This window comes from Brassica napus, chromosome C8 (assembly GCF_020379485.1).
Source record: "Brassica napus cultivar Da-Ae chromosome C8, Da-Ae, whole genome shotgun sequence".
Taxonomy (NCBI): domain Eukaryota; kingdom Viridiplantae; phylum Streptophyta; class Magnoliopsida; order Brassicales; family Brassicaceae; genus Brassica; species Brassica napus.
In genome coordinates this window covers 689,070-750,017 of record NC_063451.1, presented here as the reverse complement: position 1 = coordinate 750,017, position 60,948 = coordinate 689,070, and the positions used below count along the sequence as shown (strand labels likewise).

The 60,948-nt window shown below is 39.6% G+C and overlaps 3 protein-coding genes and 1 non-coding gene across 4 annotated transcripts in view; 3 read left to right on the top strand and 1 right to left on the bottom strand.

Annotated features, from left to right (window-relative positions):
• The first annotated feature begins 14,421 nt into the window (after nucleotides 1-14,421).
• On the top strand, nucleotides 14,422-14,528 carry LOC125592094. Its single transcript, XR_007327944.1, has one exon. It is a non-coding gene; the product is annotated as a small nucleolar RNA R71 (small nucleolar RNA).
• Nucleotides 14,529-31,342: 16,814 nt separating this feature from the next.
• Nucleotides 31,343-31,987, bottom strand: LOC111202571 (putative F-box protein At4g21240). The gene has a single exon (XM_048765890.1). The coding sequence runs from the start codon at nucleotides 31,985-31,987 to the stop codon at nucleotides 31,343-31,345; it is 645 nt and encodes a 214-aa protein (XP_048621847.1).
• A 15,416-nt stretch (nucleotides 31,988-47,403) lies between these two features.
• Nucleotides 47,404-48,819, top strand: BNAC08G00280D. The gene is made up of 3 exons (XM_013886193.3): nucleotides 47,404-47,797; nucleotides 47,914-48,277; nucleotides 48,559-48,819. The coding sequence occupies exons 1-3, from the start codon at nucleotides 47,771-47,773 to the stop codon at nucleotides 48,582-48,584; spliced, it is 417 nt and encodes a 138-aa protein (XP_013741647.1). The 5' UTR covers nucleotides 47,404-47,770; the 3' UTR covers nucleotides 48,585-48,819.
• A 12,049-nt stretch (nucleotides 48,820-60,868) lies between these two features.
• The window catches only part of LOC106441083 (phenylacetaldehyde reductase-like), a 3,184-nt gene continuing 3,104 nt past the window's right edge, over nucleotides 60,869-60,948 (top strand). The window contains exon 1 of the mRNA XM_013882863.3: nucleotides 60,869-60,948. This exon is cut by the window's right edge and continues 146 nt beyond it. The gene's annotated coding sequence lies outside the window, so the exon portion shown is untranslated.

Sequence of the window (60,948 nt, the reverse complement as noted above, 5' to 3'; positions counted from 1 at the left end):
ATTATAGAAGATTAAATAAAATATAAATAAAAACATCAATATGGTATAAATAATACATATGACAAAGAAATATGCGATATGGAGATTAATAATATATATTTTTAATAACCTAAATATGTAACAGAAGATATTTTGGATAATAACTAAGGTTATACAAATTCTTTATTCATTTCACATTTGCTCACCATCCTAAATATATTAAAAATAGAAAAAAAAATTGTAAGTTTTATTCATTTCTAATTCAATTTACTATTTATATTTTTATTACATAGAAGTAATATATTATAATATAGATATTAAATATAACATTATTTGAATCGGGAAAAACCTCTATTAGATAAAAGCACATTGTACCGAATGTTGAGATATAACTATGCATTTATTAATCACATCTTTTTGGTTCTTAAAATTATGTTTTTGACTCACAGATTAGGGCTGAGATTCATCATCTTCTCTCTCCTTTGGTTGCGGTGAGAGAGCAGATGTTTACGAGAACCTGCTATTCCATGGGAAATCAAAGCTGGCTAGTGGTTGATCTTCCCACACGTCTGATGGACATCTCTTCTAACTCGCGTTGGCAGCTACCTTTCATACGAAGCTGTCTCGTGAGTCCGTATACAACCCAGAGCGCATCAAATGTTATTTGGATTGAGATGACTCAATTCCTCCTCGATGAAGTCCATCCCTTGTACCACCACTTGTGTGGTCAAGTGTTCTCATCAGATCGTGGGTTCCGTACACTCACAGAAGAAGGCTGCCGTAGAGCACGTATTCATATTTACTTGTCACCTCTGTTCGCGGCGACATCTGAGAAATGTAGCGCTCTCTACTACTTTTTTCCTTGTCTAGCTAACTTCTTATTAACTTTCTTAACGCTTTCCTGTCTTCAGCTGCTGCACTAGAGAAACTGGTGACGCTGGCAAAGGAGATGTCAGCCCGTTTCTACTCTGGCCTTTCCGCGGCAACCCCACACTTCAAAATTCAAGCTTGTGCTCTCCGAGAAGTCTCCTTTGCCATGGATGGTCCATACTGGACTGCCACGAAGACTGTTATGTTCAAAGTGTAGAAGCCGTAAAACCGGATCGATACTAACGATAATATAAATACGATGTTAAGGAAAATATAGACGATTCGAAACCGAAATCTAAATGAAACCATGGAGTCGAGACGAATCTCTTTCCTTAACTCTTAATATTCGCTCCGTTAGTGCGACGGATCTGTACGAACATGAGTCCCTAGATAAAACCATGATGGGTTATCACGCGGCACTCGTGAAGAACCTCTACGAACTAATAATCTACGAAACACTCTCTAGACTTACGCTTAGGAGTTTTGTTGGTATTTAGCTTTCGAAAAAATTAAGAAATGAATGAAGAGGAGGCGAGTATTTAAAGAAGAGAACCGGATTTGATTTTCGAAACTGTTGCACAGGTTTAGTGAAAATATCTCTGAAATCTTGGGAGTGGTGAGTTGAGAAACTTTCTCCGCAAGATCTCTCTTCTGTTGACTCGTTATGATCCATTTCGAACAGACAAACTTCGTGTCGTTTTTAGATAAACTACGTGTCGTTTATACACGAACATCATACTGTTTTTTAGAAATGAAATGGCAAAAATGTAGAGCTTAACCTGTCCAAAAAGAATATTCTAATTGGGCCAGATGCCCTCCACCAAGCCCAAGCCCAAGCCCAGGCCCACGCACGCGCCGCCGCCGCCGTCTTCCCATATATAAACATCTCACTTTTGCTCCTCTTCCCCGATGTGGGACAAACTCATACTTCTCTATTACTATTTCTGGGCTTTTCATTTAAATGAAACCCAAAAACATTTCTTTTCACTTATGAACAAAGTCATTGGGCTTTATTGATCCAACAATCCCCCACATGAATAGAAATGACTCTTCTAAACATATGCTGACTAAATGCAGACTCAATAGACTCTAAAAACTATACTTATTCTAATCCTGACTAGACTAAACAGACTTATCGAGAGTGTTTGCGAAAAATTCACTGTGTTTGAGGGTCTGATTGGTAATGGCTGTAGCTTTAAAATTTTTGCTGTAGAAAAAAATCTGTAGACTTTTTGCTGTGGCTTTACATTTTATTGCTGTAAAATTTTATAGAAAGCACTAAAAAATTGCTTTGGATATTTAGCTATGCAGAGCACTTGTACAGCTGTAGGTTATTTCACGAGCTGTGGTTTCAAAAAAAAGTTAAAATTTGATTGCTCTGAATTTGGTGCTGTGGAAATAAATAGAGCTGTAGACAGCACCTACAGCAACTACCAATCACCCCCTGAGTTGGTGACATTTTTAAGCCTTGAACCACTCATAGTTAATATCTCTCGGGTTTACTTTACCAAAAGGTGAACATGATGTCTTGAACCAACCGGTGTTTTATGTAAACCGAGACAACAGACATAACGCAGCTTCATTTTCTCGTAGAACTTAGTTCTCTATTGTGTTCATTGTGGCCCTGAACTATTCCTGGTTTTCATGAGTGAACTTAGAGAATATAGCCTTGCATTCATTCTCTTAGAAACGGCCCCATTTCACACTCATTAGGTGATTGACCATGAAAAGTATTGAGTAATACTCCGCTTAGAAGCTATGGAATCATTAAAAGCTTCTGCTTATCCTTCACACATTCATTAGCACTTTTATCATCTTAGGAGCTGGGAAGAGACTACTTTGTGTCAAGTGCTTTGGTTAGATTCTGTTTGATTTTATTTTCCCTTTGAACCTACGTCTTGGGATCTCCAGTCATGATAGGTAGGGTTGCAATCAAGCATCCTCATTCGTTATAGGCTTCCAACCCATTCCTTTTGATGATTTAGCAACAACATCTCGTGGCAAACCTTTAGTAAATGGATCAGCTAGGTTGTCAGCCGATTTGATGTAGTCTATTGTGATTACGCCATTTGAGATAAGTTGTCTAATGGTTTTATGTCATCTTCTGATGTGACGAGATTTACCATTGTAGAAATTATTCTGAGCCCGAGCTATTGCTGATTGACTATCACAATGTATGCGTATAGCTGGCACAAGTTTCTCCCACATAGGAATATCTTCCAAAAAAATTCTAAGCCACTCAGCTTCTTCTGCTGCTTTGTCTAAGGATATGAACTCAGATTCCATGGTAGATCTGGCTAACACTGTTTGTTTGGTAGATTTCCATGATATTGCTGCTCCTCCTAGTGTAAAGACATATCCACTTGTGGATATTGAGTTTTTAGAATCTGGTATCCAGTTAGCATCACTGTATCCTTCTAAAACTGCTGGTTCTTTACCATAGTGAAGCTCAAAATCTTTGGCGTAGCGCAAGTAAATGAGTACCCTCGTTATAGCTTTCCAGTGTGTATGACCTGGATTACTTGTATATCGACTAAGTACGTTAAGTGCATGTGCCAGATTCGGTCTAGTACAATTGGTCAAGTACATGAGACTTCCGATCACACGTGAATACTCGTTTTGTGAAACCGCTTCACCTGAATTCTTTGTCAAGTGCATTTGGGGATCTAACGGGGTTTTTGCCGTACTATTAGAGTAATTTTTAAATCTCTCTAATATTGTTTGAGCATAATGAGATTGGGTTAAGATAATTCCGTTTGAATTTCTTGTGACTTTAACCCCGAGAATTATATTTACTAATCCCAAGTCTTTCATCTCAAATGTCCCTTTGAGGATGTTCTTTGTTTGATTGATAATGTCTTTATTGCTTCCAATAATGAGCATATCATCTACATATAAACATAGCAAAACATACGCATTTTTGGTAGTTTTGTAGTATATGCATTTGTCACATTCATTTATTTTGAAACCATTTGACATCATTGTATTGTCAAATTTTTCGTGTCATTGTTTAGGAGCTTGTTTACGCCCATAAAGTGACTTTACAAGTCGACATACTTTGTCTTCCTGTCCGGGAATGACAAAACCTTCAGGTTGTTTCATGTAAATTTCCTCTTCTAAATCCCCATTTAGAAAAGCAGTTCCTACATCCATTTGATGGATTTCTAAGTATCTTAAGGCTGAAATTGCTATCATCAGTCTTATTGATGTTATTCTCGTCACTGGAGAGTATGTATCAATATAGTCAAGGCCTTCCTTTTGTCGGAATCCTTGAACTACAAGCCTAGACTTGTATTTTCCACCAGGTTTTCGTGTCATTATCCATTTATTCCCTAATACTTTGCAGCCAGGTGGTAAATCCGTTATGTAATAAGTATAATTTTGCATGATCGAATCAAATTAACTTCTGACAGCTTCGTTCCAGAATGGAGCTTCTGGTGAAGCCATGGCTTCTGCCAAATTTTTTTTGGAACATTTCTACTAAAAATGCCATTAGGAAATCTTCTCCAAAAGATTTTTCTTTTCGAGCTCTTTTGCTCCTTCGAGGTTCATCTTTTTCTCCATTTTCTGAAATATCATTTATAGAAATCTCGACGTTTGTTTCTGTAACACCCCCGAACCGTTTTAGACATCGGTCAGTCAGCCGGGCAACAATCAAACAAGAACATGCCCGAACGACCTTCTTCTGCCAAGTCCAGAAGTGTCACAACGGGTTTAGAATAGACTTTCCAAGTCACAAAACATAATTCTATAACCCAGAATATCCATAAAACTCGTTTTCTCTAATCTTCGGCCTGAGGCTTTGCAACCCGTACCGAGTAATAGAGTTGTGTTAGGTTGGACTAACCTAATATCAGATTCAACACGTCACGAATATAAAACATACTTTATTTTATATATATAAAACATGAAGTTCACAAGACCAAAATATTATACATAGGGTCCATGGACGCAGTCGAAAGTAAAACATACATTCATATATCTTGAAAATGAGTCTTTAGCAAAAGATGATCAATCTACACCAGCTCCTACAGTTCCGCGAGTGCTACGGTCCTCTCTACTGGTCACCTGCAAAAAGGATGTGAGGAGTGAGTGAACTAGTTTCACTCAGTGAGCCGGGGTTCCCTATCTAGCATATACAACTACCCGTCATTCTAAACTAACCCCAAACACAAGCAAGACGGGTAGTTCAACAATCAATATTCAAATATTAAATTTTAAATGATTAAGCAGTAAACAATTAAACCATAATAAATCCAAACACTCTTTATGAGTGTCATCACATCAATCAACCATATATATACTCCTAGGGCCCAACAGAATCATTCTTCCTCCACATAAGGGACACCGGCAATCCCTTCACTATTACACCACACAGGCGTAGGCGCTCGGGAATCGCCCGGTCACGGTCCTCAATCGGAATCGCCGTGCCCCGGTCCTCTATCGGACTCGCCGGGGGCTGTCACATCCACGTGTGACACTCGGCCTTGGTGATCAAGCCAAGTTAAACCGAGCCCACCACTTTCCGGACCACGACCGGCTTAGTGGTACCATTTGAGGAAGCAATGACCTGCAAACTACTACTAGAACCACCACGAGGTTCTCATACAACAGTACCAACACGAGGTACACACTATAACAACATATAATAATCACACAATCACAATAATCCGGGTGCTTAGACTAGTCTTGCTATCCACTTAGCCCAGACATCGTCTCAAGCCTCGGATCCACAAACTGACACCTAGACCGGTCCGACAATCCTAGCTCGGAAACCGTCTCCGATGTCAGGGACCTGCATTAAAAACACGTTAACAAACAATTAACCGTGACTCACAGTGATTAAGCGATGTGGCTTGACTTTCTGATTCCGGAAGCTGACCAAACCCTTTTTATCCCCTCCAATCTTCATCTTGATTCCGTACCGTTAATCCCGCAATTCTGTACCGTTAATCCTGCAATCTTGTAACATGTCTTGCTTCTCCGAGCAATTCTCTAATTTATTTATTTTCTTTTCTTTCCTTTCTTTTTCTTTTATTTCTTTTCCCTTTATTTCTTTTCTGCTCTTTCTCTCTCTTCTCCTCTCTTTTGGTCGTTGATGTTGTGAGAAAATGGCAAAGGTCCACCTTCCTTTTATAGTAAAACCAGATGAATAGATTTGTGACAGCTGCCCCACCTTCTCTCTTTGATGACCACGTCACCTTGACCTTGTCATTCTCTTCTTTTTCCACGTAGTGTCTCCCCTCCAAGATGGACACGTAATGATGACAATGCAAGGCAAAATATGATTCACTCTTCTCCTCTTCTCTCTTGGACACGTGATTGTCAAATATAAAATATTTCTTTGTCTCTTCTTTCCTTTTAAGCATGATTAACTAACCCAAATTTGGTGACCAAAACTCCACATTCATTGGTCACTACTCTTTGAAAAATGGTTTAATTATCCAATTAAGCTATTGACTTACATTTAATGACATTGCACCATATCATTAAACTGTAGTCAAATTTCGATGACTCCACTTCCCGCCGATACTATTCCGAGCCTTCTCTTTTTTTTTTTTTTTAGACGGAGTATTACATCCTCCTCCCCTTATAAGAATTCGTCCCCGAATTCTCTAGGGTTTCGATGGATCCCCCTCTTCCATCACTACATCTTCATGGAAGAACTCTGGATGCGATGCTTTGAATCTCGACTCATCCTCCCAGGTCACGACCACACGGTTTCGCTTACCCAAGAAGACTTGGACTTGAGGAATCTCTCGGTTCTTTAGTTTCCGTATTCGACGTTCACCTACTCGGATCGGCCCCTCTAGATAAGTGAGGTTTGTTTGCAGGTTTTCGATTTGATCCATCTCAATAGCTTTGGGATCATGAACATGTTTCCGTAGCATTGATACATGAAACACCGGATGCATCCTCATTTCTTCAGGTAGGTGGAGACGATAAGCTACCTCTCCGATTCGTTCTATAATCTGATAAGGTCCGATGAATCTTACCGCTAGTTTCCCGACTTTCCCGGATCGATCTTTTCCTTTCTGAGCTGACACCTTTAGATAAACCCAATCACCAATACTGAACACCACTTCTCGCCTTGATTGATCAGCGTACTTCTTTTGCCTATCCTGCGCTTTCTTCATATTGGTTTGAATGATCTCCAACTTTTTCGTCGTCTCTTCTACAATTTCGGGTCCGAACTCTCTTCTTTCTCCAACTTCGGTCCAGCACAAAGGTGTTTTGCATGGCCTCCCATAAAGCGCCTCATATGGTGCCATACCTATGCTAGAATGAAAGCTGTTGTTGTAGGAGAATTCGATTAATGGTAAATGCTTTTCCCAGCTTCCCGCCCAATCCAATATACACATCCGCATCATATCCTCTATGGTGCGAATGGTTCTTTCGGTTTGGCCGTCCGTCTCGGGATGATACGCAGTGCTTATGAATAACTTAGTTCCCACTGCTTCTTGTAACGCCTTCCAAAAATTTGAGGTGAATCTAGGATCTCGATCTGAGACTATATCTGTTGGCACACCATGCAACCTCACAATTTGGTCCACATACATCTCTGCCAATACTTCTACCTTATCAGTTTCCTTCATAGGTAACAAGTGCGCCACCTTCGTCAGTCTGTCAACAATCACCCATATTGTGTTATTTGATCTACCTCGAGCCGGGGGTAACCCAGTGATGAAATCCATGGATATGGAATCCCATTTCCACTGAGGTACTGGTAAGCTTTGTAACAACCCTCCTGAAATCTGATGCTCGACTTTGACTTGTTGACAAGTTTGACATTGAGCCACCCATCGCGCCACTGATTTCTTCATTCCTGGCCAATGATAATACCTTCGGATATCTCGATACATTTTCGTACTCCCGGGGTGGATACTGAGTAACGAATGATGCGCCGACTTCAAAATCTCATCTCGTAGCCTTTCTCCATGTGGTACTGAGATCCTTCCATTAGTAAAAGTGTACCATCTGATGCCACATGATAGCCACTTGGGTTTGCACCTTCATGATTCTTGACTTCCTCGATGATTCTCTTTAGCTTTTCATCACATTCTTGCTCTTTTCTGATCCGTGCGAGTAAACCTGCTTGGTTTACGGCACGCATGCCTAAAGGCTCACTTGGTTCTCCTTCAATTGCCCGTAATGTCATCAACTTGAGTTCATTCGATAACGCTTCCACTTCCTTTCCAACATTGGATGCCATCTTTCTACGACTTAGTGCATCTGCGACTACATTAGCTTTGCCTGGATGATATTGAATCTTCAGGTCGTAATCCGCCACAAACTCAATCCATCGCCTTTGTCGGAGGTTCAAATCAGGCTGTGTGAACAAGTACTTGAGACTTTTATGATCTGTGAATACTTCCACGACTTCTCCATATAAGTAAGATCTCCAAATCCTTAACGCAAACACCACTGCCGCCATTTCTAAATCGTGTGTTGGGTAGTTCTCTTCATGTTTCCTGAGTTGCCTTGATGCATAAGCAATTACTTTGCCTTCCTGCATCAACACACAACCCAACCCAACCCTAGAAGCATCTGCGTACACAGTGTAAGGTTTACCTTGTTCAGGTAATGCCAATACTGGTGTTGTGGTCAAAGCTTTCTTCAGTCTCTGAAATGCTTCATCTGTTTCTTTTCCCCAGATGAACGAAACTCCTTTTCCGGTCAACTTCGTCAAGGGCTTAGCGATCGAAGAAAAGTTCTTGACGAACTTTCGATAATACCCGGCTAACCCGAGGAAACTTCTTACCTCGGTTACCATTGATGGCCTTTGCCATTCCTCGATGGCTTTCACCTTTTCCGAATCTACGGAAACTCCTTCTCCAGACACACGGTGCCCCAAGAACCCGATCTCTCTTTTCCAGAAAGAACACTTGCTGAACTTGGCATACAGCTTCTGGTTTCTTAACCGTTCCAACACTAGCTTCAAGTGTGCTTTGTGCTCGACCTCTGTCTTGGAATATATTAAAATGTCATCGATGAAGATTATCACGAACTTGTCGAGATAATCGTGGAAGACTTCATTCATCAATCTCATGAAGGCCGCCGGTGCATTAGTAAGGCCAAAAGGCATTACGACGAACTCATATTGTCCATAACGAGTTCTAAACGCAGTTTTCATGACATCACCTTCTGAAATCGGAATCTGATGATAGCCCGACGCCAAGTCGATCTTCGAAAACAAACTTGCTCCCCTTAGCTGATCCAACAACTCGTCTATCCCCGGAAGAGGATACTTATCTTTGATGGTGATATTGTTGATTCCTCGATAATCAATGCAAAGCCGCATGATACCATCCTTCTTCTTAACAAATAAGACCGGAGCTCCCCATGGTGAAGAGCTATGTCTTATGAAACCTTTCTCCATTAAATCTTCAAGTTGTTTCTTCAACTCTGCTAACTCTGCAGGTGCCATGCGGTAGGGAGTCTTTGCTATCGGCTTAGCTCCAGGTTCCAAGTTAATTGTGAAAGGGTTACTCCGAGGTGGAGGTAACTCTTTCAACGCTGCAAACACATCCTCGAACTCTTGTACTACCGCAATATCTGTAATTTCAACTCCATTGCTAGCGGATCCTTCACTAGCAGTTACTGTTACCAGATACGCTTCTCCATCCTTGAGCAAATCTTCCACTCTCAAGGCAGCTACTAAAGACACATACTTACTTGGACTGATCCCGTAGAATACTATTTGCCGTTGCCCGTTCTCCTTGAACGAAATACGACCTTTTACACAATCTAATTGTGCCCGATAGCCTGATAACCAATCCATGCCCAAGATAACTTCATATCCTTTTAAGGGCACCACGAACAAATCTGCCAAGAACATCTTCTCGCAAATGACTAATGGAACTCTTCTGAGGCATTCTTTTGCTTGGAGGGTTTGGTCTCCGGGAGTCATTACAGCCACATCCATCCTGTCAATCACAAATGATCCCACAAACTCGGCAGCTACCTCAGGGGTCACAAAACTATGTGTTGCCCCGGAGTCGAACAATACATGTGTGGGACGCCCCGCAACATGTAAAGTTCCTGCCACAACATCAATATATATCAACAACATAATAATTATCCAACATAAATTAACCAATCCATCACAAGCAATCACACAACACAAAATCAATCTAGTAAGGTTAAAGAACCCAAATACCTGTGATGGGACCCTTAGATGGGCCTGGAGGTTTAGTATCCTCTAGTTCTAAAGCGTAAACTCTACCTCCTATAGCTTGCCTTTTTGGCGGTGGTGCGATTGCAGGTGGAGCTGGAGGAGGATGGACAGTGATTGGCGTAGCTGGGATAGGACGGTTGACGCTTGATGTTAGGAGTTTTCAAGGCTCCTAAGACAAATGTTGTAGTATAGTGATTGTCGAACCAGTTCTGAGGGATATCAAAGCACTGAGAATGCAAGTACTCACTTAATCTAAGTGCAACCAATGATTTAGATGGGTTTTAAGCTATGACTAAAACTAGAAAGCAATAACAGAATGATACTTTCTTGACTAAGGGAAAATAGAACTCATGGGCATAGGGATTAGACCTTGGGTGATCAAGTATCGAACTAAGGATGGCAAATGATCAATCAAACTATCAACCTTAAGCCTAGACACAATTCTAAGCAAGCTCTATGTCTAGATGAATACTCATTTGCTAACATATCTCAAACATCAAATGTCTTTGGTTGAATAATATGAAAGCAATCATTACTAACAAGTCTATTAGCTATCTTAGCATCTTTAACAACAAATGTCTTTGGCAAAGTATACTAAAAGCTTAGGAGAGTTGTCTCAGGCATTTCATCAAACACCTTTCGGGTGGGAAATGCCTATTGATCAACTTTTGAGTGGCCAACTCAGAAGATGCATTAAGAATACTCTACTAGCAAGGAACAAGAATGATCTACACTAAAACATCCTAGAACTAACCTAATCACTCTTAATCTCCCTAACCCATGAATTCAAAAGGTGATTACTCACTAATCTCCATGATTCCTCTTAAACCCATATTGGATTTCAGATTAATCATTCAGAGAAAATACAGATAATAGAATAGAAATCAACAGTAGAACATGTGATCAATGAATCAAAGAGATCCCCTTTTTCCAGGTTTTTGGTGGTTTTCTTCAGAACAAAAGATAGCCCTGCCTCCTGGTGGCTTACAGAGTATTAAAACATAGGTTTAGAAAATAAAAACGTGCATCATGAAATGACCAAAAGGCCCTTGAGAAATCATAAGTTCGAGCAGAAATAAAACGCGGAGCGACCTCCGCTCGTCGCTCCGAGTAGTCGCTCCACACTTCGGGAGCGACCTCGCTGTGTCGCTGCGAGAGGTCGCTCCGGACTCGTTCTCGCGTTCCCGAGTGATGAAAATGCGAGCGACCTCCGCTCGTCGCTCCGAGTAGTCGCTCCATGCTTCGGGAGCGACCTCGCTGTGTCGCTGCGAGAGGTCGCTCTGGCTCCATTGTGTTGTCGTCATGCGATAGAAATGCGAGCGACCTCGGGGTGTCACTCTGGCCAAGTCGCTCTGGGCTTCGGGAGCGACCTGGAGTGGTCGCTCTGATAGGTCGCTCCGGGTCAGTTTTCGGCTTCCACCGGGATGAAATGGCGAGCGACTTCTCCGCATCGCTCTGGTAAGGTCGCTCTGAAAAGGCAGGTCAGAGCGACTTGCTGGTGTCGCTCCGGGAAGTCGCTCCCAACGCTCTGCTCGTCCAATGATCATCTTTACACCTCCTTTGAGCTCCAAATGCATCCAAATAGCCCCAAGAACTCCATGTGGCACTCCAATACCTAATAGAGACTCATGTATGCAAAATGCAACCTAAACATGTCTAAATCCTAATCTCTATAATGAAAATAATTATGAATGAATGGATAAAACAATGCAAATATGCAAGGTATCAACTCCCCCAAACTTGTTCTTTTACTTGTCCACAAGTGAACTTTCTAGAACTCATAGGGAGAGAGGTTTGAAAATGGGAGCTCTTAGCCAAAAGAAACACAACTAGCACTCAATTCAACATCTAATCCAGCATGAGCACACTCTCTTATTACACTCTAGCTTCTCTAGGCCTATCTCAACTCTTTTTGCCCTTAAACTCATCATCATGCATCCACACATTCAAATCAACCAAATCTCACATTCATTAAGCACAAAACATCAGGTGAATTCTTGCAAATGGTAAGTTGGTCCAAGTCATTTGGTTGGGTGAGGGAAGACTTTTATTCAAGTGATTCAAGAGGTTCGAAACATAAAATCTTTAAGGTGGTTTACTCTCGAAACAAGTAGCCTTGACATTGCACATAATATATCTAAGAAAGGGATCAACTCATGCATACAATGCTCAATCTCCATTGTTCTACCCTTTTCCCAAACATACAATTACACAATCATTCTCAAATGCCAAACCCAACTCACATCTCTCACCAAAAGATCCTAAGAACATTAACTCCTTCTCTTTGAAATCTACAAGGGATTTTTCACAACCTCAAAACATTACTTAGCTCCTAACAACTTTGCTAGCCCCCTTTTTCTTTCTTTTTCGTTTCTTTTCATATTTTATTTCTCTTTTTTTTTTTTTTTTTTAGATGGGGGCCAAGACTTTTCATAACTTGAGCTAGAGGTTTTTCTACTTATCCCAATAAGACAATTCACTTAAACACAAAGAGTCATTTCTTTTCCTTTTTCATTGCTCCCAAATCATAATCACAACTCTCACCTCCCACCTATAGCTAGACAATAGAGTGCCCAATCTAGCAAGAATGAAGATCAAGCATTGTCGTTCCCGATACTCTCAACATTATGCACATGTAAGACTTTCCGAAGAAGGCCTCACTCATCAAACAATGAAAGCTTAAAAGGAGGGAAAGGTTTTGGGAGTGGTCTACCACTAGAGTTTGTCAGAATAAGATTGGCATAAAGGATGTGACAACTCAGGTGTGTATAGCCATGACTCAGTACACAAGGGACCATGAGCAAGAAGCATTAAGTTCGTTTAGTTCAAATAAGGTTGTAGTTGGCTTCAAAGACTGAGTTTCAGCAATCAACAAGTTTCAGGAAGAGTCTTCAAGGCTCGAAGCATACAAGTGTTTTTGAGAGGTGCATAAGCTATTCAGGTGCAAGTAGTGTTCTTTACAAGGCATTTCAACTCATTGCTCCCAATGCAAGTAAATGCAACCTATATGCTCTAGACTCTCCTAGAAGTGCCAATGATGCAAACTAAATGAATTTTTTTTTTATGCAAATATATATGTATAATGCAATGCATGAGACTCAAAATCATCAAAGCAAACGTGATCAAATACTTGGTACCGCCCCCAAACTTAAATGACACAGTCTCTGTGTTGTCAAGGAGAGAGAGATACCCAAAAAGAGAAAACTAATATGCAAAAACGAAATGGTATATACAAGGGAAAGTAGTGTGTTACCTTCTATGGAGAATGAGTAGAGGGAGATGCTCCCTCCTCGTCGTCCTCAGGTGGTAACTCTTCAAGGTGCTCATCAGCAAGAGTGCCCATCTCTTCAATGTAGAAGGCTTGCCCGAACACAGTTGGTTTCTTCATTTTCTCCTTGATGTCAAAGTGGAGAACATGCCCTTTACCCAAATGGAGATCAATCGTGCCCGCTTTCACCTTAACAATTGCTCCTGCTGTAGCTAAGAATGGCCTTCCAAGAATCAATGGGTCTTGAGCCTCCTCACCCATCTCAAGCACCACAAAATCTGTAGGTATCTCATATTTTCCAATCTTCACAGGTAGGTCCTCTAAGATGCCCACAGGGTACTTCACTGAACGATCAGCTAACACCAGAGAGAGTTTACACTTCTTGTACTGAGTGAATCCAAGCTTCTTTGCAACAGACAAAGGCATCACGCTGACACTAGCTCCCAAATCGCAGAGACATTTCTCAAATATCATAGGTCCAAGAGCACAAGAAGAGCTTCCATCAATCTTGGAATGAAGGTTTTTCAACTCATATCCAACATGCTTCTCACTTCTAGTCTGAGACTCCAAGATTTGTTTCAGCAGGGTGTCAGTGCTGCTCCCTTGAGGAGCAAAGGAACCAGATGAGGGGTTTTGATGAGGTTGATAGCTGCCTTGCTGGTTGTTTCGAGGCGGATAACCACTCTGTTGGTTGTTGGGGTAGGATTTCTGTTGGTAGTTGTTGTACTGAAAGTTGGGCTCTTTTTTGTACCAGCTACCATTGTTGTTGATGAAACACAGGTCTTCCTGACCTTCCAAGCCCTCAACCTCATGGACAACAGGTGGTGTATCTTGGCTTGGGTTACCAACAAAGTGCAGCTGCTCTTGTGTGGCTTTATCAGCAAGGAGGATGTCGATCTTATCCTGTAGAGCTTTCAACTCCTTCCTCGTCTGCTTATCATCTGTTCGACTGCTTCTGTCGTGGTCTCCACTGTAGACTGCATCACTCTTTACCATGTTGTCAACCAGCTCCTCTGCATCTTCCTCAGTTCTCCCCAAGAAGAACCCATTGCTAGTTGTATCCAGTCTGGCCCTGTACTTAGGAAGAGCACCACGGTAGAATGTGCTCAGCAAGCTCTCCTTAGAGAAACCATGGTGTGGGCATTGAGCTTGGTAGCCTTTGAATCTCTCCCAGGCTTCACTGAATCCTTCCAAGTTCTTCTGTTGGAAACTGGAGATCTCATTTCTCAGCTTAGCAGTTCTTGAGGATGAGAAGAATTTCTCCAAGAATGCTCTCTTGCACTCATCCCAAGTGGTGATAGAGTGTCTGGGTAGAGACTTCTCCCACTGATGTGCCTTATCCCCCAAAGAGAAAGGGAATAGCTTGAGCTTTAAGGCATCTTCGGACACACCATTGGTTTTTGACAACCCACAGTAGGTGTCGAACCTATCCAAGTGATCAAATGGGTCCTCCAGAGCCAAGCCATGATACTTGTTGTTCTCGATCACGTTGAGGAGTCCTGACTTGACCTCAAAGTTGTTGGCTGCCACAGCTGGTGCTCGGATTCCGAATCTGTGACCATGTATGTTGGGGCGGTCGTAAGTGCCAATGGGTCGAGCTGCCCGCGGTTGGTGTTCTGCCCCTTGCGGTGGATCTGCCATATCAATATCCAAGTGGGCCTGGTGTTCTTCTTCTCTTCTAGCTCTAGCACACTCCCTCTCAAAAGCTCTGATGTCTGCTACTATTGGAACTAGGTTTGATGGACCCCTGCTCCTCAAGTTCATACACCTGAAAGTGAAAGGTAGGTGAAGAAGAAGAATCAGTAACAAAACAAAATTAAAATGACTTAGTCTCAAGCAAGTGACTAAATCTCAATGTTTAAATCTACTCAGAATTTGGCAAGGGCGCCAATTTGATGTTAGGAGTTTTCAAGGCTCCTAAGACAAATGTTGTAGTATAATGATTGTCGAACCAGTTCTGAGGGATATCAAAGCACTGAGAATGCAAGTACTCACTTAATCTAAGTGCAACCAATGATTTAGATGGGTTTTAAGCTATGACTAAAACTAGAAAGCAATAACAGAATGATACTTTCTTGACTAAGGGAAAATAGAACTCATGGGCATAGGGATTAGACCTTGGGTGATCAAGTATCGAACTAAGGATGGCAAATGATCAATCAAACTATCAACCTTAAGCCTAGACACAATTCTAAGCAAGCTCTATGTCTAGATGAATACTCATTTGCTAACATATCTCAAACATCAAATGTCTTTGGTTGAATAATATGAAAGCAATCATTACTAACAAGTCTATTAGCTATCTTAGCATCTTTAACAACAAATGTCTTTGGCAAAGTATACTAAAAGCTTAGGAGAGTTGTCTCAGGCATTTCATCAAACACCTTTCGGGTGGGAAATGCCTATTGATCAACTTTTGAGTGGCCAACTCAGAAGATGCATTAAGAATACTCTACTAGCAAGGAACAAGAATGATCTACACTAAAACATCCTAGAACTAACCTAATCACCCTTAATCTCCCTAACCCATGAATTCAAAAGGTGATTACTCACTAATCTCCATGATTCCTCTTAAACCCATATTGGATTTCAGATTAATCATTCAGAGAAAATACAGATAATAGAATAGAAATCAACAGTAAAACATGTGATCAATGAATCAAAGAGATCCCCTTTTTCAAGGTTTTTGGTGGTTTTCTTCAGAACAAAAGATAGCCCTGCCTCCTGGTGGCTTACAGAGTATTAAAACATAGGTTTAGAAAATAAAAACGTGCATCATGAAATGACCAAAAGGCCCTTGAGAAATCATAAGTTCGAGCAGAAATAAAACGCGGAGCGACCTCCGCTCGTCGCTCCGAGTAGTCGCTCCACACTTCGGGAGCGACCTCGCTGTGTCGCTGCGAGAGGTCGCTCCGGACTCGTTCTCGCGTTCCCGAGTGATGAAAATGCGAGCGACCTCCGCTCGTCGCTCCGAGTAGTCGCTCCATGCTTCGGGAGCGACCTCGCTGTGTCGCTGCGAGAGGTCGCTCTGGCTCCATTGTGTTGTCGTCATGCGATAGAAATGCGAGCGACCTCGGGGTGTCACTCTGGCCAAGTCGCTCTGGGCTTCGGGAGCGACCTGGAGTGGTCGCTCTGATAGGTCGCTCCGGGTCAGTTTTCGGCTTCCACCGGGATGAAATGGCGAGCGACTTCTCCGCATCGCTCTGGTAAGGTCGCTCTGAAAAGGCAGGTCAGAGCGACTTGCTGGTGTCGCTCCGGGAAGTCGCTCCCAACGCTCTGCTCGTCCAGTGATCATCTTTACACCTCCTTTGAGCTCCAAATGCATCCAAATAGCCCCAAGAACTCCATGTGGCACTCCAATACCTAATAGAGACTCATGTATGCAAAATGCAACCTAAACATGTCTAAATCCTAATCTCTATAATGAAAATAATTATGAATGAATGGATAAAACAATGCAAATATGCAAGGTATCAACGCTGCACTGGGTAGAGATGTGCCCTTTCTTTCCACACGTGAAACATGTAGGATTGTAGGAGTTTGACTGAAAGGATCCAGGTTTCTTCCCATAGCATTCACTTGACTTATGGCCTATCTTGCCACAGTTAAAGCATTTCCCTGTGAACAGAGATCGTCGACTTGGCCCTCCCGACTCCTTTTCCTTATCTTTACCCTTAAAAGATCTTTGGTTTCCACCATACTTTCCTTCTTGATGCTGCTTGGATTTCTTAGTTGCCGCCTTCTCAGCTTCCAATCCAATCTCCACATTCACAGCCTTTTCCACTAGCTCGGTCAGACTCTCGTAGTTCCCGACTGCCAGTCTATTTTCTAACTCTGGTTTTAGACCAAACATAAAGTTAGAGATCATGGTTTCCTCATCATCTTGTCCTCGTAGCACGTGTCATCGCAGTCGCATAAATTCAGATTCATATTCTCTAACCGTCTTATCTCCTTAAACCAAGTTTGCAAACTGGCGTTGAAGCCTTCGCTTGGATTCAGGAGTAAAGTACTTGCGTTCAAATTCTTTTTTGAATGCCGCCCAAGTGGTGACCAGATATCCTACTTGGCGATCCCTACTCTCCCACCATTCTGCTGCGTCTTTGTCTAAGTAATACACTGCCATCTTCTTCTTAGACTCTTCGGAACACGTCAGCGTCTCAAAGTTTTTCTCCATAATTCGAAGCCACTGGTCGGCTTGAAATGGATCTGTACCTCCTTCAAAATGTGGTGTCTTCATATTCTTCATGGCAGCTATCAATGGTAACATCGGTGTAATAACTGAAGGTTGTGGTGGCACGAGTGGCTGAGGTTGCACTTGAGGTTGTTGTAGTGACCTCGCTATCACGTCATGAAGCATCTTCAAAGTGTGCTCCATTCCTTCTCCTTGTTGTGGTTGATCATGAACTTCTGGTTCAATCGGGTTGTTCCGCCTAATTGGTCTTGGTCCTTGGACACTTGACTCGCTATCATCTGTTTCTGGTCTTCCCCTTACAGTACGGTTTGGTGGAAAGTTTTCTTCTGGTGGTATCTCTTGATCATGCCCAAACAGATTGTTGTTTCTTCCTACGTTTTCTTCACTTAATCCTTGGTTAGTGTGCGGTGTTTGCACTCTCCCCTCGGATTCATATCCCAGTACCCTTCTTCTTGGGACTCTGTCTATACCCAGCATCCAATCATGTCCCCCATCACTCCTTCCCCTCCTTGCCATCTGCAATCCACAAACAAGGAATTCCTATTTAGAATACTAATTAGAGCGGGACTCTGCTGGTTTCCTAATACATCTTTTGCGACACATTTGACTCGATAAAACACGAAAAACGCGTGATTGACCGTATGATCTAAACCATGCTCTGATACCACCTCTGTAACACCCCCGAACCGTTTTAGACATCGGTCAGTCAGCCGGGCAACAATCAAACAAGAACATGCCCGAACGACCTTCTTCTGCCAAGTCCAGAAGTGTCACAACGGGTTTAGAATAGACTTTCCAAGTCACAAAACATAATTCTGTAACCCAGAATATCCATAAAACTTGTTTTCTCTAATCTTCGGCCTGAGGCTTTGCAACCCGTACCGAGTAATAGAGTTGTGTTAGGTTGGACTAACCTAATATCAGATTCAACACGTCACGAATATAAAACATACTTTATTTTATATATATAAAACATGAAGTTCACAAGACCAAAATATTATACATAGGGTCCATGGACGCAGTCGAAAGTAAAACATACATTCATATATCTTGAAAACGAGTCTTTAGCAAAAGATGATCAATCTACACCAGCTTCTACAGTTCCGCGAGTGCTACGGTCCTCTCTACTGGTCACCTGCAAAAAGGATGTGAGGAGTGAGTGAACTAGTTTCACTCAGTGAGCCAGGGTTCCCTATCTAGCATATACAACTACCCGTCATTCTAAACTAACCCCAAACACAAGCAAGACGGGTAGTTCAACAATCAATATTCAAATATTAAATTTTAAATGATTAAGCAGTAAACAATTAAACCATAATAAATCCAAACACTCTTTATGAGTGTCATCACATCAATCAACCATATATATACTCCTAGGGCCCAACAGAATCATTCTTCCTCCACATAAGGGACACCGGCAATCCCTTCACTATTACACCACACAGGCGTAGGCGCTCGGGAATCGCCCGGTCACGGTCCTCAATCGGAATCGCCGTGCCCCGGTCCTCTATCGGACTCGCCGGGGGCTGTCACATCCACGTGTGACACTCGGCCTTGGTGATCAAGCCAAGTTAAACCGAGCCCACCACTTTCCGGACCACGACCGGCTTAGTGGTACCATTTGAGGAAGCAATGACCTGCAAACTACTACTAGAACCACCACGAGGTTCTCATACAACAGTACCAACACGAGGTACACACTATAACAACATATAATAATCACACAATCACAATAATCCGGGTGCTTAGACTAGTCTTGCTATCCACTTAGCCCAGACATCGTCTCAAGCCTCGGATCCACAAACTGACACCTAGACCGGTCCGACAATCCTAGCTCGAAAACCGTCTCCTATGTCAGGGACCTGCATTAAAAACACGTTAACAAACAATTAACCGTGACTCACAGTGATTAAGCGATGTGGCTTGACTTTCTGATTCCGGAAGCTGACCAAACCCTTTTTATCCCCTCCAATCTTCGTCTTGATTCCGTACCGTTAATCCCGCAATTCTGTACCGTTAATCCTGCAATCTTGTAACATGTCTTGCTTCTCCGAGCAATTCTCTAATTTATTTATTTTCTTTTCTTTCCTTTCTTTTTCTTTTATTTCTTTTCCCTTTATTTCTTTTCTTCTCTTTCTCTCTCTTCTCCTCTCTTTTGGTCGTTGATGTTGTGAGAAAATGGCAAAGATCCACCTTCCTTTTATAGTAAAACCAGATGAATAGATTTGTGACAGCTGCCCCACCTTCTCTCTTTGATGACCACGTCACCTTGACCTTGTCATTCTCTTCTTTTTCCACGTAGTGTCTCCCCTCCAAGATGGACACGTGATGATGACAATGCAAGGCAAAATATGATTCACTCTTCTCCTCTTCTCTCTTGGACACGTGATTGTCAAATATAAAATATTTCTTTGTCTTTTCTTTCCTTTTAAGCATGATTAACTAACCCAAATTTGGTGACCAAAACTCCACATTCATTGGTCACTACTCTTTGAAAAATGGTTTAATTATCCAATTAAGCTATTGACTTACATTTAATGACATTGCACCATATCATTAAACTGTAGTCAAATTTCGATGACTCCACTTCCCGCCGATACTATTCCGAGCCTTCTCTTTTTTTTTTTTTTAGACGGAGTATTACAGTTTCAGTTTCTGAGTTCTTGTCATTGTCTCTTTCTTCTCGAGTTCGTTTTAAACCTTGTTTTTCCTTATATGGAAAAATATTTTCGAAAAAGATGCATTTCTTGATTTCATGGCTTTTTTTTCATGAATGTCTGATATTTCGGATTTATGTACCAGAAATCGATAAGCATTACTATTATGTGCATATCCGATGAAGATGCAATCCACTGTTTTAGGTCCAATAGTGACCTTTTTTGGTGGCGGTACCGCAACTTTTGCCAAGCACCCCCACACTTTGAGGTATTTATACGAAGGTAAATTACCTTTCCATAATTCATATGGTGTTTTGTCAGTTACTTTGTGTGGAATTTTGTTGAGGATATAATTAGTGGTAAGCAACGCTTCCCCCCACATGTTCTGGGGTAACCCACATTCCTGCAACATTGCATTCGTCATCTCTTTTAGAGTCATTTTTCCGTTCAGCAACTCCATTAGATTCTGGTGAGTAAGGAGCTGTAGTTTGATGGATTATTCCATGTTCCTTAGAGAATGCATTGAATGGACCATCATACTCGCCTCCTCTGTCGCTTCTAACTACTTTAATAGTTGTTCTAAGCTGATTTTCGACCTCGAGTTTAAATTCTTTAAATTTTTCTAAGGTTTTGTCTTTGCTATGTAATAAATATGCATAACAATATTTTGTGCAGTCATCTATGAAGGTCACAAAGTACTTTTTCCCACCTCTAGTTTGTATGTATTTTAAATCACATAAATCGGTGTGAATTAAATCTAGAGGTTTATTAGTTCTTTCAACACGAGGTGATGACGTTTTTGTGAGCTTAACCTGTACGCATACTTCACATTTTTGTTTACTTATTTTGCATTTAGGAATTAGATTTAAATTCATTAATCTTTGTATAGATTTGTAGTTTACATGGCCTAATCTTTCATGCCATATATTAAAAGACTCAACCAAATAAGCAACTGGCTCTTTCTTATTCATTGAAACTTTTGGAGCTACAACTTTCGGAAGGACTGTCATTGCATTCAACTTGACAAGTCCACCCTTAACATACCCTCTTCCCAAATACATCCCATTCTTCTTATCACGAGCTTGTCCGCCTCAAAACTTGTGGCGAATCCATTCTTGCTGAGCAAGGTTCCCGAGACCAGGTTCTTCCTCATGTCAGGCACATGCTTCACATTTGTCAAAGTGACCTCACGTCCATATGTCATCTTCAAAATCACATTGTCGCGTCCTTCAATCTTGGAGACTGCAGTGTTTCCCATCTTGAGCTTCTCCTGAGTCTTGCTTTTCTCATAGGTGCTGAACACCGCCCTATCGGTGCAAATGTGGGTGGTTGCACCAGTGTCATACCACCATTCCTTGGGGTTGTTGCTTTCAACCATGTTGGCTTCAGTCACCACAGCAATGAGATCCTCCTCAGTGAGATTTGCCTGAGCCTTCTCATCCTTGATCTTTTTGCGACACTCAACAGTCTTGTGCCCCACTTTGTGGCAGTAGTGACATTTCCCCTGAACTTCTCCACATTCGCATTCGCATTGATTTCAATACCTTTGTTCTTGAAGTTTTTTCCAAAAGCCTTCAGGGCTGCAACAGTTTTGGAAAGCTTGGCAGGAGAATGGGCGTGTGCCTTTCCTTTGCCTTTGTGCTCAGCCATGTTGACACTGTGCTCCTTAGCAGTGACATTGTCAGTAATTCGGTTTCTGGATTCCATCTGAAGCCTCATGATGAGCTCCTCGAGCCCCATCTTCTTCTTTTTGTGCTTCAAGTAGTTCTTGAAATCCGCATAGCTTGGAGGAAGCTTTTCAATGAAGCTGAGAGTTGTGAATGTCTCGCAGATGGACATTCCTTCAGCAGCGATTTCATGGAAAAATGAGCTGAAGCGCTTCCACCTGATCCATGATGGGTTTTGAATCCACCATTTTGAAGTCGTGGAACTTTGAGACCACATACTTCTGGCAGCCAGCGTCCTCACCTCTGTACTTCTTGTCCAGTGATCTCCATAGCTCTTTCGCCCTGGGGATCTCACAGTAGACACTGTACAATGGGTCAATGAGACGACCCAAAATGTAACCTTTGCAGATGAAGTCGGAATGCACCCATATGTCAACAGTTGCAAGACTGTGAACATCATCAATCCCGTAAGGCATAAGGGGCTTGTCCTCCTGGATGAACTTGTCCAGCTTCATCGTTGTCAGGAAGAATATCATCTTCTTCTGCCACGTTTTGAAGCCTTTGCCATCAAACTTGTCTGGCATCAGTCCTTGAGTGAACACACTAGGGACAGCCGGAGGAGTTTGAACTGCCACCGGACCACTTGTAGTTGCTGAAAATGAACCCGTCTGATAAAGACCAGCACCGAATAGACTCCAGCGAGTGGTTTCATCAGCAGTGCTTGTTGTTGCTACAGCGGTTGACGCTGTGATGTTTCCAACGGTTGTCACAGTTGCATCAGTGGCTGCAACGTTGAGTGGAGTCTGATTGAAATTTTTGGTGTCAATGGGGGTGTTGTTATCGTTCGTCATTTCTCTGTAGAGAAAACATGAAAAACGGATTAGTACTCCATTCAACAATTAACATATTATTTTAAATAAAATAATAGTCTAAAATCGATGTTCATTTTTGGTGTTTGAACCAAATCATATCGATATAAGTCTTGAGAAAACGTTTTGCAAACTCGCTTATAAGTGTTCGCAGAAACCATTTTTATAGACTTAGAATGTTTCACAAACTCGCTTAAGAAAGCGGTTACTGAAATGATTCATGTATATAACGTTTTAAGACTGTATCAAAAACGTTTTGCGAAAAATGCTAGAAAGCAATCCGCAAAGCGTAATGAAATAAACAATAAACGTTTCGCGGAAGTGCTAAAAGGCAAATCGCAAACACGATTATGAAATAAGAACAAACGTTTCGCGGAAGTGCTCGAAAGCAAATCGCAAACCCCGTTATGAAATAAGAATAAACATTTCGCGGAAGAGCTAGAAAGCAAATCGCAAACACCGTTCGAAAACTCGTTTTTATAAATCGTTTTTCAACCCGATTTGAGCTTTAGACATAAAGCGATTAAGAGTTAAGATTGTAGAAGCCGTAAAACCGGATCGATACTAACGATAATATAAATACGATGTTAAGGAAAATATAGACGATTCGAAACCGAAATCTAAATGAAACCATGGAGTCGAGACGAATCTCTTTCCTTAACTCTTAATATTCGCTTCGTTAGTGCGACGGATCTGTACGAACATGAGTCCCTGGATAAAACCATGATGGGTTATCACGCGGCACTCGTGAAGAACCTCTACGAACTAATAATCTACGAAACACTCTCTAGACTTACGCTTAGGAGTTTTGTTGGTATTTAGCTTTCGAAAAAATTAAGAAATGAATGAAGAGGAGGCGAGTATTTAAAGAAGGGAACCGGATTTGATTTTCGAAACTGTTGCACACGTTTAGCGAAAATATCTCTGAAATCTCGGGAGTGGTGAGTTGAGAAACTTTCTCCGCAAGATCTCTTTTCTGTTGACTCGTTCTGATCCATTTCGAACAAACAAACTTCGTGTCGTTTTTAGACAAACTACGTGTCGTTTATACACGAACATCATGCTGTTTTTTAGAAATGAAATGGCAAAAATTTAGAGCTTAATTTGGTCCAAAAAAAATATTCTTATTGGGCCAGAGGCCCTCCACCAAGAGCAAGACCAAGACCGAGCCGAGCCGGCCGGCGGCGGCGCGCACGCGTGGGGAGTCTCTTCCTTCTCTGGCTCGTTTAAACAAGTGAGTGTGTTATCCCTTATATAAACATCTCACTTTTGCTTCTCTTCCCCCATGTGGGACAAACTCATACTTCTCTGTTACTATTTCTGGGCTTTTCATTTAAACGAAACCCAAAATCATTTCTTTTGACTTATGAACAAAGCCATTGGGCTTTATTGATCCAACACAAAGTTCCAGCTGATTGTCTATTCAACGTGGTCCGCTCTCTAGACTCCCTTGGTCAAACACTTCTGGAGATCCCCTCTATTGAGGAGACGAATTGCGTCTCTCTCCACTTAGGCACGGATGGTAATAGGGTGGTGCGTGAGATTTGCTTCGACAATTCTGGCAGTAGCATGCTGGTGACTTCTGAGGATGTCATCACTTCCGTTCGTGCCCTCAGCATCGACTCGCATGAAGACACCTCCTTTCTCACCGTCACTTATGTGATGCATCCGGTTTCTTCCTCCTCCCAGGCCCAACAAAATTTGGATGAAGGAATTCTCCGATAAGATATGCAACATCATTCAAGACATAGAGCTGAAAACTTTGGTCTGAAGGAATGACATCGAACAAGCTATCTATTAGAAGTGTCTTAGTTTGTTGGAAAGTTTTATTACTTTATTTGAATAATGATGTAACGTTTGAATATATACTCTATGGTTTTGTGTACTATTCAGAAACCACAAGATTACTAATCAGCCTAATCCATTCTGACAGCATTAGATGTTGAAATTTTTTTTGACTCTTGAATTAAAAACAAATTAAACCTTATTTATGTTGTTCAGCATATCATAACATAATATGATACGTCTCTTAATAAGTAATCTCTTAAAGAGCGTTAAGTATACAATATATTAGGCTATTACGATGACCTACTCTCATATGATCATATTGTAAAATCTCGCACTTCTTTTCCTTAGTCCTTACGCAAGTATTTCTACGTTTTCTTCTTGTTTTTCTAGCTCTTCTAACATTATACTCTCGTCATAGTCTCCTTAAAGAAAAAACTTGAAACTTTGCAATTATGGATAGAGAGTTTCATGTTCTTTTAGATATTTAGAAGAATATACTCATAACTCATTTACATGTTAACATGGAGGAGTATATTATATATTTGGTTGTAACATGCCATTCTTAATATGGATCGCAATGAAAGACGTTATCTACAATGTCGCATATTGATATGGCAATAATGCCATCCATGTTTGAGTAATAACTATATAGTAAAGAAGCATACAACTCCATCAGGAACAATGGAAACAATTTATACCAGAAGCTTCCTCACAACAGACAGATCACTTCTCATGTTAATTTGGGTTCTCACATAAAGCTGATCAGTGATCACTCCAAAAGCAAGAAGATATAACCACTAATAATAAAATAAGGTCTGTGTTTAGGATCAATGGATTTCCTTAACGGACTTGCTGATGGAACTGTCGGTATGGCTGGAATGGTTTTTGTGTAGTATTCAGAAACCAAAAGATTGTAGGACCTTAGTTTACAAAGGGGCACAACCATTCAGATTGTGAGATAGATTATAATAACATTGAATAAATACAGAAATACGATGGATTAATCGAAATGGATAATGAGTTTTTGCAGAGTCGAGACTTAGGAATCTCTTTCCTTAACTCAAAAAAAGCCCCGTAGTGTGACGGTTGTATGGGCGATTAGAGTCCCAGGATAAAACTGCATCTTTCGTCTATTCACATCACTTTAATAAGAAGTTTAGCAAACCCTTTTTTTTTTATAACATCACTTTATTACTTAATTAGAGTGTAAATAGTCTACATGAAGCAAATTGGATATTGTTCTTGGGACATATGTATTAAAACTAAAAGAGACATCCTCCCTTATATTTTTTGCTAACTTATCAGCCACTGTATTTGCATCTCTTCCAATCCATTGACATTTAATCCTTTGAAATTTGCCCATCCATGCTCTGATCTCTCTTGTCCAGTTGTAAAACACGAAATGAAGCTGTTTGCTGTTGATAATATTTACTGCTTTCTGACAATCACTTTCAAGTATAAGCTGATTGATGCCTAGACTCCAACAATGTTGCAGCGCCATTAGTATTGCTTGTAGCTCACTCTCCAGGGCACTCTGTGTTCTTCTACCTGTTGCTTGTACAGAGCCTTTGTAAATTCCATCACTATCTCTGATGACCCAACCTGCCGAGCTAGCTATTTCTGTGTTGATGAATGACCCATCAGTGTTACATTTGCTCCATCCGTATTGCGGTCATTTCCATCTATGCAGTCCTGTTGGAATATTTTGAGAAGTATGTGTTCCTCTCCAGTTCAGATCACCTTGCCCATTCTGTCTCCATTCCATAGCATCATTCTTTACGAATCGAAGTAGAGAACCCCAATGTGTGTCTTTGTTTTGAAATATGAGAGTATTTCTACTCTTCCAAAGCCTCCATAAGATCCATAGTGGAAGATCTTGAAAATGATGTAATCGTGGTGAGAGGCAGGTTTGCAAACATTCAGATACCTTATCTTCCAAAGATATAGAAGAGCTATTAATTATCATATTTGAAATGCCCGAAGCGTGCCAAATTCGCTTAGCATATGGACATTCAAAAAATAGATGATCCTCTGTTTCTTCAGCACTACAACAACGTCTACATTGTGCGTCTCTGAGGATATGTCTTCGTTTCAAATTGTTTCCAGTTGCTAGACTACAGGTTAATAGCCTCCAAATGAAATGCTTCAGTTTAGGGGGAGCTTTGGTTTTCCAAATCCGTTTCTTAAGCTCCACATTACCAAGCGTTGGCAATATTTGGTTATTCTCAGGTAAATGAGATCCTAACCAGAGATCCTAACCAATAACCTGATCTGACTGTATACAGACTATCTTCATTCTATTTTCTTTGTTCTATGTGTACTCTCATTAAAAAATGAAAAATAAATAAAGAGAAGAGTGGAAAAGATTGTTGTTGTTCACTTTTTTCACTGTATATATTAGTGGAATGAGAGGAAGCATTATATAGCTTAGGAAAGATGCCAAAAACGTTTTTGGTCTTAGTGGAGATAAATACTGAATTAATTTTTGGCATTAACCACAAAATTAATCAGAAATTAAAGAGATTTTTTAGCTTGGTGACCAAGTCTCATTCTTAACAAGAATTAATGACTTTTGACCAAGTTTATTCTCTAAAAGATTTTGTTTATTTTCATAATCAAAATTTTGTTTATGTACTGATCAATTACATAAAATAAAACTTTGACATAAAAACATCGGTTGTTGGATCATCATCCATACACCCGAACCGTTATCTAAACCGAACTTAAGTCCGAATTTACATTAACTCAACTTGGTGTGTGCGCTTGGTTTAGTATAGATTCACATTTCTCTATACTTGCCTAAGGTTAGCAACCTTGTTAGACTTATCCACATTATCCATTTTGTGCTATTAAAGCAACAATCTTAGGACAAAACATTTCTCATTTCAAACAAACTCTAATTTTAACACATGTATTAAAATTGAGTTCCAACAATCCCCCACATGAATAGAAATAATTATAAACAAATAAAGACTCGATAAAAAGACTTTTGAGAGTACAAACGAAAACTCCAATGCAAATGAGTTGGTAGCATGTTTCAGTTTTGTACCAGTCATTGACAATAGATATCGGGTTTACTCGAACAGAACTTTAGTGGAAACCGAGACAACATCTATCGCACAGTTTCATTTTCTCACAAAATTAGGTTCTCTATTGTATTCATTGTGGCCATGAACTATTCTTGGTCTTCATTAGTGAACTTAGAGAATATAGCCTTACATTCATTCTCCTAGAAACGGTCTCATTTCACACTCATTAAGTGATTGACCATGAAAAGTATTGAGTAATACTCCGCTATAGAAGCTATGGAATCATTAAAATCTAATGCTTATCCTTAACAACATACAAGTAGCACTGTATAATCATCCTAGGAACTGGGTAGAAACCGAAGTCTCACAGTGCTTTTGGTGGGTTAAGTTTGACTTAGTTTTCCCCTTGAACCTATTTCTTGGGATCTCTAGTCATTTAGGTAGAGTTACTGCCAAACGTCCTCTTAATTCATAGGCTTTACACCCATTCCTTTTGATGATTTTTCAATTTGACCTCGTGACACACATTTATTAATCGAATCATTATAGGTTGTCCAACTGGATATAATCCATTGAGATTAATCCGTTTGAGATAAATTTTCTAATGGTTGTTGTCATCTTCGTAAAAGATACTAATAACCACTATACATAAAATTTAGTGTCTGATCACTAATTTTTTATCATGAAATATTTTACCAAGTTTTGAAACATTTAGTTCCTTTAGTTTATTGAAAGCTATGAACATATGTTTCAAAATTAATCTGTTTCACAGATTTAATTTAGAAAATAAAGATAAATCCGCTTGTGGACTTTTAGTTTCTAGGGATAACCAATTAATATAATTGTATCCCTCAAAATTATTGGTTCTTTTAGGATATCACAAGAAGCTCACTCTTTAGATATAGTTTTCCATTGTTTACAACATGGATTACTCATGTGATGACTTAGTATATGCACATAGGCCACCAGATTGAGCTTGAGACCAATGATTCCTACCATATCATATTTGAATCTCACAAATAGCATCCTTGCAAATGAACTTGAGACAAATGATTCCTACCAGATATGTAGTAATCTATATTACTAGAATCATATTTTGTAACCTCATGCCATAATTGTCAAACTTCCCACTAAAATATTTTTAGTTTGTTTAAGCAAATTTTTATGGTGGGATTTAAATATCAAACTATATCCATGTAGATACATTTGAAGTATATGTATTTGAAAATATGATATTAGCAAATATTCATGTCATTTTTTTTAAAGGTGATATTGCGCTTTTTGCTATGCACCTCCACATTTTAAGGTATTTATACAAATATATGCTACCTTTCCAAAGTTCATGTGGCCTCTCACCAATGAATATATTTGGTAAGACATGTTCCTCCCACATTTCATGAGATAACTCAAAATCATGCATATTTCCAGGCATCATTCATTAAGAGTTAATTTTTTTCCTTGTTTTTAAAGAAAAATCTACATCACTCTTAGGTACATCTTTAGTTTCAATATGGTCATAAGAATAAAAATTGCTCATGCCACCTAAAAATTGAGTTATATCCATCATTAATCTTATGCTTGTAGCTATAGATATTAATGTGAAGTTTGATAAATATCAGAACTTGATACAACGTATGTGGCAGACCACTATCAAACTTAATTTGGTGTGTCAACTCACTAGATTTTTAACCATTATTACCTCTATCACAACCAGTGTGAGTAAAGTGTGGACATTCAAATAAAAATCAGAATTCCAATATAACACACATGATTATATATGGTAGACCATTCCGAGGATGGGATGTCAACTCATCATATTTGTTGTCATGTTAATTATCTTTATTAGTCAATCTATAAAATGAATCAGAAATATACATATATTTGATTCAGATTACTAATATGATAAGCATACTCAACATATATGTTCAAAAGACACATAATTATATTTGTATGTTATCCAACTTTAGATGTCCAATATCACATCTTAAACAATTTGAACAATGTGAATAATTTGCAATAACAAATTAGATTAAATCTCTAGAATTGATAAAATTCTAAGATAACTAATTTTCATAAATGCAAAGCCTAGAAATTAACACAATTTTATTCTCTAGAATAAATTGCTCAAATAATTTAGAAGTTTTTCCTAAATATACCGCAAATAAATTGGGAATAATAGGCAAATGAGAACTGGTCAAAGTTATTGTTAAATAAGTAACACGTTCAGAACAAAACCAATTCAGAACTAATAACCTTTTATACCAAGTTAAAGCATTAGCAATTTAACACGTAACACCTTTTATTTATTAACTTATATTAGTTAACTAGAAGCATGCCATTTTTCAGAAATTTTTTAACTTATTCTTCACAAATTGAAGTCAATGGCGAGAACAATGCTAAGACTTAGCAAACCACTAAACTCGTGGAGACAGTTTTTTTTTTTTCTTTTAAAGAAAAATAAAATTTCGAATGAGCCATGAAGCTTGCTTGATTGATTTTAATAAAAACCAGAATCAAACGTATCAAGAAAACATCAAAACAAAATTTTGGTTGATTCACGCATGATTTATATCCAATAAAATCAGACTAAATAAATTGAGCTTTTCACAAAGAAACCAATATCATAACAAGGCTTACGATTGATTACCTCTGAAATAAATCAAATAAATTGATTACTTCGATTATTTTCTGGTATTTTGTTGAACTGATTCAACCAAATCTATATGATGTATGATTACATCATATAGAACTCATACATCATATAGAACCTGCTCTTACAACCAAAAACAACTTCACAATTATCAGATCGGTTAGTGCATAAAAGCAAAAAAAAAAATTCTTTTTTTTGAGTTAAGATTGTAGGACCTTAATTTACAAAGGGGCACAATCTGAATAATTGTGAGATAGATTACAAGAACATTGAATAAATACAGAAATACCATGGATTAATCGAAATGGACAATGAATTTTTGCAGAGTCGAGACTTAGGAATCTCTTTCCTTAACTCAAAAAAAGCCCCATAGTGTGACGGTTGTATGGCGATTAGAGTCGTAGGATAAAACTGCATCTTTCTTCTATTCACATCACTTGAATAAGAAGTTTAGCAAACTTTTATTCTATGTGTACTCTCATTAAAAAATGAAAAATAAATAAAGAGAAGAGTGGAAGAGATTGTTTTTGTTCACTTTTTTCACCGTATATACTAGTGGAATGAGAGGAAGCATTATATAGCTTAGGAAAAATGCCAAAAACGTTTTTGGTCTTAGTGGAGATAAATACTGAAATAATTTTTGGCATCAACCACAAAATTAATCAGAAATTAAAGAGATTTTTTAGCTTGGTGACTCAAGTCCGAGTTTACATTAACTCAACTTGGTGTGCGCGCTTGGTTTAGTATAGATTCACATTTCTCTATACTTGCCTAAGGTTAGCAACCTTGTTAGACTTCTCCACATTATCCATTTTGTGCTATTAAAGCAACAATCTTAGGACAAAACATTTCTCATTCAAACAAACTCTAATTTTAACACATGTATTAAAATTGAGTTCCAACAAAGATTACTAATCAGCCTAATCGATTCTGATATGAGGATTGTCTTGACAGCATTAGATGTTGAAATTTTTTTGTCTCTTGAATTAAAAACAAATTAAACCTTATTAATTCTATGAGATTCTTATCAGTGAATAGCTTGGCAAATTGAGAATAAAATCCCCCTCGTATTCATTCTTATTGGTTGCAGTTTCCATACAGCATTAAAAATATTATTATTATTATAAAAATGACGATATCAAATCATAAATAAAATCTGAAAATCCAAATAAAAAGTTGAAATTTAAAGGATAAGCTACAGAAAAGAAAGATCCGCCAAAGTCATGAGGTTATCGATGTGATTGGGAAAACAGTCACAATTAGACGCACAGTCAGTCAATTCTTCGTAAGCGACCCATCTTGTAGTGTTCTTCTTCATGTCACGATAGAAAGCATAAAATGGTCGTCTCCTTGGTTGTTCCATATAAACAACCTCCTCATTGTCAGTCACACCGCCATGTCGTAGAAAACTGTTGTCATATGGACCATCCATCCGAGGAAGTTCAGAAAGATGTGAAAATGAATAGCGGCCTTCGGACCATTCCTGTTTCTCGGCATCTGTGAGGACCCAACGTCTGCCATTAGAACATAGCCAGGCTAATCTTCCCTCGTAGCTTGTTAGAACAGGCCCCCAACGATATTCTACTTGACCAAACACACCCTTTGGCATCTGTATTTTTTTGAATTTTTCAGACCTCACATCGAAACTCTCCAAAGTACCAATGTAACCCTTAATGTAATAATAGAGAATGCCGTTGAGACATATCCCCCCGATGATACGTTCTTCGCTGTCCCTATAACGCAGTGGAGGAGGGAGAAATTCGGTTACTCTCCATGACTCTTGATCTCCCAATGTAAAAACCCGAAGCTGTTCTCTCCGTGGATCGTGATTACCTGTCATGCACAACACTTTATATTGGTCGTCGATGGGATGTACCCAAGAAAGGTTACTAAAGGCCTCGAGAGTTTAGGGTCGGGTAAAACGACATGCTGTCTCAAGGTGGGATTCCAAATGACGACTTGGTCAAAGTCTTCAAAACAGATCAAGCCGCGGATGGAGCTCAAGACTCTACCGTGGATGATCTCCGGATCTTGTTTCGGAATCATCATCTCATACTTTTCCACTTTAGTGTAAGGCCTGTCGAGATCCTGGCGATGCGGGAGCGAGCAGAATACCCGCTTATCCTCTTTTTTCTCGACCAAGAGAAGTGATCGACTCTTTCTCACTTTCCATGTCTCTTTTCTTGGACCCTTTTCGCTTGCTTTGCATCTCTATTTCTACGTACGACTCCTATACATATGTGTATATATATATATATATATATATATATATAAAATTTTCTATTAAGTTACTAAAAGTTTGTATGGTGATATCTTTGAGAATAAACTTCTTTCTTCCAGTTTTCTAACTTTACAATTTCAAAAAGAAAACAAAACAAGAAATCATCCCTTTTCTTTAGTTTTCCTCTTCCAAACGTTCAAAGTTATGGAAAACAACCAGCTAGAAACGTTCGATAATAACACCTATAAAAGAAAAAAAGAAAAAAAAGGTAAAATGAATAGTAGAATGGAAACTGTGAATAGTGAATTCTAAGAAATAGAAGTTGTAGAAACCGTAATATTGGTTCTACTTTCAAATGGAGAAGGAGAAGAAAAGGAATTAAAAAAAGAACATGACTAACATTAACATTGAGAAATTTTTTTAAGAGAATAACCATTGGAATATTTACTTCCACAACTAACCATTTTACATTATAAGAACATTGTTATTTAAAAGTACTAGGGCCGTACAAATTTAAAAATAATTAAAACAGTTATAGTGTATATTTTTATTATATAACAATATATATATTAGTTAGATTTTATACATGTTATTGTATTTGAAGACTAAATATACTTTACGTGTGTGATGTATATAATTATACTATTGTACTTTTTATTGCGTGTATTTTATGTTAGCATTTGCAGGAAAATGTAAAATAATGTTTGGGCATGGAAGAATTATATATGTTAAGATTCAATGTGTTTGATTTTTATGATTGTGTATATACTAAGAGGTTGCAGCGTATAACATATTATATATGTTGCATGAGGTTACATGGTCTTTTGATTGTATGTTTTTTATAATTCTAAATCCATAATTGGTTGGTTAAATGTGGTTTGATATATTTTGGACTATCAAGAATGAGTTTATGGATCTTATGATTATCATTTGTATTGATGGTTTAGGCCGTAGAGGATTGCATTCGATAACAGTTTATGATAGATTGAACATGATATTGAAAAGATGAGTAAAATAATGTAAGTGTAACGTAAAATAAGTAGCTATTATTGAAGTTAACCAAGAGTTCCATAGGATGTGTAGTCTGATCAAAATTACTTGTGCTATAAAAAATGTTTATGTCCTTAACCTAGTGATTTTTCCGCACTAAGCATGGAATATTCCATATTTGATATTTGAGTTTAACAATTTGTTGGAAGGTGTTGTTGGTTGTTTGATATGTTAGCATTTGTAAGTAATGTTTGTGTGAATGTGTTTTGGTTTTTCAATTTTTTTTCCTAGGAACGTGATTTGTATAGGATAAATTGAGATGAATTTGATATGATGCAGAGTTTGAACCGTGGTTGTTATAATTTGTAAACTGTTGAGATTTATCCTTGAAACTTGAAAGTGTTAATTGAAGAAATTTGTATGACTGTTTAACATGTAAAATTCAAATTTAAATCTTAAAATATCTGAAAATACAAATGATATGTAGAAAAGTATAAATTTTATTTAGTTTCTACAAATATCTTGAAAATTATTTATAAACCGAATTACTTAAAATCTAAATTATTTGTCTTTACCTAAAATATTAAAATTGTCCAAATAACTAAATTTTAAATTAAAAAATTAAAATATCTGATATTCAATCTAAAAGAACCCTAATTATCTTACTTTTTATCTATATTATTTAAGATTACTCAAAAAAAAAGAATTAAACTGGTCCTAACTCAAGCAGTTGTCAATTTTTGTCGTAAATTGGGCAGTTCTCAATTTTGCTACCCAAACTAAAAAAAAAATTGAAATAATTGAATTAAAACTGAACCAGTTTTGTAAATCATCAAACGTTTCTTAAATATTGAGAAGCAAAAAAACCAAAATATTCGAAGTTTAACGCCAAACCTAACTCAAGCAGTTGTCGGCTTGTACCATTCCCATCTTCCTTCTCACTTTCCTCGTTTTTCACGCCTCACAGATCATCTTTTCCATCTCAGTTGCTCTCATCTCTTCACCAACCCCAGATTGTCCTCTCTCTCCTCTCCCATTTAACCTCGGCCTCCTCATTCACCTCTCGGATCCAGACTTACGCCGCGCTTGTAAGAGAGATATAGTTAGAGGACCACCTTGTAATTAACTAATTGTGTAATCTCTATATATTGTGTAAATGTTCTCAGTCAATACAATCACGTAATTACATTTATATGGTATCAGAGCCTCTTGATACCTAAAACCTAAATTTTTCTCTCTAAGCCGCCAACCCTCATTTTCAAACTTCCCGACATGTCAACCTCTCCGGCGAGCTCTCATGAAACTATCATTGTCTCTGACAGACAAACCCTACTGAACGTCAACATGACGAACGTTACGAAACTCACCTCTTCCAACTTTTTGATGTGGAGCCGCCAAGTTACCGCTCTTCTCAACGGCTATGATCTCTTCGGTTACGTTGATGGATCTACCGTCGTACCCCAGCCAACCCTCATCGCTGATGATGTCACCACGGTGAACCCTGCGTACTCGATGTGGAAGCGCCAAGACAACCTCATCTTCAGTGCACTCTTAGGCGCGATCACGAACACGATCCAGCCTATTCTCTCTACGGCACAAACGTCCATGGAGATCTGGTCCATCCTCTCCGACACGTACGCTAAACCCAGCCGTGGCCATGTAAAGCAAATCAAACAGCAAGTTAAAGACTGGACGAAAGGAACCAAGTCAATCGATGAATACTTTCAAGGATTCACGACGAGATTTGATCACTTGGCTCTACTTGGTAAGCCATATGACCTTGAAGATCAGATCGAGTTCATCTTGGGAGGACTACCCGAGGAGTACAAGACGGTAGCTGATCAAATCGAGGGTCGTGATGTCCCTCCTACTCTATCTGAAGTCCATGAGAAACTTCGCAACCGTGAGGCGACGCTCCAGACGTCAACGGTCTCTGCACCGTCACTACCCATCACCGCTAATGCTGTCTCTCACCGTGGCTCCCACAACAGCGGCAACTATCGTCGCAACAACAACAACAATGGTCGCAGCAACCATACATGGCAACAACAACAACAGTTTGCTCCGCGTAATCAGCAACACACACCGAGAGGCTACAATGGCAAGTGCTAAATCTGCAGTGTCTTTGGACACAGCGCTCGTCGCTGCCCTCAGCTTCACAACCAGAGTACCGGCTCCTCGTCGGTTTCCTCCTATGCACCGTGGCAACCACGTGCAAACATGGTTACAGTTCCTGCGAACTACAACGCGGCAAACTGGCTCATGGACAGCGGTGCTACCCACCACCTCACCTCCGACTTGAACAACCTAGCACTACACCAGCCGTATCAAGGCGGTGAAGACGTCACCATTGCTGATGGTTCGGGTTTGACCATTACTCACTCTGGTCTTGCATCACTTTCTACTCTTACTCGTCCTTTACAACTTAAAGATGTCTTATGTGTGCCTGATATTCAGAAAAATTTGATATCTGTTTATCGTTTATGCAACACTAACCAAGTGTCGGTTGAATTCTTCCCTGCACATTTTCAGGTGAAGGACCTCAGCACGGGAACCCCGTTGTTCCAAGGCAAGACTAAGAACGAGCTGTACGAGTGGCCAGTCACCTCCTCTTTCGCCTCATCCTTCCTCGCTACCCCTACACCAAAGACCACTCTCACCTCATGGCACTCAAGACTTGGCCACCCTTCTTTTTCAGTTTTAAAATCACTTGTTGCAAGATTTTCTTTACCTATTTCCAGTTCTTTGAAAGACAGCTTCCAGTGTACCAATTGCTTTATCAATAAGAGTCACCAGCTTCCTTTCTATACAAACACTATTACCTCATCTCGCCCACTTGAATACCTATACACAGATGTGTGGTCCTCCCCTATCCTATCCATTGACAACTTCAAATACTACCTTGTCATAGTTGATCACCATACCCGTTATACCTGGCTCTACCCACTCAAACTAAAGTCCCAAGTAAAAGAAACCTTCATCACCTTTGCCGCCCTTGTTGAAAACAAACTGAACCAGCGAATTGGAACCCTCTACTCCGACAATGGGGGAGAGTTCATTGCTCTTCACTCATATCTCTCAACCCGTGGCATCACCCACTACACGACCCCACCTCACACACCCCAGCTCAACGGCATTTCCGAGCGTAAACACAGACACATAGTAGAAACCGGCCTCACCCTTCTCACCACCGCAAAAATGCCACACTCCTACTGGAGCTACGCGTTCACTGCTACCATATATCTCATCAACAGGATGGTGACGCCAGTTTTACATGGAGACTCACCCTATCATAAACTCTTCCAGCAGCACTTCAACTACCTCAAACTCCGAGTCTATGGCTGTCTCTGTTACCCTTGCTTGCGCCCTTACACCAAACATAAGCTTCAGCCTCGCTCAGCCCCATGTGTCTTCATTGGGTACTCATTAACCCAAAGCGCCTACCTCTGCCTTCACAGAGAAACCGGCCGCATATACACATCTCGTCATGTGCAATTTCTCGAGACGGAGTTTCCATTTGCAACCCCTATAACCACACCAACCCCAGACCGTCCCACAACACCTGATCACCCAACGTTCCATCCTCCTACACAAATCCCGACACGGACATCTCGTACAGCTTCTCTTACGTCGCCAACGTGCTCTAGTCCTTCTCCCGACATGTCAGGTATGAACTCTGTTCCTAACACTTTGGTACCGACATCCCCGGTCTCTGCAACTCATCCTCAACCTCCATCACCTCCACCAAACCCTACGAGTCTCACTCCTCCCGCCACCCAAACACAAACCGCTCCACCCAACGAGACACCCAATCCCCCACCTGCACCAACTCCAGAAACACGTACCTCATCACCCAAACCCATTCCAGCACCTCCACCTATTGCTAATGCCCATCCCATGAAAACCCGCTCCAAGAACCAGATCATCAAACCAAAAACCAAACTCTCCCTCACCGCTACTACAACTCAAACCAAACCAAAAATACCCACCTCCGTTGCAGAGGCACTTCGTGACCCTCGCTGGCGCGCTGCTATGCTTGCTGAGATCAATGCGATCATCAGAAACGGCACCTATGAGCTGGTTCCACCAGAACCTCATCAAAATATTGTTGGTGGTAAATGTATTTTCACTATTAAATATCTGCCTAATGGTGCCATAGACAGGTACAAAGCACGGTTCGTCGCAAAAGGATTTCACCAACAACCCAGTTATAAAATCCACCACGATTCGCGCTGTTCTTGATGTTGCAGTGAAGAAAGCGTGGCCCATACGCCAACTTGATGTCAATAATGCTTTTCTTCAAGGCACTCTTGAAGATGAAGTATATGTTGCTCAACCTCAAGGTTTCATTGACAAGTACAGACCAAACTACGTGTGTCGCCTCAACAAAAGCTCTCTATGGTCTCCGTCAGGCTCCACGAGCATGGTATATGGAACTCCGAAACCATCTTCTTAAACTCGGATTCACCAACAGCATCGCAGACACCTCCCTCTTCACGCGACATGTAGGCAAAGACCATGTCTACATACTTGTCTATGTTGATGACATGTTGATCACAGGAAGCTCCTCCTCTCTCATCACTGCCTGCATCAACGATCTCTCTGCACGCTTCTCCATCAAGGACCTTGGCGAACTCCACTACTTCCTCGGCATTGAGGTCTCTCGAACTCGCTCTGGACTTCATCTTATGCAAAAGCAGTACATAACAGAGCTCCTCTCAAAGACTGTTGTGGTCACGAAATCCATGGTTCAACCAGAGTCTCACCAAACCGTCCAAGCCGGCCATCTAGGAGGTACCAGCGACCGAGGTTCAGTCCAAGGCGTATATCTATACAACCAGAAGGACTTTCAACATGAAACCAATTTTATTGGATTCTACACTCAAGAAGGAGTCCAGGACAATTGGAATTGGGCCAATATATTCACGGATCAAGAAGTTATGAATTTTACAATTCAGAGGTTTCTCAACCCGTCCATCTGCGAGTACCCGACTTTAGAAGAAGATTCAAGCTAAATTAAGGAGCGGCCTGAAGCAAAGCCCATCATAGGAGTCAAGAGGAGTTTATCAGCTTTCCATAAAACCCAAGATCAGGAGAAATGGCCACAGAAATTAGGAGTTATGATCAATTCCCCAGAACCGGCCAAACCGACGTCATCTATGGAAAGTCTCCAACCAATTCAACTTGGTTCGACCCAGAGCTATTTATGGGAACCAGGAGATCATCTTAACCAATCAAGAGGTATCCCAGAAGTCCTTTGCTGCACCATAACCCAGGAGATCAGTTGGTTCAATGGAGAATCACTTAAACCCAACCGGAGCTATTTATGGAAAGATTGGACAATCTTTCGGTTTGATCCTTTCCAAGCAATTCCAATCCAACCAGGAGAACCAGACGACGTCCAGACAAAACCAAGACATCCAGGAGACATTATACACGAGCCAGAAGAGTTCTACAACTTCATCCCATGCACCAGCCCACATAGGAATAAGAAGATCCCCATTATCACCAAACTGCCTTATTTGGAGTCTCAAGCATTAAAACTCCAACAGCTCTTTTTCCTTCAGTCTATGCACGACATCAGCACCTTCCAGACCATTAAGAAGATTCCCAGGAAGCTCAGTTACCCCCTCAAACCGTCCAGATACAAGGAGGACACCATCTACATTCATTTGGTCAAGATTCTCATCATTAAGCCTCCAACGGCTAGTTTTCAAGGAGCCATCAATTCCTTTGCTTCCAAGTTTATTATTTCGGTTTTATTTCTTTCCTTATGTCATTTTATGACTGTTAGAGAGTCCTTGGTCGAGCCTATAAAGCTCTAGTCTTTGTTTCATTGTAAAGCACCCCATTTTGAAAGTAATAAGAATTATTCAGTTTTCTAGTTTTCTTAAAACTATTGTTCTAAGTCTTTTGAGCTTGTGTGAAGCAACTCTAAAGCACCTTGACTTATCAAGGCTCCTTTCCATAGAGTCTTGTGGCGTCCCCCCCCCCATCCTTACATTCCAATTCGTTTGCCAAGCTTGAGAGTGATACACATCCAGCAAGCAAAGCACCATCTCAATCCACTTCAATCATCAACTGATTAGGCTGAGAGTGTCACACGACCAGCAGCCTAATTCCATCCTATCTATCTTTATTTATCTTGTTTTATCATATTAGAAATCATATCTCATTTGTTTTTGCATTTGTTTTCAGGATCATAACTTGCATTCCATCCTATCGCCCATCCGATCATATCTTTGGTCGATCCATCAAGCTTCCATCAACCATTTTGCCATCCCTGATTTCCAGCCTGCAACAAAGACCAACATGCTCAATGCCAAACCTGCTCCCACTCCTATGGCAACGACGCCAAAGCTATCAGTTGGCTCAGGAACACAACTCGCTGACCCCTCAGTGTATCGACGCGTTGTTGGCAGCCTTCAATACTTAGCATTAACGAGACCAGACATTGCTTTCGCCGTCAATCGCTTATCTCAGTTCATGCATCGACCAACGGACCTCCACTGGCAGGCTACGAAACGAGTACTCCGATTCCTTGCTGGCACAACAACGCACGGATCCTGCTGCGCCCAGATACTCCCCTGACTCTCCATGCGTATTCTGATGCCGACTGGGCCGGTGACACCGATGACTATGTCTCAACAAATGCATATGTTGTCTATCTTGGAACCAACCCTATCTCCTGGTCGTCCAAGAAGCAGCGCGGTGTCGCACGATCCTCCACTGAAGCTGAGTATAGAGCTGTCGCCAACACAGCATCTGAACTCCGGTGGATCTGCTCGCTCTTCTCTGACCTTGGAATCACCTTGCCTGCAGCACCAGTTGTCTACTGTGACAATGTCGGTGCAACCTACCTCTCCGCTAACCTTGTTTTCCACTCTCGCATGAAACACATTGCACTCGACTATCACTTCATCCGAGACAATGTTCAGTCAGGAGCACTACGTGTTACCCATATCTCTACGAAAGACCAACTTGCTGATGCCCTTACTAAACCCTTAGCTCGGCAACGCTTTGCAGAACTTTCTTCCAAGATTGGAGTCCGTCAACTGCCTCCATCTTGAGTGGGCATGTAAGAGAGATATAGTTAGAGGACCACCTTGTAATTAACTAATTGTGTAATCTCTATATATTGTGTAAATGTTCTCAGTCAATACAATCACGTAATTACATTTATAGCGCTCGTGTCTCCTTGAACTTTCCGCTCTTCCTCTATGCGTCTGTGTTCTGCTTGTCGACTGGAGTGATTGGGGGAATGGGTTTAAAGTGTTTGTGATTGGGTTGATTTATGCCGTGCTCTTCGTTCTCAAGCAGCGATGGGTGTTAGATTCCCAATCATTAAGGTTTGTTTTTCTGTGATTCTTGATTTGTTGTTATCTTCGCTGATCTGTACTTGTTTTGATCCACACAGTGTCCACCAGTCTTCAGCTTCAAGATTTCTCTCCCCTCGACGTAAACACAACCTCTGAAGTTATCAGGTGTGCTTTATGTTCTGTCAGCGATAATGCTGTTGTTTCTGCTAGACTGGTCGGGTGGGCTTGTGTCAGTATCAAGGTTCTTGGGTTAGCAGGTCATTTCTTATTCTGGTATTTTCTGTTCGATTCTCTCAAGGGAAGTGACTCACCATATACATCAGGTCTGCTCATTTGCTTGCTCTTATTTTTGTAGATTTGCATATTTGGTTTACTTGGTGATATAACCATTTAGATTGAATGTATAGAGATCCTTGTTATGTTTTAGCGAACTTAGTTATAGGCAACATGTAGATTGCATAAGATTTAAAGCTCACTGTTACTCAAGTGTTACAAAACACAACTGAGAAGAATATGAAAACCAGCGGCAAGTTAGCTATTTGAAATAAGTTTTTTCTTTATTGTTTAAGTCTTCATGTCAAATACACTTGCTGTCTTGATCTGATTAGCTCTATTTTCAGACACCCTTTTGTTGTTTAGCCATGAGACTCGTTTTTATTCTTCTCTGTTTGGAACTGCTGTAAGCAATCTGATGAAGAAATTTGATCAAATTCGACTCACCTTTTAGCCTTTAGTGAAAAGAAACTGAGACTTCTTGGGCCTATATGATGATCTGTGCAAAGATGGTAGTTTTTGATTCCTATGTTTTGTTTATGATTGTGTCCTCCGGTTAAAGGTCTGAGCTTTTTGTTCATGAATGTGAATGAATCTGCAACGTTCTTATTTTCATTTCGTTTTGTGGATAGAACTTTGATTTTCTTTGATTGCAGTATTAACTCCAGTTTGTCCTTAGAAGACTGGAAAAAACATATAAAGTTGTCGAGGCTGTTCAGTTACCACCTGAGCACAACGCAAGACTTGAATCTTTAAAAGAGGAGTTATGCTTGTTGCATCCAAATGATTCTTAGTTTGTGGTCTTGAAGCACAAAGTATGATGTGTGAAAGGAATTATGTTCTCGCCAAACACAACGTATGGTGTGTAACCGCCACATTACGGGCCATTCAAAATCTCAACAAACGGACTTTCAATAGTGTTTTTACGACATAAGGCTTTCAAGTCGCGGACAGAAGAGAAGAGGTTGCCATCGATGGTTAGTGGGTTTCTTTGGATTATAGTGATTGGGATGGAGCAAGTGATGCATATCAACACACTGCACTCTATTATTTATGAGTGTGGATTCGTAACCATAGACGAAGGAGAGGTCGTATTGAATGTGACGTAGTGGAAGACGTGAATCAATAATATTATGCGAAGTTTAATCAGCGTTTAGTTAAAGATGGACATTTGTTGAGCTGAGGTTTACCCAATTGATGACGTGGTGCAACAGGAGGGAGGCAAACATTTTTTTATATATATAGATTGTTATGGTGTTCTATGGGGTTTTACTGAATTCTTGACCAAAAAGTTAGTGTTTGGCTGCTGCAGTCACGTGACAAACAGATATTGGTACAAGATTTACATGACCCAATTTCGGTCAACTATGTGATTGGACCTAAATAGCCTGGGCCCCGCAACTTACAAAGAAGCCCGACTCCGGCTAGCAAGAGAAGGTTGATTTGAAGAACCGGAGATCGCGGAGAAATTGAGAAAAATCCGAGATCAATCCACTATAAGAAGAGATCGATGGGCATGAAGAAAGACACAGAGAAAATCCTAGAGAGAGCTATACACACACATCGACCTCATTTCACTTCGCTTTAAGCCTTTTCTCTTATCGATCTCGTTTGTAACGTCGGATCTCATTTTTCTTATTGTATTCAATCTTATTCATTAATAAAATCAATCTTTGCCTACTGAAATCTGATTATATCGTTGTGTTCTAAAGACATTGTTGCCCACATCATCTTTTCTTCCCAAGATTAAACTTTCAATCACTACAAAATACTTAGTGTAGATTTTATTATCTACATTTTTGGCGCCATCTGTTGGGAAGATAAACGAAAAACGTCTTTGCTAAGAAACCGATCTAAGTTTTCTAAGCGTGACTATGGATCCTAATCAAACCATCGGAACCACGCAATCAAGAATCAACGACGTCGATCTTGCCGGATCTGACTCAAGAACCGAAACTTTACCTGTAACATCCGCGATCCTAGATAAGGATCGTCGGGATGGCCATGGTTCGAGGAAACGAACCAGCCGGTCTTAGGACCTTAAGGCAAGCGTTCCATGGCCAAGATAAAAGGTTAAGGATGTCAGGATACTGATACTTAACCTTATAAGAGAAAGAAGTCAGCTAGGATAAGTTGTACGGAAGTTGGGCGATGCTTACAGGAAGCTAGTTCAAGCTAGACGTAGCTCGGTCAAGCTCAGCCTAGCTCATTCCAAGTTAAGTCAGCTCAACCAGCTGGACTACTAGCTCACTTAGCTGGGTCAGCTGAGAGCCAGCTCAACTCAGCTTGACAGAGTGTTCGGGTCTCGGGCAGTTGGACCGGGTCCGGGCCGGTGGCGGGCTGGTTGGCCGGCCATGTGGGCTAGGGACTGATGGGTCTTTGGGCAAGTCCGTGGGCTATGTCCAGAAGGCCTGGGTATCTCTTTGGGCTCAGGACCAACCCAAGAAAGGGCAGTTATGGGCGTTGGGGTGCAAGTGGCCAAGGTTGCAACCTTTCGGTCAAGTCATGCCCATTCGCCTAGCAAGTTGCACATGTTCGTGTGTCAAGTCCTGGCCGCCCATTCTCTTTAAATATAGGCCCTCTCTGTCCATTCTAGACAGCCAGTTTCGTGACAAACAAAAGGCAGAGGCCAAATAGAAAGAGAGAGATAGAGATCGGCCGGAAAAGGCTCGGTTGTGGTGGTTTAGTATCTCCGGCAAGGAGAACGGTTTAGGAGAGAGAAATCCGTGTGGTTATGGATATCCAAGGCATATAGAAAGGTCTGGAGAAGGACTCCAACCCCGTGGTTCAGTCAGATAGGGTCAGTGGGGTAAACACCGACTCATCGGCTAAGAGAATCGGACAGTCCGAACCGGTCTAGCCATGGGCGTTTGGATTATGTCCTATTCTTCTTATTCTTTTCATCTATTTCTTTTTCTACTCCTCCTGTACATTGGCGTGGACTTGTTGATATGTTGGGATTGGTTATAACCGTGGTTCTGGTTGAATAATGCGGTCGCGGTCCATAACCGACGAGTTAGGCGCGCGCATGATCTGACTGGCCTCAGGTGATCCGATTGGATAGGGGCGGTTCTGTTCTGTTCTGAACGGTTGCAAACCTTCCCTGAACAGTCACAATGGTTCATGACTTGTGTAGGTTAAGGCGTGGTCGTTTGGCCATAGGCCGGACACACGCACGGACCAGGCAGTCCGTACGGGCGGTTAAGTCGAGCGGTTGGAACATCTGAATGGGTGCGAGTTGCCAAGGGTCATGAGTTGCCAAGAGGCACGTGTGTCCAAAGGGTACTAGTTCCAAAAGGGTGTGAGTTCCAAACGGTGCCATTGGTTCAACGCTTAGGCCGAACCAATTGGATAGTCCGCGGCTGCATAGTCGAACGGACGGACGGTTTGTTTAACCGGAGTATTGTGTCGCAAGGTCTGATCGGTTGCAAGGCAATCCGGTTTGGGCTTGGGCCTTACTCGGTGGTATGGATCCAGGCCTTGGGTCGGATAAGGTAAGAAGGTCCGTGAGCCTTTAGGCTGGACTTATAACTGGCCGATCGCACCTAGATCTTAACCGGACAGGTTAGACGGGACTATGGACGATCCAAGTATGGTTGGATGGTTCTAGCCGCAAAGGCTAAGTAGGATATCTTACAATCAACTTCGGGTTGGTGAGTAGGATAGGCGCCATATGCCTGATGTAGGGCGTAGACCCACATGATGGCAATGGAAGGCCGGTTATATCAATACCTACTAAGTAGACGATGGCTTATCAAGACTAGTGGTCGGATCACGGTTTATGACGATGGTTCGATGGCCGAACACTAGTAGGGATAGTAACGTTGCTGGAGTAAGAGTATTGATGTGATGCTTCTAGATATCAACCTTGGTGTTGATAACTTCAAGATTGGCTAAGAGTCATGACGAAGTGTATGGCTAGTACTATGTGTCGTAGACCATAAGTATTGAGCTTAGGTGTGATTGTTCAAGGAAAGCCGTATAAGATCTAATTATGTTTGAGTATGGACGACCTGACCTCTAGATGATGGTCCAAGGTGTCGGTACTAACCTGATTAATGAATGCATCGGTTGGTATGATCACGTCATACTTGTTGTCTGGGTTAAGTCCCAAAGCCGGTCAGGCCAGATGATGACTCATCAGTTCCAAGTCATGTGAGGATGGTTGGTTGATTGACTTAGGATCTAATGAGCTTTGTTAGTCCAGAAGATGGACTTGGTACTATTGCCTATAAGGCAAAAGGATTTCGGATTGTGCATGAGCCAAGAAAGGCCAGATGTATATCCTTATCCTTGCAAAGACTTCTCAAAGGTTACTTATGTCTGTGGGGATGGTTGGTTGAATGACTAAGTACCTAGGGATGTTGTTTAATGCAGGAACAAAGATAAAGACCAATAAGAGACTCAATGAGTTGAATGGTTAGTTCAAGTCAATGGAGGACCGATGAGCTAATGAGCTCCGTAGATGTGGCAAAGGTAAGATCTTGCAATACCTGCATAGATCTAGATAGAATGGTTTAGAGGAATGGAACCTCAGAATCGTATGATTTGGTTTGGGTTTAGGATTGACCTTTAAGCTAATCGGTAGTTGTGTAAACTGACCAAGGCTAAGGTGATTCGACCAGACAAGTGTTAGATTGGTTTTAGACCAATGGTTAATTAGAGAATAATCCGCTGCGTATCTGTTGAAATGATCTAAGCTATGAATGACTAAAGAAGTCCTTAGCTAAGGTCTAAGTTAGCCATCGCCTTTTGGCGATATTATAATTATAGGACGAAAAATTAAGAGGTTCAGCCAGGAAGTGGACCGAGTGACATAAGACTTCGACCGCGGCCTAGGCGGCCGGATCGGAGTGTTACAAGTTGGTATCAGAGCATGCTTGATCCTGTTTAGGACAATGCTCTAAGATGTTGGTTTCCAAGCCGAAATTATTTCCAAAAACTATGATGACTATTAAAGCTTAGTTGGGGTGAGCCAAGAAAGAGTTGAGGTAAGCTATGGTATCATGCTTGTGAATGTGGGAGTTCTAAGATGAACCGGCTTAACCAAGATACATTCTCCAATGGCAAGATCCTAAAAACAGAAAGGTTGGTTGGTCTAGTTATTTAAAAGTAATAGACGGGTTGGAAGAGATGGAAGCAATGCAAGACTTGTTTATGGATGAGCTGAACAAGTGAGGTAACATGGACTAGAGAGTGGCTTAGGTTGAAATAAACGTGCAACACTCTACTGAAGTTAAGTGTTATCCCTTGATGGCCATTCATAATAAGTAAAGCATATGCCATGTTAAAATCTGACTCAAGGGAGACACTACATAACCAGTACACGAGTGGACTTGCGATCAGATGGATCAGCTAGGACTCGGTATAAGTCAAGGTAGGTTTCCTTAGATCTAGTTGGATGGAATGAAACGATTCCAATCTGAATCCATCCAAAGAAAGAATGAGGAAACTCATGATGTCTGTTCCAATCAATGGAAGAACATGATGTTTAGTATCTTAGTATGATGAGGATTGGGGTATATTATAATTGCTGTTGTGAATGGTGTGAGCATTCGCAATAGTAAGACGCTTTGGAAAATGGTATGGGACGTTTTCCAAATGTGTGATCAAACCGAAATCCTACTCATCTAGGTACCCACTGGAAGTGGAAGTATTGAAGTTATTGGCAATGCAATGAGGGATGTTATGGGATGTCCTTCGTAGTATGGTCATGACCAAAGTATTTTCCATAAGACAGTGGTATATGATTACAACAAGATGTTGTGAATCAGTCTAAGGTAGTTTATGTTTACGGTTGAGTGGTCTGGGGAACAAGGCAGTCCACTAAAGCTTGGTCGCTTAGGGATTTGCAGGAGTCTACCAGGATTCAACAGAGATAAGCATTACTCCTTAAGGATCCATATGAGATCGGATAGGGCTCGACCAGTATGGCGAGTGACCTAGCGGATGGACCAAGGTGGTATGCAATCGAGTCCAGAGATGGACTAGGGTTGGCTTACCTGAACGAGTTCATATCTGCTAGGGCCCTCAAGCAGAAATGTTTGGTCTGTCCCCTAAAATTGTCTAGGGGATTCTGGTGGTGGTGGTGGTGGTGGTGGTGGACATATTGTATATGAGCCTACCGGGGTGATAGAGCGATGGAAGCTTTGCGTAAGAGCATCACAGATGAATATGATAGAGGTCGTTTACCGTATTAAATGTTTTAGTTAATGACTTTTTTTTTGCTTATAACTTTGATTATCAGTTCTATGAGATATTTGAAATATTTGTTTTATTTATTTAAGACTTGATGTATTATTTAGCTTTTGTTTATGATAAAAAAATGTTGTTAAATTTATTACTAATTAAATATAATATTTTGATGAATATAAATATTACAATTTTACAAATTTAAATCAACATTTTATTTATTTAAAATACAATTTTACAAATATAAATCTACATTTTATTTATTTAAAATACAATTTTACAAATTCATAAAATTTATAAAATTAAAATATGAAATAAATGAAAATTGCGTATGCGGCAACCAAACGAACAGAACTAAATCTACTTTCTGCGTCTGCGGCTGCGGCAATGTCCTGTGTCTTTGAAACGAACAACAAGTTGCATCTGCGGCTGCGGCTGAGTCTGCGGCTGCAAAATGAACAACAACCAAAGGAACAGACGCAGCCGCAGCCGCAGCCGCAGACTTAGGAACATGCGTCAATGAAACGAACAGCACTAGTATTGCGACTCTTATCCCATTTTTTTTTTTTTGGGTTAGCGCTGCTACAACGGTGTTACCTTGAGGCTTGATGCTAGTACCTATGATGCCATGTTTCCTGAAGCAGTACCAATTCAGGTACACTTCCGCAAGTCTTTACCTTATTGTACAAAAGTCAGTGTATTCTATTGAAATATATTTTATTAAACTTTAAAATAATACATAATTTAAATCCATTTTGAATAATACTATAGATCTCGGCAAGGCTTGAGCTTCCTTCTGGCTTCACTCCTCTGAGACAGACCTCTTTTACCAGGACGTGTTATCCCGTGGGAGGTGACGAAGGTGACGGAGGTGAGGGAGGGTGGCTTGTGCTTGATCTCCCCCTCCCTTCAAGATTCGGCCAAGAAGAGCTTCCTTACGTGAGAAGCTTTCTTGCGTTTCCTGCTAGGTCCCATGGGTTCTCGCGAGTCATCTCGCTCGAGATTGGGCTGATCTACAAAAAAGATTCCCAAACCCAGTCCGATCCCAATTACGATGGTACAAACTTTTGGTCATCGCTTTGGTTTTGGACACTTTCTCGTGAGTGTCAACGTCGTAGCCTTCATTTCTCAGCAGGTCTCCTTTTTATTTATTTTTTAAGTCTATTTTTTCGTTGTTTTATTTTCTTAGAGCATGATCAAAGTAGGTTTTTAGGATTGGTTCTTAGCGGAATATAAGAACCTGTTTCTTAATTTTTAACTAAAAAAACTAAGAACCGGTTCTTAAATTCTTAGTTTTTTTAGTTAAAAGTTAAGAGACGGGTTCTTATATTCCGCTAAAAATTCTAGTCTAAAAACTCTCTATTAATCATGGTCTTATATTTCTGATCTCTCACATCTTCTCTCACATCTTCTTAGGGACTGACAAAGCGGTGGTGGAGTAAAGCGGTGGTGGAGTAGTAGAAGAAGACAACTAAAGACCTATACTACTCCATATTTTATGTTTATCCCCAGGCTCTCTCTCTATCTACTATTTAGAACTGCTACATAAGTTTCTTGCACTTCACACTCTCTTTTTCTATTATTATATAAAAAAATCTTCATCAAGTGATGATGATAAACAGATGGCTTTACATTTGATTCCACTAGTAAATAAATCTATGATTATTTTGTTGTGCATTTACCTCCTATTTCATTCCTAGTTCGAGGTTAGGGCGTCGTATTTAATACAAACCTAACAAAACATGACCAATCTACTGTCAATATTTTGTCACAATCCGTGTCCTATAATCCCTATAGCAATAACTAATAGTTAGGCTGTACATAATAGAGACGGTGCAGTATTCATTACATAGACAAATCATTCTTGATTATTGCACACGTAACCAAATCTTCTAATACCCTTTTGCTTTCCGGCTTAAACCAAATCATGAACCCACGAGGGTCGATGGGGTCGAGAATGATGCTAACAATTCTAAGCCAACTTTTTTTCATTTATTGTACTAGTATCATTGTTATTATATTTTATCGATTTTTTTTTCTTCATATATTTTTATCGATTTATATAGATCCAAGGATGTGCTTTTATAAGGCAAAATTAGCGTGACAGTTTGATTTTTATTAAGTGATACTAATACATTTAACAAACACTAGTATTTTAATAGTATAAGAAATATGGATAATGGTCAATGTAGCACATGTGAGCTTAGTATAAAAAGAAAATAGGAGACCTCTTTTTTTCTTTTCTTTTTTGTCACGATGAAAATAGGAGACCTCAAATTTTATAATGCGTGCGTCGTATTCTAACGAAGTTAACTAAAATGATTGGTAAAAGTTGGACAAATTTATTCTGTATTTTTTCAAGTAAATTTGGTAAAAGGTAAAAATAGAGATATATGACATTTATATATTCTTACTCATTTGGTTATGACAACCTGTTGTTTGCTGTGCCTGTGTGCAAAATGAGAAAACGTATGAAAGGAGGCAAACAAATAGAAAAGAGCTTGGACCACACATCTTAACAGCACACACATATGCATGAGATGGTCAACATTTTTGTAACACTTGCCCAATTTTGACATTTGTAATTAAATCATGGTCGTAAACGTATGATATGTTTATATAATGTTCTCGCAAGGCTAGTTATACCAATTTACCAACCATGCATTATTTTTCTTTAAAAGAAACATGCATAGAATTAGAGTTTATTTTGTAAAAAATTACTCTTTGTAAGAGACTACGGGAGTGGACCAAATTTAGAATTATGCAAAAAGAAACTTGGCTTTGCAAGAAAGCGAAGGCAAATAAGTTCCAATCACAAAGAACACACACAAAAGTCTAGCCCTAGAAGAATAACATGGCCACTGCACGTGACAATTAACACACTCATTTTCGAACTCTGTGTTTGTTTGGATATACAAGTGTAACTCAAAAAATATTTGATTTGGCTTTTGAACCGGTTAGGTTAGGTGTTCTTCACGTCCTCCTAAATCCTAATAAGAATCTTAACGAAACTAATAATCAAGAAACTTTTGGGGATTGGCACTTGGCAGAAATAATCTTCTCGAGATGACGAAGAGGGATGAGAAACCCGATAAGACAAAACGATGGCTATGTAAAAATAACCTTTGATATTATCTCCATGCCATTAATTTATGTTCATATGTCTCTTTCACTTCATATGCTATCTTTTTTTTTCCTATTAAAATCTTCATCAAGTGATGATAATAAACACATGACTTCGCATTTTACTACATCATAAATAATATATTACTAGTATAAGACATGCGCCTTGCGCATGGTGAGTTTATTTGTATATATTATCGATAGTTTTTTTATATATGTGATCATTTTTTTATTTATATATATAAAATATTTTTTGTTGTTATTATATAATTTCTTTCCGATGGATCGGATTAATTTTAATAAAAATAATAGAACAAAACTATAATTAATACATCAAAGGTTGATCGGATTAGACATTAAACAAATTATGACATAAAAACCTTATTTTTTCCATCGAACACATTCTTGAAAAAGTGAACATTATTGTTTTTACAGTTGAATTATTTTGACTTTTATCTTCCATATGGCTTTGAAAGCTTTCAAATCAACCATCGAATTGATACATATCATTTTAATGTTTTGTAATTTAAAGTCATTTTAAAAAATTCAAAATATAATATACAAAAAAAATCTAATTTTTTTTATTATATGGTTAATGTGATTGTTTAAATTTTTTTAATAATATAAATTTAAACAAAAATGAAGAAGGATGCAAAAATTGTTATCAAATCTTTATTATTCATAATCATTAATTTCCATATATATGTAAATCATATTAGGTAATTCCGTTGCTTTTATTTAAGGAAAGAATACACACTTCATATATTTTAGATTAATATAATGTTCTCTAGTGTTATACAATTATGGAATAATGTGACACCATTAGATTAAACTATAGTTTATATTATATGCTCTAGAATTCTTTGAAATAGAATTTAGAAGGCATTTAGAGTGCCACCTAGATTTGGAGTTTTTTTAATTAATACAAAATTAAAGTTCTAATTTTTCAAATGCTTCTCAATTAATATATAGGGGATTATTGCTAGTTTTTTTCCTTTCGCTTAATTCATCGCTAGTTTGAGATTAGGACGTCATATTTAATAACATACCGAGCAAAACATGACCAATATATTCTCAAATCTTTTGTCACAATTACGTCCTATAATCCCCATAGCAATAAATAACAATGTGCATAACATAGACGTATAAAGATTTAAAGAACAAGAGAGATTTTCTGAATAATACTTTTATTGATTCATTTCAGCTACGGTTTACGGAGGCCCATACATCACTTTATATACAAGAGAGCTATACACATAAAGCCTTACACGTGGCAATCTTATCCTCGTTCCCTATTGTCAGCAAGCTGTCAAAACGGTTTTTCAGTACGAGAGGAAGATGCCTCGACTTTGTCTTTTGTGCCAGCTCCGCTTCACAATTCTTGTGACCGTTGTGATGAGTCCAAGCGCTTGGGCCTGTGTTGGACTTGACTGAAGTTTGACTTACGTTGGGCCTCCTTATCTTCTCCACCTTCTTCAGAGTCTCTGTTTCACATAACAGAGCATTTGTCTCTTTACCCCCTCTCAAACTTGAGATGGTTGACAAACCAACTCCAAGTTTGTCTCGCAATCTTTCAAACGAAGCACGAGGAAGAGATTTTGTAAAAATATCAGCTATTTGCTGAATAGCTGGTATGTGCCTTGTCTCAATGAAACCAAGTGCAACTCTTTCTCGTGTGTAATGCCAGTCCGTTTCAAAATGCTTTGAACAAGCATGAAACGCTGGATTCGTTGTCAGATGAACTGCAGACAAGTTGTCACAATAGAGCACTGCAGGTCCATCTTGAGGAATGCCTATGTCACGCAACAAGGACGCTAACCACGTAAGTTCTGCACTTGTTTCAGCGAGAGCTCTATACTCTGCTTCAGTTGAGGATCTAGACACTGTCGACTGTCTTTTTGCACTCCAGGAAGCTAAGTTGGGACCAAGATATGTACAGAAACTAGTAGTGGACCTTCTTGTCTCTTTGCAACCTGCTGAGTCACTGTCACTGAATGCTGACACCACAAGAGTACTGTTTTTGTTTATATGTATTCCAAACGCCATTGTACCCTTGAGATGTCTAAGGATTCTTTTGAGCAGATTGAAGTCTGATTGAGTAGGTTGATGCATCCTTAGACAAACGAAGTTTACCGCAAATTGAATATTTGGTCGTGTCAATGTAAGATATTGCAATTTTCCTGCAAGACTTTGGAAATAGGATGGTTGAGGAAACATCTCTTGAGCCATCTGATTGTCGGAAAATAACTGCAGAGGCAACGGAGTTGGCATGAGATTACAGTCATACATTCCTGCAATATGAAGTATGTCTTCACTGTACTTCTTCTGATTAAGGAACATGCCAGTCTCAGTCTTTTCCACTTGAATGCCAAGAAAGTAATGAAGATGCCCAAGGTCTTTCATGGAGAACTGTGAACTGAGAGCTGCTATCAAATGTTTGAACTGTTCTGAATCACTTCCCGTCAGAATTATGTCGTCAACATATAATAACAACACCACTGTCTTTCCATGTTGATGATATACAAACATTGATGGATCTGCTTTCCTACAAACGAAGCCATACTCAAGAAGAAACGTAGTGAATTTGTCAAACCAAGCCCTGGGCGCCTGCTTCAAACCGTAGATCGCCTTGTCTAATTTGCAAACACGATTTGGCTTTTAGGATCTACAAAACCTGCTGGTTGTGTCATGTAGATGTCTTCATGTAAATCTCCATGTAAGAATGCACTTTTGACATCAAGTTGCGTTACTGACCATCCTTTTGCTGTGGCGACACCAAGCACAACTCTGATCGTCGCTGTTCTGACCACTGGACTGAAAGTCTCTAAGTAATCAATGCCTTCTTCTTGATCATTGCCCTTCACAACCAATCGACTTTTGAATGTATCAATGGTACCATCGGCATTAAGTTTGATTCTGTAAACCCATCTGCTATCCAATACATGCATAGAAGGATCGTATGGAACAAGATGAAACGTGTGATTCTCATAGTGATTATCCATCTCAACCGTCATAGACGTTGTCCATCTTGGATCTTTAAGCGCAGCTGCAACAGACTTCGGTGCAGTAGGATAGTCTGGACTTGTTAAGAGAAGATATCTCTGATTGGGTTTAGTAATTCCAGACTTTGCCCGAGCAGTCATTGGATGTATATTCGGAATATCAGGTGCACCTTCTCCACCTTCTTCATTGTCCGACATCACTTGTTGTTCTTGGTGAGGTGGAGAGGGAGGTGGTTGGTTATTTGCTGCATGCTTTTGAGGAATTTGAGGAGTAATCACTTGAGAAACTGAAGGTAACACAACTGGGACTTTGTTGACGGACCGTTGTTGAGTCTGAATAACAGATGCTTGTTGCCAAGCATGTAACAAAGCCGTTGGATACTGGGGAATGAGATGCTTGAATTGTCCAGTGAAGGGAAACATCTTCTCATCAAAAATCACATGTCTGCTGATATAGACATGACCAGTTGGTGGATATAGACATCTATAGCCTTTGTAGTCAGCATTGTGACCAAGAAAAACACATTGAAGTGATCTTGGCTCAAACTTGTGAGTGGCATATGGTCTCAGACACGGATAACATGCACTGCCAAATACTCTGAGATAAGAATAGTATGGCTCTTTGTTGTGAAGAACTTCAAATGGTGTTTTATGTTGCAGAGCTGATGACAGAAGAATGTTGATGACGTGATTCGCTGTAAAGAAACCTTCAACCCAGTGATGAAGTGGAACCTGACTTTGAAACATCATGGATAGTCCAAGCTCAACCAAATGTCTGTGTTTTCTTTCTGCTAAGCCATTTTGAGCTGGAGTATATGGACATGATTTCTGGTGAAGAATTCCACAATTTTGGAAATGTAGTTGCAACCGTGAACTCGTAAATTCACCTCCCCCATCACTCTGAAAGACTTTAATTCTCTTATTAAACTGATTCTCGACATACTTTTGAAACCGTATGAAGACCTCAAAAAAATCTGACTTGAATTTATGAGGATAAAACCAGCTGAAGCGAGAGTGATTATCAACGAAAACAGCATAAAACTTGAAGCCATGCATAGACATAACAGGCGAAGGTCCCCATAAATCACAGTGGATCTTAGCCAAAGGTTCAACAGACACAGACTCTGAAACAGCGATTGGACGATGCAACCGGTAAAGTGGCGATAGAGGCAAATATTTGGCGATAAGCGACAAGGATGAGAGGTTTCATGCCGGCCTCCATAGCCATCTTCGACGTAATGTTCATGCCTGCGTAGCCAATTTGCACTAACACCATCGCCAAGGACGGCAACATATCTCTCGATTTAACCATATTTCTCTTCTAATTTCTTAGGAGTATTTATATTTCTCTATATATATGTTTCTCTCTCTATCACTAATCAAAAACAATAATTCGAGAATGAGAGATGGGTTCTTTACAACATTTATTAGTTTCCCCAAATCCATCTTTCTTTCCATAGTCGGCTTTATATTTATAGCCGAAAATACATACATATATACATATATATATATATAGAGAGGGAGATTAAATTTTAAACAGTCTTTACATTTTACCAAAGAAAAAAAAAATTTAAACAGAAAGGTGAGAAACGGTTCGAGAATGAAGTTTGCTTGTAACACTTGTGCACTCTTTAGAGCATACGAACAAGAAAACAATAGATGATATGTATGTATCATATGATATATTTATGGCAATTATATTCCATTTTGGCGTTTTCAAAAAAAAAAATTAACTTATTATAATTTTATCTTTCTGAACTCTTTTTTGGTTTCCGTTTATTCATGGGACGTTAGGTGGAGAGCTTGTGAATGAATGGATGTAGTACGCATGCATGAATGTCGTTTTGAAGCTTCAAGCAATCATTTTGCTTTTGCGAAAACTCGTTTCTGTTGTATTGAATCAAGGCTTTGGTTTATCAATTTGTTAACTATCTCAATTTAAGTATGTTGAATTGATATTTCATTATATCACGCCTCACATCTTACCAACAAAAAAAAGTATGCATTATAAAGTCTAATATAGATTCTTATCCCGGAAGTTGGAAAATAGGCACGGGTTGTTAAAACATTGGCATACGTCGCGTGTGTGCATATACGTATGTTTCTCAAATTCTATATAAATGATAATATTACAAATGAAGAGTATCATTTTATTTCTGGTATCAAATTGAGTTAAATCTAGTACATCAATCAATGTTATCAGTGTCATATTTTGTGCGCATTCCTTATTTTTAATGTAGAAAACTATATAATCTCATCTACGTTCTACACATGGACATACTTAATGTTGAAATAGCTCTATAAATAATTGCACCTTGTATCTGAGAATCAATCCGCCTTTATACCTGGAAGAGCCATCTCGGATAACGTTCTCATTACCCATAAAATTTTGCACTATCTGAAAATATCTGGAGCTATAAAGAACTGTTCAATGGCAGTAAAGACAGACATTAGTAAAACTTATGACAGACCTGAATGGTCTTTCATAAGGGCGGTTTTGGAAAAAATGGGGTTTAACGATACCTGGATCGGCTGGATTTTGCAATGCGTTTCCACCGTGTCCTAAACTTTTCTCTTAAACAATGAAGCTGTGGGGAGAGTCACGCCACAGAGAGGCATTCGACAGGGGGATCCTCTCTCACCTTATATCTTCATCATCTGTGGGGAAGTCTTCTCTGGGCTCTGCAAGAGAGCACAAGCAGTTGGATCTCTACCAGGAATCCGAGTTTCCAGAAACAGCCCAAAGATAAATCACCTCCTTTTCGCTGATGACACGATGATATTCACTAAATCTGACCCCCACAGCTGCTCCGCCCTGTTAGAGATTTTGTATAGCTACGAGTGAGTCTCAGGCCAGATGATAAATGCACAAAAGTCATCAATAACCTTCTCATCAAAAACGACACCAGAAGTCAGAGCGAGAGTTAAACTGTATCTTGGTATAGAAAGAGAAGGAGGTGTAGGGAAGTATCTGGGCCTGCCAGAGCACTTTGGCAGAAGGAAGAAGGATTTCTTCTCTTCCATAGTCGACAGAATGAAGCAAAAGTCTTTGAGCTGGACTACCCAGTTCTTGTCTACAGCGGGTAAGGCCACCATGTTGCAGTCTGTTCTATCTCCCATCCCGAATTTTGCGATGACATGTTTCCAATTACCGGTGAGCGTATGTAAGAGCATACAGTCTGTGCTCACTAGGTTTTGGTGGGACTCAAAGGAAGGAGAAAGAAAAATTTGCTGGATATCCTGGGACAAACTAACGCAACCTAAGAGCGTCGGCGGCTTGGGCTTTAGAGACATCCAAACTTTCAATCACGCCCTCTTGGCAAAGATCTCGTGGAGAATCATAACCAAACCAGATTGCCTTTTAGCTCGTGTTCTGTTGGGGAAGTACTGCCACAAAGTCTCTTTCCTCAAGACTAATCCCTCTTCTTCCATATCGCATCGATGGAGAGGCATCTTTCTGGGCAGAGATCTTCTGATCAAGCATTTAGGCAAAGCAGTGGGGAATGGAGACTCTATTAACGTCTGGTCAGACAACTGGATCGAGCCAGTGAGCAACATAAAACCAATTGGCCCTGTACTCGCCCAAGATGTGGATCTAATAGTCTCAGACCTCCGGTCTCGAGAGACACGAGAATGGAATAAGGCTAAGATCGACTGCTTGCTCCCAGAACTATCGTCACAGATCCTCTCTATCCGACCAAGTATCCTTGGAATCCAAGACACATATGTCTGGCCTCTACAAAAATCAGTCCAGTACACAGCAAAGTCGAGTTACTTCTCAATGCATACACAAGGTGACACCTCGATGAGCTCCCCTGTACTGGGACCAGATACATGGAACTGGAAGAAGAACATCTGGTCCCCTCCCCTGCTACCGAAGCTAAAGTTTTTCCTCTGGAAGGTAGCTCTTAATGCACTCCCTACTGGTGACAATCTGCAAAAAAAGGGACTTCTTATCAACACCAATTGTGCTCGTTGTGGAGGGACTGAATCTATTTATCATATCCTTGTTCACTGTACCTTTGCAAAGGAGGTGTGGGAGGTGGGACCGTGGCTCCATCAGCTCAACCCACTGCACTTCGTCAACTTCAAAGAACTTCTAAAAGCGTCCCACACTTGGGAAAACCTCCCACCATATGGGATCTCAGGAAACTTCCTCCCTTGGCTCTGTTGGACCCTTTGGACCTCAAGAAACCAGCTTCTTTTCGAGAATAGAACTTGTAAGCCGCAAGATGTGGTGACAAAAGCCATTAGTCTGTGTAGAGAGTGGGAGAATGCACAGACTCCAGAGAGATCAGCTCCACATACGCACAGCTCGCCTCTCCAATCACCGGTGATCGATTCCTCAACAGTCATCTACAACACAGACGCGGCGTGGCGATCAGATCAGAAAGCGGCGGGTCTAGGTTGGATTTTCAGTGATCAGGACTCGGTCGAACTAAATCGAGCATCACGACTTCAACATCATGTTTCCTCCGCCTGCATGGCTGAAGCGCTAGCCATCAGAGAAGCACTCCTGCACGCCTCCTCCCTTAACATCAATCAAATCTGCCTCAGAACAGATTCCCAAGTGCTCGTACGAGCAATCTCCTCGAGAAGTAGAACAATGGATCTTCACGGAGTCCTTTCCGATATCGACTCCCTGGCGTTCTCTCCGTCCTCATCCTTCTCGAAATGTTCTTTTCAGTTTATCCCTAGAGCCCAAAACGGCCCAGCGGACTCTTTAGCAAAGTCTTGTCTATTTTCTTTGGGCCTGAAGCCATGAACACCTCTCAAGTTTTATTTTTAATGAAAGTTCAAGTTGACCAAAAAAAAAAAAATAATAATAATAATTGCACCTTATATGTGAACAAAATATAATAATAATAATTGCACCTTATATCACTCAACATTAGTATCTAGTTTTTGCCAAAGAAACATTAGAATATAGTTGGAGCAAATAATTTGAAACCATAAATATCAAAAATGATTGAATTTTTAAGTCAAAATAGAAATTCTATTTCTTTAGGAAACGAAGTAAAATTCATAATATAAAATTCAGAACTTTTGCGAAATTAATCATAAAGATGAAGCAATCAGCCGACGGAGAGAGAAGAGAGATGGACAAGGCCGTAACCGTTTTCAAGCGAATCTGTTAGGACAAAAGTATACCTATAACATTTCACATGTTGACAAATACTTGTATACACGGTGCCATGCTTGGCAAATACTTATCCTATACTGGGCTCGCTAGAATGCGAGCTCTAGGAGAGGTAACCAGCCTATTATGTAATACATTAGTAGCAATGTTAATAAGATTTACAATCTAAATCTAGGAAAAATGGTGAAATCATACGTTTTCACCTGTCGGTTAAGCTCAAATACTGATCTTCATATGGATTGATGATTAACTGCATCCTGTTGTTGACTGATGCATAACCAGCTAAACCTTTGATCTCTTCTTCAGTTAAAAAGCAGAACATGAACTCGGAGCTGGACAATGAGAAGAATGTATGTGTGTGTGTGTGTGTGATGTTCTAAAGTACACTAACCTCTCTTGGTATGGGATGTTCTTCAGACTAAAGGACACGCACAACTTGGCTCATTTTTGGCCTCTTTTCAGAATCAGGATCAATGCATCTAAGTGCTGTAAGAAGAACACGTTTCAAGGCGCTGGTCGCTGGCTCAATAACTTCTTCCAGAATCTTAGATACTACCATCATCTTCAACCACTCAACCAGATTCACTTGCAAAAAGAATGTATATAAGTCCTAAAACTCATCAAAATTATTAGATTCATTCATCTCTCACAATAGTCTATCTTATTACGCCTTTGAATGTGCAGATGAGAACTTTGATTCTTGCCTCCCAAGTTTAGTATCCATGTTGTTCCCTACAAAGTCAACAACAAGCAAAGTTTTAGAGTAATCAACATATCAAAAGATAGAACCTTAACTCACCAGTGGTTCATGATCTTTTTCACTGCGACATAAGTCCCATTGGTCAACTCTCCTCTGTATACAACACCATATCCTCCTTCCCCAATCACATTTTCCTTTGAGAATCTGTTTGTTGCTATCTCAAGATCTCTCAGAGTAAACCAATGACCTCCTCCAAGGTCTGACTGACCACGTAAACCGAAGGTGGGTTTTAGTAGTCTTCTAGAATAGCTTTGACTATTGTATATAGCCTTTGACTGTAGTGTATATACCAAAAATTAACTTAAACTGGACTATAGTATATAGACTTGGGCTTATTATGGCTTAGATGGATCATTTAAGACCACACAAAAATTCCTGGAAAAATTCATTATATTAGTAGCAGACCTGTTACATAACAGTTGCATATACAAAACCCAACAAGGCCACATAAACTTTTGTGTGTACTTCACTAATTAACCTTCCATTTTATATATATTCTACAATGTTTCCCTTTAATATAAGACTAGATTAATTAAGATCCGCGCCTTGCACGGGATAAACATTATATATAAAAATTATTTTATGTATTATATGTTCTTACATATTATGAAATAATAAATATATATTGAATAATTAAAACTCAGTAACTATTACATATATAATTAAATTAGTACGAATGTATAAATCAAATTTATTAATCCAAACAATTTTTTAAAAAATTTGATAGGATATGTAATTAAATTTAAATGATATTAACATACATATTATATTTTTAATATTAATGTCTATTAAATGATGCTTTCTACTCATATGTTTTTTTGATCATGTGTATCTTTAATAGCAAAAACTTTAAATTACTGATAACAAAATTTTTATTGTGGGATTAATAATTTTATTAATTTATAATTTAAAAAAAATTATCAATGTTAGTTCAAAACTTTTATCAAAAATAATTATTCAAAGTAAATTTTGAAATTAAAATATTTATTTATTCAATATGGTTTATAGTTTAATTTAGAATGATATATATACATTTATATTTTAAATTTTAATGATTAATTAAGTTAGACTTTTATTTATATGATTTTGTAATCATTTTTATTTTGTCATAACAAAAATTTTAAACCATGGATCGCAAAATTTGAATGTGAGACTTTTAACAGTTTTAGTAATTTATAGTCATTTTTTAAAATTCAAAATATAACATATACAGAAAAATCTAAATTTTTTATAATATGGTTATTGTGATTTTTTTAAATTATTTTAATAGTTTAAAATTAAACAAATTTGATAGAAGATACATTATTTTTTTATCAGATATTTATTATTCAAAATCATTAATTGTCATATATACTTTAGCCACATTAGGCAATTTCGTAATCTTTATTTAAGGAAATAATAAATGACATTAATAATGAATTTATGGTTAGTTTAATAAAAAACTTATTATATAATTAGATGGACCAACATATTTCTCTAATAATTCTAAGAATCATCCTAGTGATGACACGCGGCTACAAAAAAGAAGTTGTAATGTTTCACAAATAATATATAGGGGATATAGTGATAAGGTGCCAAAAAATATTGTGGTGATAAATATGTTTTCGTAATGGAAACCAATGAGACCACATATACGTTGGAAGGTCGAGACGAGATTATGTTATTGTAGTGTTGTACACGTGGAATTCAAAGAGATGAGTTTGCGTGTAAGACCAAAACATACATGCAACTATATATAATGGAGAGTTGTTTACTGTTTCTCATTTAGCATCCACACCAAT

Bases quoted from the DNA above. Each gene is read 5' to 3' on its own strand.
- LOC111202571 (XM_048765890.1), bottom strand. From the start codon at position 31,987: ATGACAGGTAATCACGATCCACGGAGAGAACAGCTTCGGGTTTTTACA.
- BNAC08G00280D (XM_013886193.3), top strand. From the start codon at position 47,771: ATGTTTCCTGAAGCAGTACCAATTCAG. The intron at 47,798-47,913 runs GTACACTTCCGC...ATAATACTATAG, and splicing joins CTGAAGCAGTACCAATTCAG to ATCTCGGCAAGGCTTGAGCT. The intron at 48,278-48,558 runs GTCTCCTTTTTA...ACATCTTCTTAG, and splicing joins TAGCCTTCATTTCTCAGCAG to GGACTGACAAAGCGGTGGTG.